This window comes from Zea mays, chromosome 8 (genome assembly GCF_902167145.1).
Source record: "Zea mays cultivar B73 chromosome 8, Zm-B73-REFERENCE-NAM-5.0, whole genome shotgun sequence".
Taxonomy (NCBI): Eukaryota; Viridiplantae; Streptophyta; class Magnoliopsida; order Poales; family Poaceae; genus Zea; species Zea mays.
The window spans coordinates 119,542,036-119,614,124 of record NC_050103.1 but is presented as its reverse complement, the minus strand read 5'-3'; the positions used below and the strand labels follow the sequence as shown (position 1 = coordinate 119,614,124).

General features: G+C 49.4%; 1 protein-coding gene and 1 pseudogene across 1 annotated transcript; both read right to left on the bottom strand.

Annotated features, from left to right (window-relative positions):
- Positions 1-37,334: 37,334 nt before the first annotated feature.
- Positions 37,335-55,592, bottom strand: LOC103637210 (protein PGR-like; annotated as a pseudogene).
- Positions 55,593-62,149: 6,557 nt separating this feature from the next.
- LOC100275156 (uncharacterized) lies at positions 62,150-62,729 on the bottom strand. Its single transcript, NM_001149314.3, is given in 1 exon segment — positions 62,150-62,729. A coding segment is annotated over 1 exon segment (279 nt). The 5' UTR covers positions 62,640-62,729; the 3' UTR covers positions 62,150-62,360.
- Between the last annotated feature and the right edge of the window lie 9,360 nt (positions 62,730-72,089).

Genomic DNA, 72,089 nt, shown 5'->3' with positions numbered 1-72,089 from the left:
TTCGTGTACTTCAATCAAGATCTCTTTTTCGAATTGATCTCTTAATTTCTAGGCGACTCTACGTCATCTCGAGACGTCCCGGGTGACCTGCTGACTCGGAGCACCCTAAGGTCTCTCCCTAGGGGACAAAATCTAGGTCATACGAGGAGAAGAAGACGACCATGCGCCATCACGGACGTCCGGACTGCGTGCAGGGAAGGCGCTGCTTCTGCCATCAGGTTGCGGTCCGCCCGGCCTAGAGCCGCAGACCGTTCGCGTCCCCACAGCGAGCACTACTAGGCGACCCAGCGACCCGTCGCAGACCGCCACCACTGTTCAGCTCACGGAGCCGAACCCAAATTATTGCTCATCACGAAAAGGCCCTAGGGTTCGTTGTTGTTTGGTCCCAAATAGGTGGTGACCATCGTAGAGGTGTTGCCCCCATATTTAGGATAACCATTTTATTTGACCCTACATCGTTTAAAGGTACCAAGTACCACCAGACGGTTAATTATAGTGTTTGGTGACCAAAAAGGCGTCAACACACTTTTTGACGACTCCACTGGGGACGAAAAATCAGATCTATCAAATCCGATCCATTAGATCAGATCTATTAAATTAGACCTATCAGATCGGTCGCAATGACCAATCCCAAAGATCACAACAATGTTGTCCTAGACATTAACACAAGGCTGACTAACTCGTCGACCGATGAGGATGAGAAATTAGAAGACCGTATGAAAAGGCTGGACGGGGACTTCCAACGACAACTGGCTCAAATAAGCAAGGTGGCGGAAAAGTGGTACCTCTCGCACTTCAAGGTAGATCACCACCAGAAGGTCGTCAAGAAGACGGAAGTTAAGTACGATTCATTGTCAACCTTGCTGCATCAGCTCCCTATTGTAAGTAACACCACACCATTAGCCGATATTCAATCTGTTAAAATTTCTTTTGATAATCGGATTAAAATTGTAATGGAGGATATAGAGAATATGACGCATGTATTAGAAAATACTCATACACTTGATTTTTTGTCACATAAATTGGGCACTAAAATACTGCGTCAAAAACATCGACGACAAATGGGGCTTCTCAGTCCCAACCATATTATGGTATGTCGATGAACTCATATCTAGAGACGCCTCGAGTGACATGCTGACCTAGAGCACCCTAAGGTCTCTCCCCCAGGGGACAAGATCTAGGTCATACGAGAAGAAGATGACCCTACGCCATCGTGGACCGTCCGGCCCAGAGCTCGGACCTTCCGAATTGCGTGCAGGGAAGGCGCCGCTTCTGCCGCTAGGTTGCGGACCGTCTGGCCCAGAGCCGTGGACGGTCGTGGACCGTCCGCGTCCCCGCAGCGAGCACTACCAGGTGACCCGGCGACCCATCTTGCGGAGCCGAACCCAAGATATTGTTCATCACGAGAAGGCCATAGGGTTCGTTGATGTTTGGTCATAAATAGGTGGTGACCATTATAAATGTGTTGCCCCACATTTAGAATAACTATTTTATTCGACACTACATCATCTAAAGGTGATAAGTACGGCCAGGTGGTTCATTATAGTGTTTGGTGACAAAAATGTGTCAACACCTTACTACTGCTAGCATTCTCATACCCGGTTGGGCTCTCTGTACTGAGCCAACAAGTAAGACCACTTGCAAGTCAAAAATAGCCCTAGTATATATATCAACATAGGAGGGCTAACAGGTGTTAGCTAAGTCATATACTAACTGTTACCTAAATAACAAGCAAACGCTAGCTAGCTAATCCAGTTTGCATCCACGACTAATAACCAGCACTAGTGATGCAAACAATCTCTTGTTTATAGTTTGTCCGATTGGGCCGGGACTAAGCCTTGGAAGACGGTCACAGATATGTTTAGAGTCAATGGGCCGGGACGTTGCTGCAAAAAGGCTTCTTTGGAGTTCGAAGGCCTCCTCGTTCATAGTAATCCCACACGAAACAAAGCGTCGAAGCCCATCTAAAGAATGGAAGGAATAAGCCTGCGCATTGTGGTTGTGCTTCGTCCGAAGAAACAGTTTATTTATATATTCTAACTAGGTATTTGCCCGTGCGTTGCCACGGAAGCTAAAATTAGTATAAAACATAAATATATAACGACAAACGTCATGATAAGAAAAATCCATAACAAAATATTACTAGAACAATAATATTATATTGACGATATAAACATGTAATGTTATAAATCTTCCGACTCAAATAGAATAAACTAATGTAGAGAAAACATTATAATATCACAAATTATTTTTAAAGAACAAATATAGAAATCGACTTCTAGAGGCCCTTTTGCTAGGGACGATTCTTATCAGCTAGACCATTGATTATGTCAGGTTTCTTCTCAGGCGCGAACAGATATCTCAAAAAATGCTCTGTATGAACATCAAGCACAGAACTCCAAAAATTTGAACGGTCATGTGGGATAAAATCACCAGCAACCATGTGAAAGTGAAACGCGACAGAGGCAAAGAAAAATCATTAGAATCAACTATTAGCAACATGCAGTTCGCTTTAAGTTCAATCTCGTTACATCAATAAGGAATAGACTTCTTTTGATGAGTTAGACAGATGCTTAAAAGCTTTACAACCAACTTATTATTTTTTGCACAATCCAGCAACAATTCTAAGACCTAAAGCCAGTAGCAGTATATATCCAACATGGGTTGAAAGGGCCTGATGCTGAATGGAGCCACAGTCATATCCTTCTACCCACCCTGCCTACAAAAACACAACTTCCCAAAACCTATAAAAATAGAAATTGAAAACGACCAATACTACCTTGCTGGTTCCTTGATCAGTCTGATATTCTAATCTCTACTCCTAGCACATCCTTTACACAACCTCGTAAGTCACAAATGCAATGGCAATTGAGGGCACCACCTGGAGACGAAAAAACAAGGGCAGGATGTTAGAAACAGACTACATAGAATTTTACAGAACAAAATATTGACAAAAATCTAGAAACAATTTGCCAGCTAACGTTAGTGAAAGGGAAATGTGCCCTTGGGCCATTTCTAAGTATTTTGGTGATTTAGTGTCCAACACAAGTGCCTAAGTGTTAAATGGTGGACAAAGTACAAATCAAGTATAAAGGTATGTTTCTCGGACTTAGTACATTGTTTTAGAGACTAATGTATTGTGTCTAAGTGCTGGAAACAGGAAAAATCAAGTTGAAATTAAAGATGGCTTTGTTCAACCAAAGTCAGCTCTGTCTGGGTGCACCGGACAGTGTCCGGTGCGCCAGGCTGGCTCAGGCGAACTTGCTGCTCTCGGGAAGTGATTAACGACGTACGGCTACAATTCACCGGACTGTCCGGTGTGCACCGGACTGTCCGGTGAGCCAACAGTCGGCCGGGCCAACGGTTGGCCGCGCGATCCGCGCGAGACACGTGGCCGAGCCAACAGTCGGAAGGGGGCACCGGACTGTCCGGTGCGCCAACGGCTCGAAATCTGCAACAGTCGGCTTAGCCAAAGAAGGAAAGAAATCCGCACCGGACAGTGTCCGGTGGTGCACGGGACTGTCCGGTGTGCCAGGCGACAGAAGGCAAGAATTGCCTTCCTGGAATGCACTCAACGGCTCCTAGCTGCCTTGGGGCTATAAAAGGGACCCCTAGGCGCATGGAGGAGCACACCAAGCATTCTCTAAGCATTCCTAAGCACCAAGACTTCGACTCCGCGCATTTGATTCGTTGTGATAGCAACTAGAGCTTCATTTGAGTTGTGAACTCGCCGGGTTGTGTTGTGAGCTCTTTTTGTGACTTGTGTGTGTTTGGATACTCTGATTTCGTGTCTTGTGTGTGTTGCTCATCCCTCCCTTACTCTGTGCTTCTTTGTGAACATGAAAGTGTAAGGGCGAGAGGCTCCAAGTTGTGGAGATTCCTCGCAAGCGGGATAAAGTAAAGTGAAAGCAAAACACCGTGGTATTCAAGTGGGTCTTTGGACCGCTTGAAAGGGGTTGATTGCAACCCTCGTCCGTTGGGATGCCACAACGTGGAGTAGGCAAGTGTTGGACTTGGCCGAACCACGGGATAAACCACTGTGCCATCTCTGTGTTGATCTCTTTGTGGTTATCTTGTTGTGCAAGTTCTCCTCTCTAGCCACTTGGCTTATTCGTGCTAACTCCTAATCAAGTTTTGTGGATTAAGTTTCAAGTTTTTATAGGATCACCTATTCACCCCCCTCTAGGTGCTCTCAATTGGTATCAGAGGCGTTCTCTTCAAGAAAGGGACTAATCGCCCGAAGAGATGGATCCTAAGGGCAAGGGGATTGTGATCAATGATAAGGAGAAGGAGTCCTTCGTCAACGAGCCGAAAGATGACAAGCCTACCGACTCGGGCTCGAGCCACAAAAGAAAAGATGGGAAGAAGAATAAAACAAGGCACATCAAAGAGATAGTCTACTACGACAGCGACGAATCCTCTTCTTCCCAAAAGGATGACGACAACGACTACGAGAAAAAGAAGACGATTAATTCAAACTTCTCTTTTGATTATTCTCGTATTCCTCAAAGTACCAATGCTCATTTACTCTCCATTCCACTTGGCAAACCTCCTCATTTTGATGGAGAGGACTACGGATTTTGGAGTCACAAAATGAGTAGTCACTTGTTCTCTCTCCATCCTAGTATATGGGAGATAGTAGAGAGTGGAATGAAATTTGATAGCTCGGATAGTCCTTTGTTTATCAATGAACAGATTCATAAAAATGCACAAGCTACTACTGTGTTGTTAGCCTCATTGTGCAGGGACGAGTACCATAAGGTGAGCGGTTTGGACAATGCCAAGTAGATCTGGGACACCCTCAAGATCTCACATGAGGGAAATGACGTCACCATGCTCACCAAGATGGAGTTGGTGGAAGGCGAACTCGGGAGATTCGCGATGATAAGAGGGGAGGAGCCAACCCAGACGTACAACAGGCTCAAGACCCTCGTCAACAAGATAAGGAGCTATGGAAGCACACGATGGACGGACCACGACGTCGTCCGCCTAATGCTAAGGTCCTTTACTGTACTTGATCCACATCTGGTAAACAATATTCGTGAAAATCCTAGGTACACCAAGATGTCGCCCAAAGAAATTCTTGGGACATTTGTAAGCGGGCGAATGATGATCAAGGAGGCGAGATACGTGGATGATGCATTGAATGGCCAATCCACGAGCCTCAAACTGTTGCTCTCAAAGCGACAAGGAGCAAGGAGGCACTACCTAGCAAGGTGGCGCAAGTTGAGGCGGCCGGGCTTAATGAGGAAGAAATGGCTCTTATCATCAAACGGTTCAAGACGGCGCTAAAGGGTCGCAAGGAGCACCCCAACAAGAACAAGACAAAGGGGAAGCGCTCCTGCTTCAAATGTGGTAAGATTGGTCATTTTATCGCTAATTGTCCCGATAATGATAGTGACCAGGAAAAGAAGAGTGGAAAGTGGGAAAAGAAGAAGAACTACAAGAAGGCGAAGGGCGAGGCACATCTTGGAAAGGAGTGGGATTCGGATTGCTCCTCGTCCGACTCTAACAACGAAGGACTTGCCACCACCGCCTTCAACAAGTCATCCCTCTTCCCCAACGAGCATCACACATGCCTCATGGCAAAGGAGAAGAAGGTATGTACTCGAAACAATACTACTTATGCTTCTTCAAGCGAGGATGAATCTAGTGATGATGATGAGATAGACTATTCATGCTTATTCAAGAGATTAGATAGAACTAAGATTAATAAGATTAATGAATTGATTGATGCTTTGAATGATAAGAATAGATTACTAGAAAAACAAGAGGATCTTTTATATGAAGAGCATGATAAATTTGTTAGTGCACAAAATTCTCTTGCTCTAGAAGTTAAAAGGAATGAAATGCTCTCTTTTGAACTATCTACTTGTCATGAAACCATTTCTACTTTAAAAAGTGTTAATGATGATTTAAATGCTAAACTAGAAGTAGAAAATAAATCTAACTCTTGTGTAGAACATGTTATGATTTGCAATAGGTGCAAAGATTTTAATGTTGATGCTTGTAGTGAACACCTAGCTTGCATTTCTAAATTAAATGATGAAGTGGCTAGTCTTAATGCCCAACTTAAGACTAGCAAGAGTGAATTTGACAAGCTAAAATTTGCAAGGGATGCCTACACGATTGGTAGACACCCCTCAATTAAGGATGGTCTTGGCTTCAAGAGGGAAGTCAAGAACTTAACAAGCCATAAGGCTTCCATCTCCGCCAAGGAGAAAGGGAAGGCCCCTATGGCTAGTAGTCCTCAAAAGAACCATGCCTTCATGTATCATGATAGGAGATATTCTAGAAATGTTTATAGAAGTTATGATGCTCATGCTATGGTTGCTTCTAGTTCTTATATTGTGCATGATAGAAATTTAGCTAGGAGAAATGCTATTAATCACATGCCTAGAAGAAATGTTGTTCATGTGCCTAGGAAAACAAATAGTGAACCCTCCACAATTTATCATGCTTTAAATGCTTCCTTTGCTATTTGTAGAAAGGATAGGAAGATAGTTGCTAGAAAATTAGGGGCAAAATGCAAGGGAGATAAAACTTGCATTTGGGTCCCTAAGGCTATTTGTACTAACCTTGTAGGACCCAACATGAGTTGGGTACCTAAGACCCAAGCCTAAATTTGCCTTGCAGGTTTATGCATCCGGGGGTTCTAGCTAGATTATCGATAACGGATGCACAAACCACATGACGGGGGAAAAGAGGATGTTCTCTTCCTACGTCAAGAACAAGGATCCCCAAGATTCAATCATATTCGGTGACGGGAATCAAGGCAAGGTTAAAGGTTTAGGCAAGATTGCAATCTCAAATGAGCACTCTATTTCTAATGTATTCTTAGTTGAGTCACTTGGATATAATTTGTTATCCGTAAGTCAATTATGTAATATGGGATATAATTGTCTATTCACTAATGTAGATGTGTCTGTCTTTAGAAGAAGTGATGGTTCACTAGCTTTTAAGGGTGTATTAGACGGCAAACTCTATTTAGTTGATTTTGCAAAAGAGGAGGCCGGTCTAGATGCATGCTTAATTGCTAAGACTAGCATGGGCTGGCTGTGGCATCGCCACTTAGCACATGTGGGGATGAAGAACCTTCACAAGCTTCTAAAGGGAGAACACGTGATAGGTCTAACTAATGTTACATTCGAAAAAGATAGACCTTGTGCAGCTTGTCAAGCAGGGAAACAGGTAGGAAGCTCTCATCATGCCAAAAATGTGATGACAACATCAAGACCCCTGGAGTTACTTCATATGGATCTCTTCGGACCCGTCACTTATCTAAGCATAGGAGTAAGTAAGTATGGTCTTGTTATAGTTGATGATTTTTCCCGCTTCACTTGGGTATTCTTTTTGCAGGACAAATCTGAAACCCAAGGGACCCTCAAGCGCTTCCTAAGGAGAGCTCAAAATGAGTTTGAGCTCAAGGTGAATATGATAAGGAGCGACAATGGGTCCGAATTCAAGAACCTTCAAGTGGAGAAGTATCTTGAGGAGGAAGGAATCAAGCACGAGTTCTTCGCTCCCTACACACCACAGCAAAATGGTGTGGTAGAGAGGAAGAACATGACGCTTATAGACATGGCAAGGACGATGCTTGGAGAGTTCAAGACCCCCGAGCGCTTTCGGTCGGAAGCCGTGAACACGGCTTGCCACGCCATCAACCGGGTCTACCTTCATCGCCTCCTCAGGAAGACTTCGTATGAGCTTCTAACCGGTAACAACCCCAATGTTTCGTATTTTCGAGTTTTTTGGAGTAAATGCTACATTTTAGTGAAGAAGGGTATGAATTCCAAATTTGCTCCCAAAGCGGTAGAAGGGTTTTTGTTAGGTTATGACTCAAATACAAAGGCGTATAGGGTCTTCAACAAATCATCGGGTTTGGTTGAAGTCTCTAGCGACGTTGTATTTGATGAGACTAATGGCTCTCCAAGAGAGCAAGTTTGTGATCTTGATGATGTAGATGAAGAAGACGTTCCAACGGCCGCAATAAGCACCATGGCAATTGGAGATGTGCGGCCACAGGAACAAAATGAGCAAGATCAACCTTCTTCCTCAACAATGGTGCATCCCCCAACTCAAGACGATGAACAGGTTCATCAAGAGGAGGTGTGTGATCAAGGGGGAGCACAAGATGATCATGTAATGAAGGAAGAAGCGTAACCGGCACCTTGATAGTCGCCTAGAGGGGGGGTGAATAGGGCGAAACTGAAATTCTCAAAAATAATCACAACTACAAGCCGGGTTAGCGTTAGAAATATAATTAAGTCCGCGAGAGAGGGTGCAAAACAAATCGCAAACAAATAAGAGGTGTGACACGCGGATTTGTTTTACCGAGGTTCGGTTCTTGCAAACCTACTCCCCGTTGAGGTGGTCACAAAGACCGGGTCTCTTTCAACCCTTTCCCTCTCTCAAACGATCCCTCGGACCGAGTGAGCTTTCTCTTCTCAATCACTTGGAACACAAAGTTCCTACAAGGACCACCACAAGATTGGTGTCTCTTGCCTCAATTACAAGTGAGTTTGATCGCAATAAAGAATCAAGAAAGAAGAAAGCAATCCAAGCGCAAGAGCTCGAAAGAACACAAGCAAATCTCTCTCACTAGTCACTAAAGCTTTTGTGTGGAATTTGGGAGAGGATTTGATCTCTTGAGTGTGTCTAGAATTGAATGCCTAGCTCTTGTAAGTGGTTGGAAGTGTAAAAACTTGGATGCATTGAATGTGGGGTGGTTGGGGGTATTTATAGCCCCAACCACCAAACTAGCCGTTTGGTGGGGCTGACTGTCGTATGGTGCACCGGACAGTCCGGTGCACACCGGACATGTCCGGTGCGCCAGCCACGTCACCAAAGCTGTTGGGTTCCGACCGTTGGAGCTCTGTCTTCTAGGCCCGCCTGGATGTCCGGTGGCGCACCGGACATGTACTGTAGAGTGTCCGGTGCGCCAGTATGGGCGTGCCTGACTTCTGCGCGCGCTGGCGCGCATTCAATGCGCTGCAGGTAGCCGTTGGCGCCGAAGTATCCGTTGCTTCGTTGTCACACCGGACAGTCCGGTGTACACCGGACATGTCCGGTGAATTATAGCGGACTAGCCGTTGCGAATTCCCGAAGCTGGCGAGTTCCAGAGCCGCTCTTCCTTGGAGCACCGGACACTGTCCGGTGTACACCGGACAGTCCGGTGAATTATAGCGGAGCGCCTCTGGATTTTCCCGAAGGTGACGAGTTCGACTTGGAGTCCTCTGGTGCACCGGACACTGTCCGGTGGCACACCGGACAGTCCGGTGTGCCAGACCAGAGGTGCCTTCGGTTGTCCCTTTGCTCTTTTGTTGAACCCAATACTTGGTCTTTTTATTGGCTAAGTATGAACCTTTGACACATGTATAACTTATACACTAGAGCAAACTAGTTAGTCCAATTATTTGTGTTGGGCAATTCAACCACCAAAATCAATTAGAAAATAGGTGTAAGCCTAATTCCCTTTCAATCTCCCCCTTTTTGGTGATTGATGCCAACACAAACCAAAGCAAGTATAGAAGTGTGACACCCCAGTGTCACCTAGGGTTTCTCTCAAATACCAACCCAAGAACCATTATTTTATGTGAACCAAAGTAAGCATGAGCATCAAAATAACTTAAGTACTAAAGGATTCACCAAGTATATACTTAAAAGTATCATGATCAAAACAATTGAGTCTTTTAAAAAGATAAGAATGTACAACCCTAATGAAAACCCTAAGTGAGCCCCATGAGCAAAATTCAAGAAAATAAGAAAAAGGGGATGAAAAGTTTAAAATTATGACTTGAGCCAATTATAAAAATTGAAGTATATTTAATGAGCAACAAGAAAGGTTGAGAAAGCTTAGCCAAAATAACTCAAATAAAATCCCAAATCAAGCTTCTCATGTGGGGACTTAATGGGAATTCTGAATTTCAGAATTCTGAAATTCAGACCTTGAGCCAAAGATCAGGGATGTTCACCTTGATCCCTAACTCGAATCCTGATGGCCCCATTGACAAAATTGTGTCTAACTAACCCCTCTGTCGTGTGCCAGAAGATGGCATTGGGACGCGAGCCCTAGACACGACAAAACCTTGGATTTGCCTCGGGTTTGGGCAGGGAGACAGACCGGATTTCCTGGCTCCATATCTCTGCAACCAGTAGGCAAAATCCTATGACCCCCACACAAGAATGGTAGCTTGTAGGGAGGAGAAGAGGTTTTGTGCACTGACCAAGGCGAGAGCAGGCTCGGATGAGCGACCACACGCGCCAGAACTTGGGCAGAACGCACGGGCACACGTGTTCGACCCTGGTCGGCACGCCAGAGCTCGCCCAACCCGCGCGCGCGCTCGCCCCGGCGTCCGGTCAAGTCCGCCGCGCGCCCACGCCCTCAGTCGTGCCCGCCCGCGCCTATAAAGCCTCCCCGGGCGCACCTCACTTCACCCCGCACTCACCTTCACCGGCCAGCCCCCTCTCCTTAGCTCCGGCGAGCGCATTTCCGCCTGCCATTGCCGCCAGAGCTTCGGCCACCGTGGCCAGCCCACTCCAGCCATCCTCAAGACAAGCCAGTACTTCGGCTAGCTCCGCCAGTAGCCCGTGGAGCTTGCCAAGCCCTCGGACCATGCCGGACTTCACCGGAGGCCCGAGATCGACCTCACCGGACTTCGGTCTTCCGCCGCCGCGCGTGGACCGAGCTATCCAGTGAGTCTCCGACCGATTCCTTGCACCCATATCTTCTCTGGCATCCCGTGAACCTCTCTAACCCATCCAATTGCTCTATCTCGCCGTGACCAGGCCGGACTCCTCGCCGCCGACGAGCATCCCCGCCTGCGCGCATGGACCGACCGGCTCCGGCCATCTCCGACGGCGACCCGCACACCGTTGTGATCCCCGAGACCTCCCCTACGTCCTCGACCACTTCACCGGAGCAATCTCGCCGCCGGTAAGCCCCTCCGCCCTTTCTTCCATCGCGGTTACTGTTTGAGATAGAAGAAGGACCTCGGGTTAGGATTTGTAGAACCCGAGGGGTTTTCTGTAACGTCAGTGACTCATGTGAATAGTAGCTTAAGGACTGATTCGCGAGGAAAACTTAAAACCCGCCAGGGACCCTAGTGCAAAGTGGATTTCCATTAAACCCATTGTGTTATTCTTTTTAAAATAACCAGAGAACTTGTAAAATCCATAACTTGATAAATTCTTAATCAAAAGATGTCAAACCAATTTTGCTAGCTCCTAAATATTATGAACTATCATTTAAAAATGATAAACCCTATGCTTTCGGTTCTAAATTTTAGAGTTTAAAATTAAAAACAGAAACCCACCAAACCTTGTTTAATTAAGGAAAATTAGTTTTTCTTCTGTGTTGAACTTAAGAAAATTTGTAGATGATCAAATCTCATTTAGACACTGTTTAAAAATAGTAGGAACCCCAGCATTAGAAATTATGATGTGCTTATTCATTTAAAGCTATTTTGCCCAAAACTTAGAAAAAAAATCAGAAAGGCATTGGAAATTAATGAACAGTGATTAAGATTATTTTTCCTAGTCTACTTATGTAACAGAGAACCTAGGAAAAATACAGAGACCATTAATTTGGACCAGTTTTAAATTAAAATGTTTTATTTAAGCCTTATATGGACTGAAAATCAATTATTAGAATAGCAAAACTATAACCAAAATGAGTAGTAAAAATCCAGTGGACTTACAACCACCAGAGTCCCACTACAAAAATAAAGAGCACCTCAGCCCAACTTTTTAAGTAAGGAAAATAAATATAAAGTGATAATGAGGCATTTTTCAAATAAATCATGAACAATCCCTAATCATGTGATAATGGGCAACCAAAAATTTGCTAAGTCCATAATGAGATAAACCACCAGAGAAAAATGCAAACCCATGAAAAAGAAGCAATCTCATACCTATTGCTAATGATTTAAGAGAAAGGCCACTTAATTCAAATAATGCATACCACCTCTTCCCTTAAGCAAATAGAAGCCAAACTTCAGAATGATTGCTCTTACACAAAATAATAACCAAGGAAAATAAGAACTTTGTTGTTTGATGCTTTTCAAATATAGTGGTAGTAGAAAGCACCCATTTGGCTAAAAACTTGAGAAAACCATAGAAAAATAATTAAAAGGTATTAATGACTAGAAATTTGTATCAAGTCATGTTGTAACACCTAAAAGCCAGCAAAAATAAGTTTTAGAGAATTACCCACTGTTAAATAGTAGTTGTAGTTCAAAGCACCCCTTCTGCCCTAGAATTTAATAATTTTGTCCAGAGAAGACTATTCACTTTCTGATCCCCAAATTTTGAGACAGAGAAACATACACCAGTACCAAGCCATTGTAATTTTTGCAGGATTTTTAGAATTTTATAAAAGTAACTTGTAGTTCAAACCCACTCCAAAACATTAAAGAGAATAAAAGAAAAGGAAAGAAGAAATAAACCTCACTCTAATAAGTCTAACTTGAGTACTTATCAATTCTCACTAAGACTTAAAAAGAATTCAGTGGAACCCCAAAAGAATAAACCTACCACTTACCTTAGCCAAGTTTAACCTAATTTACCAAGTATTCCATCCAAAGGTCTTACATAGGTAAAGTTAACCTTGTTTAACTCAAGTAGATCATACACCGTCAAAAGTTGTAATTTCTAAAAGTACATATCATATCATGCATGTATCTTACGCATTGCATTCATTAGATTGTAATCTTGCCGACGGAGAGTACGTGCTCATCCCCGAGCAAGGACCTGTCCAAGAGGAGGACCAGGAGCAGGCTTCCGAGGCTGCTATTGAGGATCTCCCCGCAGCCCCAGCAATTGAAGGCAAGCCCCGGTTTTATGCATAACCGTATTATTATATGCTACTTTACTACACTTAATGCTTGTAGGATTGTAATGTGCACTTAAGTGTAGGAGTTGCTTGAAACCTCTAGTTGCATGAACTTAGGATTCCTTTTTGAGATGAATACTAGTATGCTAGGTCGAGTAGCTGCTTGCTAATCAGGATCTCGGTAGAAGTCGAGTGATTTTTCTAGCACTCGCGCGAGGTCAGGAATTGAGTGTGTTCATCTTGATAATGGGATATATGGTAGTCTATGGATTTGGATCCCGGGAGGATGCCTTGTCCATGAGACGGGAAAAGGAATTAAGGATTAATGTGTGGATACCTGAGTCAAGCTTTTGAACGTACTAAGCACATACCGGGAAAAATGGTAACCGGTAAACCTAGTACATGAGTGAAGCCGGGCGCGGACTTTATCCCTCATGCGACCTGAGACTGGGTCTCCCATGCTAGCTATGGTGGGTACAAGTGCGGTCACTGCACGGCGGCAGCCGGGGTCAGTGGAGCATACTATGCCAAGGCGGTGAGGCCTGGACGCGAACGGGGTATCGATGGGGGCGGTTGTCATGTGTGGGGTCGGAGTACCCTGACATGCCGTGTGTTTAGGTTTACCTTGCAAGGTTAAAAACTCGATTCGAATCGTCTGCTTCTCGCAGCTAATGAGACTGCTTGACCCCTTGTACTGCATCGAGTAAGAAGTGAAATGAGGTTACATGAGATAACTTGTTGATTGAACTAAATGATTGTTACCATGTATGCTTAGAAGGAGCAAATCTAGCTAAGTTAATGATGATAGAATTTGAAAAGCTGAAAATTGATTTTAGAAACAGCTAGTTCTTTTGGCAAACCAAACCCCTCAGCCAAACAGCTGCATAGTCTAGAGGTAGAGGAGTAGACTCCTCACACCGGGTAAGTCTAGCTGAGTATTAGTATACTCAGCCTTGCTTGTGGCACAATTTTTGCAGGTACCATTCAGGAAATGGTTGATGGTGTGACTTGGCCTACCACCCTGCCACCGGGTTGGACGGTCGAGTGGGATGTTGCTCCGGCAGGAGAGGAGCACGAGGAGTAGTGGGCTAGGCCTTGCCCAATTCCTCGATACCGACGACATCGATTATCCGCTGCACTTTATTTTGTGAACTTTATTTACTACGCAAAAACTTCGATTTATGTAATAACTCAGTACTTAATTTGAGGCTTCCTGTTTTATTGTATTTCTTCTGTGACTCACCTTCGAGTGAGATTGTGGAATTTGATCCTGGTTAAGTGGCTCTATCAGACTAGATCTGAGGGACTGACGGGTTATTCCGATTTAAGTGTGTTACGGCCCCTGGGGCGTGACTTAGGCACTTAAGCTGGAATAATTCGGGCGGTTCTGCCACAGCTGGTATCGGAGCAAGTTCCACCACAGATGAGGACAATAAACCATGAATACCAATTTTCAAAATCTAAAACTTGCCTAGAAACTACTACAGATCGTCAGGACTAGACCGCTAGACCTAGGACGAAAGGCCTTACGCATAGAGGGAGAAATAGGTGGCTAACTAATTAGGCCCCGCGGGCGAGTACTTATATTTTAAGGATGCCCTAAGAAGGCACCCTATTTTCTTTTGAGAGGCAACGTTTCTTCCAGCATGCATGCATTATAAAACACCAAGAGAAATTAAAATTTGAGCTAACCCCCTTTCTTTTAAAACCATCTGGGCTCTCTTTTTCTTTTTCCTTCCACCATAATCTTTACCTTTGATTCCCTTCCGCAGATGAATTCACCCACCCCCGCCAGTGGAGGAGACTCTCGTTTCAGTTCTGACTTCCTTTCTCGCGATGGCTTTCCCTCCATCTTGTGGGAAGTGCTTAACTCCGCCGGTTACCCTACGCCCCCTTTGTACACGGTGCAGTTGTATGAGGAGCATCGGGTACCTCGTTGTCGGGTCTGGCTGACTTTGGAGGCTCATCCCCTTCAGCCGGGTTGGCGTTCTCTTGATTCTGAGACGATTGGACTCAGGACAGACGGCACAGTTGAAGCAGCAGCCATGAAGACTCTGACGACTTTCTGTGGCTACCATCCCCTGGAGATGGTGATGCACCCCTTGGGACTCTTCCCTGCTGAGAAGAAGGATGATCCCATGTGGTGTAACCGCGTGAGCCATGTGAAGGATGTGTGGGCGATGTATCCTGACTTGGTTGGGAGGGTCACCGTTCAGTGCATGAGTGCGCTGTACCGCCTTCAGGCCCTTCAGAGCGATGCTATGGCACTCCTTGCTAACACCGCTCAGACTGCCAAGCTCACTCTCGACAGTCAGGAAGATTTTGTGGTCGACCTATCCACGGAGTTGGTGGAGAAGGATCTGCAGGTAGAGAGGCTGAGCCAGCGCATCACCACCTTGGAGCAGCAGGTGGAGATCCGAGACAACACTATTGATGTCTTGGAGAATCAGCTTCACGATGTGCAGAGGGAACTCGAAGAAGCAAATGACCACTTGGACATGCACCACCTGGAGATGGAGGCCAATGAAGCAGGAAGCGAGGGGGAAGAGGCTCCCGAGGAGCTAGGACCAGCCCCTGGTGCCAATGGGACTACCTCCGCGATGCCTCCTTCACCCGTATCCAGTGTCGCTTCCACCGCTCAGGGTTAAGCAGTCACTTCGACACTTTTAGGCGGATAGAAACCTATGCGAGCTTAGAAATATCACATTTTGGACTAGGCTTATGGGTACTTCCCCTGATTGATGTAACCCTGTAAACTTTTGAAATCTGTGGGATCTTTGTCACCATGTTATCTTCATCTCGAACCTAATATTATGATTATGGCATTTTTCCTTCCATATGAGATGATATCTTGTCGTTCGAAACTGTGAATTGGGATAACAATGGCGGCAATCTCTGTTTTCAGATGGCAGCTAGGCAGCGTCGCGGGCAGAACGAGCAGGTTCCCCCGCCACCTCCTCCGGCTCCCACAGTGCAGGAGCTGATGGCTCAGCAGAATGAGATTCTGCGACAGCTCTTGCAGCGACAGCCCCACCCTCAGCAGCATGGTGGAGGCCAGCATCAGCGACCTCCGACTATGGCAACTTACCAGGAATTTCTGAGCACGCAGCCACCCTTGTTCACCAAGGCAGAGGATCCGTTGGACGTCGACGTATGGCTTCGCGTCGTTGAGTCCAAGTTTCCCTTCCTCACGGGAGACTGCCCTGATGAGGCCAAGGCTCGCTTCGCCACACAGCAGCTTCGTGGCCCTGCTCGGACTTGGTGGGACCACTTCCGTGCTATGCTCCCCGCTGATCGTGAAGTATCTTGGGAGGAATTCAAGACTGCCTTCAGGGGACACCACATCCCAGCTGGCATTCTTGATCGGAAGTTGAACGAATTTCTGGCCCTTAATCAAGGAACCCGCACGGTACTGCAGTATGCGCAAGCCTTCAACGACTTATGCCAGTATGCAGGGTATCATGTTGATTCTGATGAAAAGAAGAGGGATCGCTTCCGCAGGGGTCTCAATACCAAGCTGCGGGAACGACTCAACACTGTCCGGGCTGATAGCTTCAATGAGTTGGTCAACATGGCCATCTCCTAGGAGGATTGCATTGTTGCTCACCGGGCAGAGAAGAAGAGAAAGGCACCAATGGCAGCACCATCCGCTCAGGCTCAGAGGTTCCAGATTGTTTCTCACAATCAGAGCAGGGGTTTTCAGCAGCAGGCAGGCAGATGGGTGATCAGGCCACCTCAGCAGCAGCAGCAGCCGGCACCCAACCGCTACCCAGCTCCCGCCCCAAGGAACAATCAGCCTCCGCAGCCGCAGCTGTTCCGCCAGGGCAATGGGAACAAGTGTTTCACTTGTGGCAATGTGGGCCACTATGCCAAGAATTGTCCCAGGAACCAGCAGAGGCAAATGCCAGCACCAAATCAAGACAAGGGAAGAAAGCAGAAGGTGCAAGTCAGGCAAGGGAAGCTCAACTTCACTACTCTAGAGGAAGTACCTGAAGGAGCTCCTATCATGACCGGTATCTTTTCAGTTTATAATCAACCTGCTTTAATTCTGTTTGATTCTGGTGCATCTCATAGTTTCATTAGCCAAAGTTTCAGTGCTAAATGCAAACTGCCATTCTCTCACTCTAAAGGGTCATTCATGATAGTCACACCTGGGGGTAAAATTGCAACTAATCAATTGAACCAAAGTGTGCCTATTCAACTAGGAAGCCACATTATCAAAACCACTCTTCTTGTGTTGGGATTGGAGAATGTGGACATTATTCTAGGAGCAAATTGGATGACTTTGCACCAAGTTGTGCTTGATGTAGCCAGCCGTACCGTGGAAGTTAATTCTCCGTTCTGCGGGAATTTCACCTTAATTCTGCCTAGTCAGGGTTCTACTCAGTCATGTGCTTTCTCTATGACGGAGTTACCTCTGAAGAAGATCCCAGTGGTCTGTGAGTATGCAGATGTCTTCCCTGATGAATTGTCAGGAATGCCACCAGACAGGGATATTGAATTCGCCATCGAGTTGCAACCGGGAACGGCCCCAATTTCCAAGAGGCCCTACCGAATGCCACCCACTGAGTTGGCAGAATTGAAGAAGCAATTGCAAGAGTTGCTGGATAAGGGTTTTATTCGCCCAAGCACTTCGCCTTGGGGATGTCCAGCACTGTTTGTGAAGAAGAAGGATGAAAGCTTGAGGCTGTGTATAGATTACCGCCCTCTTAATGCGGTAACTATCAAGAACAAGTATCCTTTGCCTCGTATTGATGTTCTCTTTGACCAGTTGGTCGGGGCCAAGGTGTTTTCCAAGATAGACCTTCGCTCTGGCTACCATCAGATCAAAATACGAGCAAGTGATATTCCGAAGACGGCATTCTCAACCAGATATGGGCTATATGAATTCTTGGTGATGTCATTCGGGCTGACAAATGCACCAGCATACTTCATGTATCTGATGAATTCTGTTTTTATGCCGGAATTGGACAAGTTCGTGGTGGTTTTCATCGATGATATTCTGGTGTACTCAAAGAACGAAGAAGAACATGCCGGGCATTTGCATGTAGTGCTTCAACGTCTGCGAGAGCACCACCTTTATGCCAAGTTATCCAAGTGTGATTTTTGGCTAAAGGAAATCAAGTTCTTGGGTCACACTATCTCTCAGGCTCGAATAGCTGTTGATCCTGATAAAGTGCAAGAGGTGATGAACTGGAGGCCGCCAACAACTGTCCGCCAGATTCGGAGTTTTCTGGGATTAGCTGGTTATTACCGAAGATTTATTCCAGACTTCTCTCGAATTGCGAAGCCTATCACTGAGTTGCTGAAGAAAGAAGTCAAATTTGTTTGGAGTCTGAAGTGCGAAGATGCCTTCCATGCATTAAGGCAGCATCTGACCACAGCACCAGTATTGGCGCAACCCGACAGCAGCAAGCCTTTTGATGTGTATTGCGATGCCTCTGGCACCGGGCTAGGTTGTGTCTTGATGCAAGACGACCGAGTCATTGCTTATGCCTCAAGAGCACTCAGGCCTCATGAGCAAAACTATCCCACTCATGACCTCGAGTTGGCAGCAGTGGTTCATGCATTAAAGATGTGGAGGCACTATCTAATGGGAACCCACTGCAACATCTTCACTGATCATAAGAGCCTTAAGTACATTTTTACTCAGGTTGATCTCAACATGAGGCAGAGAAGATGGCTAGAGCTGATCAAGGATTATGACCTGGAGGTACATTATCACCCAGGAAAAGCTAATGTGGTAGCAGATGCTTTGAGTCGGAAAATGTAATGCAATTGTGTTCTGATGGATTCTCGCATTAACACCTTGTGTGATGAGTTGAGCAAGATGCAAATTGAAGTGATTCCTTCTAGTTCTTTGTCTCACATTTCTGTTGAGCCAGCTTTGCAAGACCAGATTATCATGGCCCAGCTCAGTGACAAGGGAGTGCAGATTATCAAGAAGAATCTCCATCAGAAGGTTGAGAAGTACAATTGTTTCCGCCAGGATGAAAAAGGTGTGCTATGGTTCAAAAGTAGATTGGTGATTCCTAAGGACCAGGACCTCAAGAGGAAAATTTTGGATGAGGCCCATCTCTCCAAATTCTCTATGCATCCGGGAAGCACCAAGATGTACCATGACCTGAAGCCTTTGTACTGGTGGACCAGAATGAAGAGGGACATAGCCCAGTATGTATCTGAACGTGACACCTGTTAGAGGATAAAGGCAAGCCACTTGAAGTCAGCTGGAGCTTTGCAACCACTGTCCATACCTTCGTGGAAGTGGGATGACGTCAGCATGGATTTCATTGTGGGTCTGCCCAACACCTCTCGTCATCATGATTCGATTTGGGTTATTGTGGACCGATTGACGAAAGTGGCACATTTTCTTCCTGTGCACACCACTGATAAGGCTCAGAAATATGCAGAATTGTATATTGACCGGATCGTGTGTTTGCACGGATTACCTCGGACCATTGTTTCTGACCGAGGAGCCCAATTTGTTGCCAGATTTTGGGAACAATTGCAAGAGTCTTGGGAACCAAGCTAATCAGGATTTCAGCTTACCACCCACAGACTGATGGTCAGACGGAAAGAGTAAACCAAATTCTAGAGGATATGCTGAGAGCTTGTGCAATCGATTGTGACAAGAACTGGGATAAGCACCTCTCCTTGGCAGAGTTTGCTTATAACAATAGTTATCAATCCAGCCTAAAGATGGCACCTTTTAAAGCTCTCTATGGAAGAAGGTGCAGGACACCACTCAATTGGTCTCAACCTGGTGAAAGAGAAGTTTTTGGACCTGATTTAGTGACTGAAGCCGAAAAGAAGGTCAAGCTAATTAGGAAGAATCTAGAAGCTGCTCAGGCCAGGCAGAAGAGTTACCATGATAAAAGAAGGAAACCTCTCCAGTTCGAGGTGGGAAGTTTTGTATACCTCAATGTATCACCCACCAAGGGAGTGCAGAGGTTTGGGATCAAAGGCAAGCTAGCCCCTCGTTACATTGGACCTTATGAGATCATAGAAGCATGTGGACAAGTGGCATACAAGCTGAAGTTACCTTCAAGGATGTCTGCCATTCACAGTGTTTTCCATGTATCTCAGTTGAAGAAGTGTGTTCGATTGCCGACTGAGATCATAGCAGAGCCAGAATTGGAGATAGAGCCAGATCTATCGTACCAAGAGTACCCCTCCAAGATTCTGGATTGTAAAGAAAGATCAACTCAGGCTAAATCGATCAAGATGTACAAGGTCCAGTGGAGTAATCACTCAGAGGAGGAAGCTACTTGGGAAACCGAGGAATTCTTGAGATCCAACTTCCCCGATTGCCTACCTAAGGAAGCTGGTATGTAATCACCCCCAACCCCTCCTCCTGCCCTTCAAATCTAATTTCCAAAAATATGATCTTATTTCAGAATGAAGTAACTATGAAGTAAAAACTTAAAAGGACTTCCTTCTGAAGTTGCAAAGAGAATGACATTCGAAGAGCAGTTTCACCTTAATAATGATAATCACCCATTTCCTATAAGTCTCACCCTTCGCCTCACCCTGGGAGGACTCTGGCCCGAATCTCGGGACGAGATTCCTTTAAGGGGGGAAGGCTGTGACACCCCAGTGTCACCTAGGGTTTCTCTCAAATACCAACCCAAGAACCATTATTTTATGTGAACCAAAGTAAGCATGAGCATCAAAATAACTTAAGTACTAAAGGATTCACCAAGTATATACTTAAAAGTATCATGATCAAAACAATTGAGTCTTTTAAAAAGATAAGAATGTACAACCCTAATGAAAACCCTAAGTGAGCCCCATGAGCAAAATTCAAGAAAATAAGAAAAAGGGGATGAAAAGTTTAAAATTATGACTTGAGCCAATTATAAAAATTGAAGTATATTTAATGAGCAACAAGAAAGGTTGAGAAAGCTTAGCCAAAATAACTCAAATAAAATCCCAAATCAAGCTTCTCATGTGGGGACTTAATGGGAATTCTGAATTTCAGAATTCTAAAATTCAGACCTTGAGCCAAAGATCAGGGATGTTCACCTTGATCCCTAACTCGAATCCTAATGGCCCCATTGACAAAATTGTGTATAACTAACCCCTCTGTCGTGTGCCAGAAGATGGCATTGGGACGCGAGCCCTAGACACGACAAAACCTTGGATTTGCCTCGGGTTTGGGCAGGGAGACAGACCGGATTTCCTGGCTCCATATCTCTGCAACCAGTAGGCAAAATCCTATGACCCCCACACAAGAATGGTAGCTTGTAGGGAGGAGAAGAGGTTTTGTGCACTGACCAAGGCGAGAGCAGGCTCGGATGAGCGACCACACGCGCCAGAACTTGGGCAGAACGCACGGGCACACGTGTTCGACCCTAGTCGGCACGCCAGAGCTCGCCCAACCCGCGCGCGCGCTCGCCCCGGCGTCCGGTCAAGTCCGCCGCGCACCCACGCCCTCGGCCGTGCCCGCCCGCGCCTATAAAGCCTCCCCGGGCGCACCTCACTTCGCCCCGCACTCACCTTCACCAGCCAGCCCCCTCTCCTTAGCTCCGACGAGCGCATTTCCGCCCGCCATTGCCGCCAGAGCTTCGGCCACCGTGGCCAGCCCACTCCAGCCATCCTCAAGTCAAGCCAGTGCTTCGGCTAGCTCCGCTAGTAGCCCGTGAAGCTTGCCAAGCCCTCGGACCCGGCCGGACTTCACCGGAGGCCCGAGATCGACCTCACCGGACTTGGTCTTCCGCCGCCGCGCGTGGACCTTGCTATCTAGTGAGTCTCCGACCGATTCCTTGCACCCATATCTTCTCTGGCATCCCGTGAACCTCTCTGACCCATCCAATTGCTCTATCTCACCGTGACCAGGCCGGACTCCTCGCCGCCGACGAGCATCCCCGCCTGCGCGCGTGGACCGACCGACTCCGGCCATCTCCGACGGCGACCCGCACACCGTTGTGATCCCCGAGACCTCCCCTACGTCCTCGACCACTTCACCGGAGCAATGTCGCCGCCGGTAAGCCCCTCCGCCCTTTCTTCCGCCGCGGTTACTGTTTGAGATAGAAGAAGGACCTCAGGTTAGGATTTGTAGAACCCGAGGGGTTTTCTGTAACGTCAGTGACTCATGTGAATAGTAGCTTAAGGACTGATTCGCGAGGAAAACTTAAAACCCGCCAGGGACCCCAGTGCAAAGTGGATTTCCATTAAACCAATTCTGTTATTCTTTTTAAAATAACCAGAGAACTTGTAAAATCCATAACTTGATAAATTCTTAATCAAAAGATGTCAAACCAATTTTGCTAGCTCCTGAATATTATGAACTATCATTTAAAAATGATAAACCCTATGCTTTCTGTTCTACATTTTAGAGTTTAAAATTAAAAACAGAAACCCACCAAACCTTGTTTAATTAAGGAAAATTGGTTTTTCTTCTGTGTTGAACTTAAGAAAATTTGTAGATGATCAAACCTCATTTAGACACTGTTTAAAAATAGTAGGAACCCCAGCATTAGAAATTATGATGTGCTTATTCATTTAAAGCTATTTTGCCCAAAACTTAGAAAAAAATCAGAAAGGCATTGGAAATTAATGAACAGTGATTAAGATTATTTTTCCTAGTCTACTTATGTAACAGAGAACCTAGGAAAAATACAAAGACCATTAATTTGGACCAGTTTTAAATTAAAATGTTTTATTTAAGCCTTATATGGACTGAAAATCAATTATTAGAATAGCAAAACTATAACCAAAATGAGTAGTAAAAATCCAGTGGACTTACAACCACCAGAGTCCCACTACAAAAATAAAGAGCACCTCAGCCCAACTTTTTAAGTAAGGAAAATAAATATAAAGTGATAATGAGGCATTTTCCAAATAAATCATGAACAATCCCTAATCATGTGATAATGGGCAACCAAAAATTTGCTAAGTCCATAATGAGATAAACCACCAGAGAAAAATGCAAACCCATGAAAAAGAAGCAATCTCATACCTATTGCTAATGATTTAAGAGAAAGGCCACTTAATTCAAATAATGCATACCACCCCTTCCCTTAAGCAAATAGAGACCAAACTTCAGAATGATTGCTCTTGCACAAAATAATAACCAAGGAAAATAAGAACTTTGTTGTTTGATGTTTTTCAAATATAGTGGTAGTAGAAAGCACCCATTTGGCTAAAAACTTGAGAAAACCATAGAAAAATAATTAAAAGGTATTAATGACTAGAAATTTGTATCAAGTCATGTTGTAACACCTAAAAGCCAGCAAAAATAAGTTTTAGAGAATTACCTACTGTTAAATAGTAGTTGTAGTTCAAAGCACCCCTTCTACCCTAGAATTTAATAATTTTGTCCAGAGAAGACTATTCACTTTCTGATCCCCAAATTTTGAGACAGAGAAACATACACCAGTACCAAGCCACTGTAATTTTTGCAGGATTTTTGGAATTTTATAAAAGTAACTTGTAGTTCAAACCCACTCCAAAACATTAAAGAGAATAAAAGAAAAGGAAAGAAGAAATAAACCTCACTCTAATAAGTCTAACTTGAGTACTTATCAATTCTCACTAAGACTTAAAAAGAATTCAGTGGAACCCCAAAAGAATAAACCTACCACTTACCTTAGCCAAGTTTAACCTAATTTACCAAGTATTCCACCCAAAGGTCTTACATAGGTAAAGTTAACCTTGTTTAACTCAAGTAGATCATACACCGTCAAAAGTTGTAATTTCTAAAAGTACATATCATATCATGCATGTATTTTACGCATTGCATTCATTAGATTGTAATCTTGCCGACGGAGAGTACGTGCTCATCCCCGAGCAAGGACCTGTCCAAGAGGAGGACCAGGAGCAGGCTTCCGAGGCTGCTATTGAGGATCTCCCCGCAGCCCCAGCACTTGAAGGCAAGCCCCGGTTTTATGCATAACCATATTATTATATGCTACTTTACTACACTTAATGCTTGTAGGATTGTAATGTGCACTTAAGTGTAGAAGTTGCTTGAAACCTCTAGTTGCATGAACTTAGGATTCCTTTTTGAGATGAATACTAGTATGCTAGGTCGAGTAGCTGCTTGCTAATCAGGATCTCGGTAGAAGTCGAGTGATTTTTCTAGCACTCGCGCGAGGTCAGGAATTGAGTGTGTTCATCTTGATAATGGGATATATGGTAGTCTATGGATTTGGATCCAGGGAGGATGCCTTGTCCATGAGACGGGAAAAGGAATTAAGGATTAATGTGTGGATACCTGAGTCAAGCTTTTGAACGTACTAAGCACATGCCGGGAAAAATGGTAACCGGTAAATCTAGTACATGAGTGAAGCCGGGCGCGGACTTTATCCCTCATGCGACCTGAGACTGGGTCTCCCATGCTAGCTATGGTGGGTACAAGTGCGGTCACTGCACGGCGGCAGCCGGGGTCAGTGGAGCATACTATGCCAAGGCGGTGAGGCCTGGACGCGAACGGGGAATCGATGGGGACGGTTGTCATGTGTGGGGTCGGAGTACCCTGACATGCCGTGTGTTTAGGTTTACCTTGCAAGGTTAAAAACTCGATTTGAATCGTCTGCTTCTCGCAGCTAATGAGACTGCTTGACCCCTTGTACTGCATCGAGTAAGAAGTGAAATGAGGTTACATGAGATAACTTGTTGATTGAACTAAATGATTGTTACCATGTATGCTTAGAAGGAGCAAATCTAGCTAAGTTAATGATGATAGAATTTGAAAAGCTGAAAATTGATTTTAGAAACAGCTAGTGCTTTTGGCAAACCAAACCCCTCAGCCAAACAGCTGCATAGTCTAGAGGTAGAGGAGTAGACTCCTCACACCGGGTAAGTCTAGCTGAGTATTAGTATACTCAGCCTTGCTTGTGGCACAATTTTTGCAGGTACCATTCAGGAAATGGTTGATGGTGTGACTTGGCCTACCACCCTGCCACCGGGTTGGACGGTCGAGTGGGATGTTGCTCCGGCAGGAGAGGAGCACGAGGAGTAGTGGGCTAGGCCTTGCCCAATTCCTCGATACCGACGACATCGATTATCCGCTGCACTTTATTTTGTGAACTTTATTTACTACGCAAAAACTCCGATTTATGTAATAACTCAGTACTTAATTTGAGGCTTCCTGTTTTATTGTATTTCTTCTGTGAATCACCTTCGAGTGAGATTGTGGAATTTGATCCTGGTTAAGTGGCTCTATCAGACTAGATCTGAGGGACTGACGGGTTATTCCGATTTAAGTGTGTTACGGCCCCTGGGGCGTGACTTAGGCACTTAAGCTGGAATAATTCGGGCGGTTCTGCCACAAGAAGTACATAATTGAACTAGCTTGCATAATGTAAGTGCAAAGATTGCTTGGAATTGAGCCAATATAACTACTTATAAGATATGCATGGATTGTTTCTTCATTTTTTAATATTTTGGACCACGCTTGCACCACATGTTTTGTTTTTGCAAATTCTTTTTGTAAATCCTCTTCAAAGTTCTTTTGCAAATAGTTAAAGGCAAATGAATAAGATTTTGCGAAGCATTTTCAAGATTTGAAATTTTCTCCCCTGTTTCAAATGCTTTTTCCTTTGACTAAACAAAAACTCCCCCTTAATGAAATCCTCCTCTTAGTGTTCAAGAGGGTTTTGATATTAATTTTGAAGAGGGTATACCAATTTGAAATTATATCACAAGTAAGATGCCAATTTGAAAATACTCTTTGAAACACTAAAATTTTAGAAATTGGTGGTGGTGCGGTCCTTTTGCTTTGGGCTCATACTCTCTCCCCCTTTGGCATGAATCGCCAAAAACGGAATCATTAGAGCCCTTAGAAATACTCTCTCCCCCTTTGGTCATAAGTAAATGAGTGAAGATTATACCAAAGACGAAGTCCTTTTGCTTTGGACTCTCCCCCAAAGGATGGAGAGAAGCGCGGAGCGACGGCGAAGGATGAGTTATGGAGTGGAAGCCTTTGTCTTCGCCGAAGACTCCAATTCCCTTACAATACACCTATGACTTGGTTTGAAATAGACTTGAAAACACATTAGTCATAGCATATGAAAGAGATATGATCAAAGGTATACTTATGAGCTATGTGTGCAAATTAACAAAAGAAGTTCCTAGAATTAAGAATATTTAGCTCATGCCTAAGTTTGTTAAAAGTTTGTTCATCAAGAGGCTTGGTAAAGATATCGGCTAATTGATCTTTAGTATTAATGTAAGAAATCTCGATATCTCCCTTTTGTTGGTGATCCCTTAAAAAGTGATACCGAATGGCTATGTGTTTAGTGCGGCTATGCTCAACAGGATTATCCGCCATGCGGATTGCACTCTCATTATCACATAGAAGAGGAACTTTGGTTAATTTGTAACCATAGTCCCTAAGGGTTTGCCTCATCCAAAGTAGTTGCACGCAACAATGTCCTGCGGCAATGTACTCGGCTTCGGCGGTACAAAGAGCAACGGAATTTTGCTTCTTTGAAGCCCAAGACACCAAGGATCTTCCCAAGAACTGGTAAGTCCCCGATGTGCTCTTTCTATTAATTTTACACCCTGCCCAATCGGCATCCGAATAACCAATCAAATCAAATGTGGATCCCCTAGGATACCAAAGCCCAAACTTAGGAGTATAAACCAAATATCTCAAGATTCGTTTTACGGCCGTAAGGTGAGCTTCCTTAGGGTCGGCTTGGAATCTTGCACACATGCATACGGAAAGCATAATGTCCGGTCGAGATGCACATAAATAGAGCAAAGAACCTATCATCGACCGGTATACCTTTTGATCGACAGATTTACCTCCCTCGTCGAGGTCGAGATGCCCATTGGTTCCCATGGGTGTCTTGATGGGTTTGGCATCCTTCATTCCAAACTTGCTTAGAATATCTTGAGTATACTTTGTTTGGCTTAGGAAGGTGCCCTCTTGAAGTTGCTTTACTTGAAATCCTAAGAAATATTTCAACTCCCCCATAAAGCATTCATACCATGCTCTTGGGGCTTGCTTGAGCCCATAAAGCGCCTTAGAGAGTTTGTATACATGGTTAGGGTACTCACTATCTTCAAAGCCGGGAGGTTGCTCAACATAGACCTCTTCCTTGATTGGTCCATTGAGGAAGGCACTTTTCACGTCCATTTGATAAAGCTTAAAGCCATGGTAAGTAGCATAGGCCAATAATATGCGAATTGACTCAAGCCTAGCTACGGGTGCATAGGTTTCACCGAAATCCAAACCTTCGACTTGGGAGTATCCCTTGGCCACAAGTCGAGCTTTGTTCCTTGTCACCACACCATGCTCATCTTGCTTGTTGCGGAAGACCCATTTGGTTCCTACAACATTTTGATTAGGACGTGGAACTAAATGCCATACCTCATTCCTAGTGAAGTTGTTGAGCTCCTCTTGCATCGCCACCACCCAATCCGAATCTTGTAGTGCTTCCTCTACCCTGTGTGGCTCCATAGAGGAAACAAAAGAGTAATGCTCACAAAAATGTGCAACACGAGATCTAGTGGTTACCCCCTTGTGTATGTCGCCGAGGATGGTGTCGACGGGATGATCTCGTTGGATTGCTTGGTGGACTCTTGGGTGTGGCGGCCTTTGTTCTTCATCCTCCTTGTCTTGATCATTTGCATCTCCCCCTTGATCATTGTCGTCATCTTGAGGTGGCTCATTTGCTTGATCTTCTACTTCATCAACTTGAGCTTCATCCTCATTTTGAGTCGGTGGAGATGCTTGCGTGGAGGAGGATGGTTGATCTTGTGCATTTGGAGGCTCTTCGGATTCCTTAGGACACACATCCCCAATGGTCATGTTCCTTAGCGCGGTGCATGGAGCCTCTTCATCACCTATCTCATCAAGATCAACTTGCTCTACTTGAGAGCCGTTAGTCTCATCAAACACAACGTCACAAGAAACTTCAACTTGTCCGGAGGACTTGTTAAAGACTCTATATGCCCTTGTGTTTGAATCATATCCTAGTAAAAAGCCTTCTACAGTCTTAGGAGCAAATTTAGATTTTCTACCTCTTTTAACAAGAATAAAACATTTGCTACCAAAGACTCTAAAATATGAAATGTTGGGCTTTTTACCGGTTAGGAGTTCATAGGATGTCTTCTTGAGGATTCGGTGTAGATATAACCGGTTGATGGTGTAGCAGGCGGTGTTGACCGCCTCGGCCCAAAACCGATCCGAAGTCTTGTACTCATCAAGCATGGTTCTTGCCATGTCCAATAGAGTTCTATTCTTCCTCTCCACTACACCATTTTGTTGTGGGGTGTAGGGAGAAGAGAACTCATGCTTGATGCCCTCCTCAAGGAAGCCTTCAATTTGAGAGTTCTTGAACTCCGTCCCGTTGTCGCTTCTAATTTTCTTGATCCTTAAGCCGAACTCATTTTGAGCCCGTCTCAAGAATCCCTTTAAGGTCTCTTGGGTTTGAGATTTTTCCTGCAAAAAGAATACCCAAGTGAAGCGAGAATAATCATCCACTATTACAAGACAATACTTACTTCTGCCGATGCTTACGTAAGCAATCGGGCCGAATAGATCCATGTGGAGTAGCTCAAGCGGCCTGTCGGTCGTCATGATGTTCTTGTGTGGATGATGGGCACCAACTTGCTTTCCTGCTTGGCATGCGCTACAAACCCTGTCTTTCTCAAACTGAACATTGGTTAGTCCTAAAATGTGCTCTCCCTTTAGAAGCTTATGAAGATTCTTCATCCCAACATGGGCTAGTCGGCGGTGCCAGAGCCAACCCATGTTAGTCTTAGCAATTAAGCAAGTGTCGAGTTCAACTCTATCAAAATCTACCAAGTATAGCTGACCCTCTAACACTCCCTTAAATGCTATTGAATCATCACTTCTTCTAAAGACAGTGACACCTACATCAGTGAAAAGACAGTTGTAACCCATTTTGCATAATTGAGATACAGAAAGCAAATTGTAATCTAATGAATCTACAAGAAAAACATTGGAAATAGAATGGTCAGGAGATATAGCAATTTTACCCAAACCTTTGACCAAACCTTGGTTTCCATCCCTGAATGTGATCGCTCGTTGGGGATCTTGGTTTTTCTCGTAGGAGGAGAACATCTTCTTCTCCCCTGTCATGTGGTTTGTGCACCCGCTATCGATGATCCAACTTGAGCCCCCGGATGCATAAACCTACAAAACAAGTTTAGTTCTTGACTTTAGGTACCCAAATGGTTTTGGGTCCTTTGGCATTAGAAACAAGAACTTTGGGTACCCAAACACAAGTCTTGGAGCCCTTGTGTTTGCCCCCAACAAACTTGGCAACTACCTTGCCGGATTTGTTAGTTAAAACATATGATGCATCAAAAGTTTTGAATGAAATGTCATGATCATTTGATGCACTAGGAGTTTTCTTTTTAGGCAACTTAGCATGGGTTGGTTGCCTAGAGCTAGATGTCTCACCCTTATACATGAAAGCATGGTTAGGGCCAGAGTGGGACTTCCTAGAGTGAATCCTCCTAATTTTGCTCTCAGGATAACCGACAGGGTACAAAATGTAACCCTCGTTATCCTGAGGCATGGGAGCTTTGCCCTTTACAAAATTAGACAATCTTTTAGGAGGGGCATTAAGTTTGACATTGTCTTCCCTTTGGAAGCCAATGCCATCCTTGATGCCAGGGCGTCTCCCATTATAAAGCATACTATGAGCAAATTTAAATTTTTCATTCTCTAAGTTATGCTCAGCAATGTTAGCATCTAATTTTGCTATATGATCATTTTGTTGTTTAATTAAAGACATGTGATCATGAATAGCATTAATATCAACATCTCTACATCTAGTACAAATAGATACATGCTCAACGATAGATGTAGAGGGTTTGCAAGATTTTAATTCTACAATCTTAGCATGTAATATATCGTTTTCACTTCTAAGGTTAGAAATAGTAACATTGCAAACATCAAAATCTTTAGCCTTAGCAAGCAATTTCTCATTTTCAATCCTAAGGGTAGTAATAGAAACATTCAACTCATCAATCCTAGCAAGTAAATCAACATTATCATCTCTAGGATTGGAAGTTGAAACATTACAAACATGAGAATCAACCTTAGCAATTAATTTAGCATTTTCATTTCCAAGGTTGTTAATAGTTTCATGGCAAGTGCTTAGCTCACTAGATAGTTTTTCACATTTTTCTACTTCAAGAGCATAAGCATTTTTAACTTTAACATGCTTCTTATTTTCTTTAATTAGGAAGTCCTCTTGGGAATCCAAAAGGTCATCCTTCTCATGAATGGCACTAATTAATTCATTTAACTTTTCCTTTTGTTCCATGTTAAGGTTGGCAAAAAGGGTACGCAAGTTATCTTCCTCATCACTAGCATTATCATCACTAGAAGATTCATATTTAGTGGAGGATTTTGATTTAACCTTCTACCTTTTGCCGTCCTTTGCCATGAGGCACTTGTGGCCGACGTTGGGGAAGAGAAGGCCTTTGGTGATGGCGATGTTGACGGTGTCCTCGTCGTCGGAGGAGTCGCTAGAGCTTTCGTCGGAGTCCCACTCCCGACAAACATGGGCATCGCCGCCCTTCTTCTTGTAGTACCTCTTCTTCTCCTTTCTTCTCCCCCTCTTGTCATCGCCCCTGTCACTGTCACTCGAAATAGGACATTTTGCAATAAAATGACCGGGCTTACCACATTTGTAACACACTTTCTTGGAGCGGGGTTTGTAGCCCTTCCCCCTCCTTTGTTTGAGGATTTGGCGGAAGCTCTTGATGACGAGCGCCATTTCCTCATTGTCAAGCTTGGAGGCATCGATTGGTTGTCTACTTGGTGTAGACTCCTCCTTCTTTTCCTCTGTCGCCTTGAATGCAACCGGTTGAGCTTCGGACGTGGAGGGGCCGTCAAGCTCGTTGATCTTTCGTGAGCCCTTGATCATAAATTCAAAGCTCACAAAATTCCCGATTACTTCCTCAGGAGTCATTAGTGTATATCTTGGGTTGCCACGAATTAATTGAACTTGAGTGGGGTTAAGGAAAATAAGAGATCTTAGAATAACCTTAACCACCTCGTGGTCATCCCACTTTTTGCTCCCGAGGTTGCGCACTTGGTTCACCAAGGTTTTGAGCCGGTTGTACATATCTTGTGGCTCCTCTCCTTGGCGAAGACGGAATCGACCGAGCTCCCCCTCAATCGTTTCCCGCTTGGTGATCTTGGTGAGCTCATCACCCTCGTGCGCCGTCTTGAGCACGTCCCAAACTTCCTTGGCGCTTTTTAGACCTTGCACCTTGTTGTACTCCTCCCTACTTAGAGAGGCGAGGAGTATGGTTGTGGCTTGGGAGTTGAAGTGCTCGATTTGGGCCACCTCGTCCTCATCATAAATCCTCATCCCCTACGGATGGTACCTGTGCTCCAAACTCAACAACATTCCATATACTTTTGTGGAGTGAGGTTAGATGAAATTTCATTAAATCACTCCACCTAGCATAATCTTCACCATCAAAGGTTGGCGGTTTGCCTAATGGAACGGAAAGTAATGGAGTATGTCTAGAGGTACGAGGATAATGTAAGGGGATCTTACTAAACTTCTTGCGCTCATGGCGCTTAGAAGTTATGGAGGGCGCGTCGGAGCCGGAGGTAGAAGGTGATGAAGTGTCGGTCTCATAGTAGACCACCTTCCTCATCTTCTTTATTTTGTCGCCACTCCGATGCGACTTGTGGGAAGAAGTCTTCTTTTCCTTCTTCTTCTCCTTCCTCTTCTCCTTGTTGCGGGACTCTTCCGATGAAGCCTTCCCGTGGCTTGTAGCGGGCTTGTCGCCGGTCTCCATCTCCTTCTTGGCGAGTTCTCCCGACATCACTTCGAGCGGTTAGGCTATAATGAAGCACCGGGCTCTGATACCAATTGATAGTCGCCTAGAGGGGGGGTGAATAGGGCGAAACTGAAATTCTCAAAAATAATCACAACTACAAGCCGGGTTAGCGTTAGAAATATAATTAAGTCCGCGAGAGAGGGTGCAAAACAAATCGCAAGCAAATAAGAGGTGTGACACGCGGATTTGTTTTATCGAGGTTCGGTTCTTGCAAACCTACTCCCCGTTGAGGTGGTCACAAAGACTGGATCTCTTTCAACCCTTTCCCTCTCTCAAACGGTCCCTCGGACCGAGTGAGCTTTCTCTTCTCAATCACTTGGAACACAAAGTTCCTACAAGGACCACCACAAGATTGGTGTCTCTTGCCTCAATTACAAGTGAGTTTGATCGCAATAAAGAATCAAGAAAGAAGAAAGCAATCCAAGCGCAAGAGCTCGAAAGAACACAAGCAAATCTCTCTCACTAGTCACTAAAGCTTTGTGTGGAATTTGGGAGAGGATTTGATCTCTTGAGTGTGTCTAGAATTGAATGCCTAGCTCTTGTAAGTGGTTGGAAGTGTAAAAACTTGGATGCATTGAATGTGGGGTGGTTGGGGGTATTTATAGCCCCAACCACCAAACTAGCCGTTTGGTGGGGCTGACTGTCGTATGGTGCACCGGACAGTCCGGTGCACACCGGACATGTCCAGTGCGCCAGCCACGTCACCAAAGCCGTTGGGTTCCGACCGTTGGAGCTCTGTCTTCTGGGCCCGCCTGGATGTCCGGTGGCGCACCGGACATGTACTGTAGAGTGTCCGGGGCGCCAGTATGGGCGTGCCTGACTTCTGCGCGCGCTGGCGCGCATTCAATGCGCTGCAGGTAGCCGTTGGCGCCGAAGTATCCGTTGCTTCATTGTCACACCGGACAGTCCAGTGTACACCGGACATGTCCGGTGAATTATAGCGGACTAGCCGTTGCGAATTCCCAAAGCTGGCGAGTTCCAGAGGCGCTCTTCCTTGGAGCACCGGACATTGTCCGGTGTACACCGGACAGTCCGGTGATTTATAGCGGAGCGCCTCTAGATTTTCTCGAAGGTGACGAGTTCGACTTGGAGTCCTCTGGTGCACCGGACACTGTCCGGTGGCACACCGGACAGTCCGGTGCGCCAGACCAGATGTGCCTTCGGTTGTCCCTTTGCTCTTTTGTTGAACCCAATACTTGGTCTTTTTATTGGCTAAGTATGAACCTTTGACACCTGTATAACTTATACACTAGAGCAAACTAGTTAGTCCAATTATTTGTGTTGGGCAATTCAACCACCAAAATCAATTAGAAAATAGGTGTAAGCCTAATTCCCTTTCACACCTCCAACCCAAGTTCGAGCGATGATTCAAAGGGATCATCCCATCGACCAGATTTTGGGTGACATTAGCAAGGGAGTAACTACTCGGTCTTGTTTAGTTAATTTTTGTGAGCATTACTCTTTTGTCTCTTCTATTGAGCCTTTCAGGGTAGAGGAGGCCTTGCTAGATCCAGACTGGGTGTTGGCCATGCAGAAGGAGCTCAACAACTTCAAGAGAAATGAAGTTTGGACACTGGTGCCTCGTCCCAAGCAAAATGTTGTGGGAACCAAGTGGGTGTTCCGCAACAAACAAGACGAGCACGGGGTGGTGACAAGGAACAAGGCACGACTTGTGGCAAAAGGTTATGCCCAAGTCGCAGGTTTGGACTTTGAGGAGACTTTTGCTCCTGTGGCTAGGCTAGAGTCAATTCGCATATTGTTAGCCTATGCCGCTCACCATTCTTTCAGGTTGTTCCAAATGGATGTGAAGAGCGCCTTCCTCAATGGGCCAATCAAGGAAGAGGTGTACATGGAGCAACCCCCTGGCTTCGAGGATGAACGGTACCCCGACCACGTGTGTAAGCTCTCTAAGGCGCTCTATGGACTTAAGCAAGCCCCAAGAGCATGGTATGAATGCCTTAGAGACTTTTTAATTGCTAATGCTTTCAAGGTTGGGAAAGCCAATCCAACTCTTTTTACTAAGACATGTGATGGTGATCTTTTTGTGTGCCAAATATATGTCGATGACATAATATTTGGCTCTACTAACCAAAAGTCTTATGAAGAGTTTAGCAGGGTGATGACTCAAAAGTTCAAGATGTCGATGATGGGCGAGTTAAGCTACTTCCTTGGGTTCCAAGTGAAGCAACTCAAGGATGGGACCTTCATCTCCCAAACAAAGTACACGCAAGACTTGATCAAGAGGTTTGGGATGAAGGACGCCAAGCTCGCAAAGACTTCAATGGGAACCGACGGACACACCGACCTCAACAAAGGAGGTAAGTCCGTTGATCAAAAGGCATACCGGTCTATGATAGGGTCTTTACTTTATTTATGTGCTAGTAGACCGGATATTATGCTTAGTGTATGCATGTGTGCTAGATTTCAATCTGATCCAAGGGAGTGTCACTTAGTGGCAGTGAAGCGAATACTTAGATATTTAGTCGCTACGCCTTGCTTCGGGATCTGGTATCCGAAGGGGTCTACCTTTGACTTGATTGGATATTCAGACTCCGATTATGCTGGATGTAAGGTCGATAGGAAGAGTACATCGGGGACGTGCCAATTCTTAGGAAGGTCCCTGGTGTCGTGGAGTTCTAAGAAACAAACCTCTGTTGCCCTATCCACCGCTGAGGTCGAGTACGTTGCCGCAGGACAGTGTTGCGCGCAACTACTTTGGATGAGGCAAACCCTCAGGGACTTTGGCTACAATTTGAGCAAAGTCCCACTCCTATGTGATAATGAGAGTGTTATCCGAATGGCGGATAATCCTGTTGAACACAGCCGCACAAAGCACATAGACATCCGGCATCACTTTTTAAGAGACCACCAGCAAAAGGGGGATATCGAAGTGTTTCATGTTAGCACCGAGAACCAGCTAGCCGATATCTTTACCAAGCCTCTAGATGAGAAGACCTTTTGCAGGCTGCGTAGTGAGCTAAATGTCTTAGATTCGCGGAACTTGGATTGATTTATAGCATACATGTGTTTCATGCTTTGATCTTGTTCCTTTAAGCATTTTGTTGTTTATTTATGGTGCTCAAGTTGTACAAACATTCCCCGGACCTTACAAGTCCATTTGCAAGTGATGCACAAATTTAGGGGGAGATGTGCTACAACTTGACCCTTTGAGACTAACTGTGTACTTGAGTTTGCTTATTTTAGTCCCAAAGGAGTTTTGAAAGGGAAAAGGTGGACTTGGACCATGCAAGACTTCCACTGCACTCCGATGAAAGAGTAACTTATTCCAAGTTCATCTATGTACTCTTATTGCCTTTTTACTCTTAGTTGAAGATTTTGGTGAGGCAATGGGGTTAAAGGGCCAAAATTGATCCTGTTTTGGTGCTTGATGCCAAAGGGGGAGAAAATAAGGGCCAAAGCAAGAAATGGATCAGCTACCACTTGTGAATTTTGAAAATAGTAGAGTTAGAGTTTTTTTGTTTGTCAAAATACTCTTGTTTGCTTCTTATTGTCAAAAGTTGGTCTCTTGTGGGGAGAAGGCTTAATTATGGGAAAAGGGGGAGTTTTTGAATCCTTGATCAATTTCTCGTGAAATATCTCTCTTTATGTTTCAACAAGTGTGTTTGACTTAGAGATAGGAAATTGAGTTTGATTTGCAAAAACAAACCAAGTGGTGGCAAAGAATGATCCATATATGCCTAATTTGAATCAAAACAATTTTGAGTTCTTATTTGAATTAATTTTGCACTTATTCTACTTGCTTTATGTTGTGTTGGCATAAATCACCAAAAAGGGGGAGATTGAAAGGGAAATGTGTCTTTGGGCCATTTCTAAGTATTTTGGTGATTTAGTGTCCAACACAAGTGCCTAAGTGTTAAATGGTGGACAAAGTACAAATCAAGTATAAAGGTATGTTTCTCAGACTTAGTACATTATTTTAGAGACTAATGTATTGTGTCTAAGTGCTAGAAACAGGAAAAATCAACTTGAAATTAAAGATGGCTTTGTTCAGCCAAAGTCAGCTCTGTCTGGGTGCACCGGACAGTGTCCGGTGCGCCAGGCTGGCTCAGGCGAACTTGCTGCTCTCGGGAAGTGATTAACGGCGTACGACTATAATTCACCGGACTGTCCGGTGTGCATCGGACTGTCCGGTGTGCACCGGACTGTCCGGTGAGCCAACAGTCGGCCGGGCCAACGGTCGGCCGCGCGATCCGCGCGAGACACGTGACCGAGCCAATGGTTGGAAGGGGGCACCGGACTGTCCGGTGCGCCAACGGCTCGAAATCTGCAACGGTCGGCTTAGCCAAAGAAGGAAAGAAATCCGCACCGGACAGTGTCCGGTGGTGCACCGGACTGTCCGGTGCGCCAGGCGACAGAAGGCAAGAATTGCCTTCCTGGAATGCACTCAACGGCTCCTAGCTGCCTTGGGGCTATAAAAGGGACCCCTAGGCGCATGGAGGAGCACACCAAGCATTCTCTAAGCATTCCTAAGCACCAAGACTTCGACTCCGCGCATTTGATTCGTTGTGATAGCAACTAGAGCTTTATTTGAGTTGTGAACTCGCCGGGTTGTGTTGTGAGCTCTTTTTGTGACTTGTGTGCGTGTGGATACTCTGATTTCGTGTCTTGTGTGTGTTGCTCATCCCTCCCTTACTCCGTGCTTCTTTGTGAACATCAAAGTGTAAGGGCGAGAGGCTCCAAGTTGTGGAGATTCCTCGCAAGCGGGATAAAGTAAAGTGAAAGCAAAACACCGTGGTATTAAAGTGGGTCTTTGGACCGCTTGAAAGGGGTTGATTGCAACCCTCGTCCGTTGGGACGCCACAACGTGGAGTAGGCAAGTGTTGGACTTGGCCGAACCACGGGATAAACCACTGTGCCATCTCTGTGTTGATCTCTTTGTGGTTATCGTGTTGTGCAAGTTCTCCTCTCTAGCCACTTGGCTTATTCGTGCTAACTCCTAATCAAGTTTTGTGGATTAAGTTTCAAGTTTTTACAGGATCACCTATTCAGCCCCCCCTATAGGTGCTCTCAGTTAGGCAACATCAAAATTTTGTTTTAGTTTTAAACTTTTATTAGAAGGATTACCTTGACTGAGTTCGGCACAAGACCCTTGTATAGAGCACCAACTCCATGGCGAACAGTCTTCCTGAATGCATCGATCATGCCATTGTACTGGAGTGCTTATTTGACTTGCCCAATAACAATAGAGTCAGCATGGCTCCAACCAACCATATGCATTCTTGTACTGATGACATCAAGAGGGTATGCAACAGTCTGGCCAATGGTTCCAGCCATAGCTCCGCACTCAAGCCTTGTAACTACGTGAATCTCGTTGTCATTTGCAAGGCCAAATGAATTTGTCTAGATTAGCTAGTCTTTGAGGGACTCGTATACAACAAAGTTGAGACCAACCATATAGAACCTTTATAAAGATAACCAACCAAAAAGTGATAAGTAGTTATTAGAGAAGATTTTTCAGAAATTGGGCAATGTAGATATCAGAAGAAAATTTCATCAATGTTAGAAAAGATAAATGTGGTTGAATCGTGTTTGTTGCGGCTAGTCTTCATGTTTTTGTCACACTTGTCTGCAATTTCTAGGAAAATTACTTTCATATTTTGTGGAGTCTTTAGTCGCTAAACAAAACAAACATGACATAGCAGAGAATAAGCTTTCAAAACCAGGAGACAAGGATATGTAGAGACACTGGCTAAAATTTCAAATAGTTTGGTCGTAATACCTTTTTGTGAACACTGTAGAACCCACTATACTGAACTATTGCGCCCAAGAAGGAATCAATCAAACTTCCACATAGGTCGGCAACTGTGCCAAGGGTATAGCTAGCAGCTGGCTCCATAATACATCAGGAGCACTTTGAGTGGTGAAAAATCCTATCAGCACAAATGCAAGCCCAATCGAGAATCCAGCTGCTGCTGCAAGAAGCCCATCTATGGTTACACCACCAATGGTAGCCTGCCGCACTCTGAACAAATCAAAAGGAAACAGTGAAAAATTATATGTTTGCTAATGATTTGTTCAATCATAAAAAAGACTTAACAACACCTTGAATGTTGTGATAATTCGTGGCTCAGCTTTACAAAGAATGTCGAGCTCAGATGACCATGTATCTCCATTGCAACAAGCATAATGTCCGATAACACCATCAATAAGAGCAGTAACAAGAGTTGACTCTTTTGAATCCAAACACCTATCCATCCCTCCGATGACTAATGCTATCGACACAACCGAGATACTTGCAATACCGCTATTTGACAAAACTTGCTTCCTGCCAATAAGAGTGGGTTGCACCTGCATTAGAAAGATTCAAAAGGAAACTTTCTGAAATCCAAACATATCCAGCTAAGCAATAATGTCAATATTTTCAGAATTAGAAAGCTCACAAAAATAGGCACAATGGTTGCAACTCATTTACATCCACTGTCATGTGGGAGTGGGACCAAGTCTACCAGCAATGGCTCACGGCATGGCGTCGCGCCTATGAACAAGGCTTGGTATAGGAAAAGTGAATTTAGGTTTAAATTCTTGATTGGTAATCAATTGCAAGTAACATATATTTAATTTCCCTCTTTCTATCTCCATCATCACTGGTAGGCTTGCTCAACAATCAACATGAAATCCAGACCAAGAGCTTTTATTTTCAGAAAAAAGACTCTAAATCTAAGAAGAATGGGTAAATATGGGCGGAGGATAATCTCACATCAAAACAAATTGTTCATTGTTTATTATTTTCTGTATTCTAGCAACCTATGAATAAAAGTGAGCAAAATGTAACAATCAATGGCATAGCTCATGAACTAAAGAAAGTAGGCATGCTGACAAAAATATTAACTACATCACTGTATAGAAAGGCATACAGACCATATTTTATTAGACAGTGGGCATGATATCTCCTTAACACAAGAAAGGCAGTTGAATTCAAATTGAGGGTCATCATCCTTCCACTTATAAAAAGTTAGCTCATCTAGTAATTTTATGGCTGCACAATGCATATGAAGCCCTTGGTTTCTCCTCTCACAAAAAATTATAAAATCACTACTCGATATAGGAAATAATCAAACAAAACTCCCACCACATACTCTGAGAATCTGTAATGATAGCAGCAGAGTTTCAATGATTATAATTGTTTGTCTAAATGCAAGAACTACTAAAAGGGATAGGTATAAAACTAACTATGTATGACATACCTTGCAAGCACTTCTTTGTGACAATGACCACAAAACATGGTGGATCTTTTTTTGCTTTGGAATAACCTATTCTACATATGAAATACGAAATACCTTTCATAAATAGTCTTTTCTAAGTCTACAAAAGCACCACCACATATAAAAAGAATATTTGTCATGTCTATCTGCAGTATGATGATTCATGACATTCTGCTACAGGTTTGTCACCCTGAACAGTGAAAGACCATGCAACATTTACAATGAACCAATGCCTATAATATCTAAGCAAGTACAGAGTTGCAAACGTACTCTATGCCCGGAAACACAAGGTATCCAAGCAATTTAGACAAAATAAGGAGCCTGGTTAAATACCACCTTGCCCCTACTTATTAGGACAAATGGAGTAGTTCAGATGTTATTTTCCTAAGTTATTGGCTGGATGTTTTGGGTGACACCAAGTTCAAAAGGAATCTCAATATTTGCTACCAGAAAAAAGACAGAGGAAAGAGAGGGTTGAGTGAGGATCCAGAATACCTTGTATTTTGGTACAAATTTTGAACACTAAATAGAAAAGAGCATAGGTATTATATATGCCACTATGCCAGTAACAAACAAGTTCCTCGAAGTCTAGAAGCAGTTGATCTGGTTTTGCCCTTTTTTGTTTCGGCAGTTGGTGCAGAGCACTCTTAAGATATTGTGAGAAAATTGGCATGTGTATGGGAAGGAAATGCATAAAAGAATAGAAATGAACAAAAAAAATATAATAATTAGAAAAGGACTCAACTTGCGTACCAGTGAGCTATAGAATTATTTAGTCATAAATATGAGAGCTTATAAAACAACACCATACTTTCGTTTTGAAGGATACCAGTGAGTTATAGAGGCACCATCAGCTAGAAACCCATCATCCTGTTTGAAGGATGATGCTACTCTCAAGCCCACTGATCTCACCCTAGTGCTGTTTGAATTTGTAGCGAAGAGTTGGCGGGTCGATGCCTTTGTCTTCTTGGACACATTCCCACCCTTTCAAGAACTGGACTCTGCATTATCACAAACAGGCGATCAGAAAGCAAAAATCATTCTAAAACACTAAAATGAGCATGGTCTTATGAATGAATATTAGAATTATTGCGAAAAAAACTCTAGTTCAGTTCATGGAGCCATAAGAAACTAAAACTCATAGCTGACAAGTCACATATTTTTTATTTGACTAAACGGATTTATGGATGAAGTAGTGGTTACCAAAGTTTTGGATCCTAACCTTTTTTTTATCTCCTTCCAACAAAAATAATTCATTGATTATTTCATCCATGCACCTGCAGGCGCCTGGAGATATGTCCCGGATCCTCCTTAACTTGAAACCCAACACTCTTTAGCGAGCTGGTAACACCATGCTGAATAGTGAGCAGATGGCAGGCACCTCTAGCTGCAGGCCAAGAAAGCTTAAATGAGAAACTCGCCAATCACAACAACACAATATGTAGCAATCATCAATTTGGTGTAACATATTTGTTTCTTCTTCTCCTCCAATCCAGAATGAGATCCCCATCCTCATCCATGACGACTGCGTCAGGCGAATCACCTCCTCAACAGAGTAAATCATGTTACCCCAACGAGAAACTCAACACATACGCACCAAACTAACCTCTACATCATCAACACGAGATGAGGAGGCCAGAGACTTTGTCATCCCAGTTGTTACAACCCTCCCTGCAAGATTTGGGTATTTGTATAAGAGGTATGAAACCATATTGACATTGCACTCCCACACCCCACACCCTCAATGACTCTCCGAGAAGAGAATGCAAACACAATATGTAATGTATACTAAGTTACTAACTGCTTCCAGCAAATATAAAGCGCCCATAATAATTAAACTAAATTGATGAGTTGAAAGACACAAATGTACAAGAACTTCCACTTTTGAGACCAGTGCCTAGGGGCAGTGTCGGCGTTTCGAGACAGGGGGGTCCCTAAGCCGACGAGTGAGTGTGCTGCGTGCCCCAGCCCAGATGGGTCGAGCGCGTGGGCGAGCGCAAAGGGGGGAGAGGCGAGGCGGCCGGAGCCGAGCGTGAGAGAGGTGGAAGTCCCGCGGCCTTCGTGTTCGTCCCGCGCCCAGGTCAGGTGCGCTTGCAGTAGGGGGGTTACAAGCGTCCACGCGGGTAAGGGAAGCGAGCGGCCCCAAGAGAGCGCCTGTCCCGTCCTCGGTCCCGCGCGGCCAACCTTCTCTGAGAAGGCCCTGGTCCTTCCTTTTATAGTCGTAAGGAGAGGATCCAGGTGTACAATGGGGATGTAGCAGAGTGCTACGTGTCTAGCGGAGGGAGAGCTAGCGCCCTAGGTACATGCCAATGTGGCAGCCGGAGAGATCTGGGCACCCTGCTGGCGTGATGTCGTGGCTGTTGGAGGTGCGGCGGAGCCTGATGGAGGGACAGCTGTTGGAGCGGTCGAGTCCCTGCTGACGTTGTCCTGCTTCCGTAAGAGAGCTAGGGTCCGCCGTCGTCATAGAGCTTGTGGAGCGCCATCATTGCCCCTCTGGCGGAGCTGGCCGGATGAGACGCCGGTCTTGTTCTCCGTGACCCGAGTCGATTCGGGGTGGGATGATGATGGCGCCTCCTGTTGACGTGGCGGTCTGTGCCCTAGGCAGGGCGACGTGGGGTTTCCTCCGAAGCCGAGGTTGAGTCTGCCTTCTGTTGCCGTGGCCGAGCCCGAGCCAAGGGGTCGGTCGAGGCGGAAGTCGTTCGGTCGAGGCCAGGGCGGAGTCCGAGCCCTGGGGTCGGGCGAGGCGGAGTTTCGTCGTCTTCCGGGTCTTAGCCCGAGTCCGAGCCCTGGGGTCGGGCGGAGCGGAGTTCGCCGTCTTCCGGGTCTTAGCCCGAGTCCGAGCCCTGGGGTCGGGCGGAGCGGAGTTCGCCGTCTTCCGGGTCTTAGCCCGAGTCCGAGCCCTGGGGTCGGGCGGAGCGGAGTTCGCCGTCTTCCGGGTCTTAGCCCGAGTCCGAGCCCTGGGGTCGGGCGGAGCGGAGTTCGCCGTCTTCCGGGTCTTAGCCCGAGTCCGAGCCCTGGGGTCGGGCGGAGCGGAGTTCGCCGTGGCGCCTTTGGCGAGGCCTGACTGCCTGTCAGACTTACTCTGTCGAGTGGCGCTGCAGTCGGAGTGGCGCAGGCGGTGCTGTCCTTCTGTCAGACTGGCAAGTGGAGCGGTGGAGTGACGGCGGTCACCTCGGCTCTGCCGGAGGCGCGTGTCAGGATAGAGGTGTCAGGCCTCCTGTGCGTTAAATGCCCCTGCAATTTGGTCAGTCGGTGTGGTGATTTAGTCAAGGTTGCTTCTGAGCGAAGCCAAGGCCTTGGGCGAGCCGGTGATGTGTCCGCCATAAAAAGGGGGCCTCGGGTGAGACGGAAGTCTCTCGAGGTCGGCTGCCTTCGGCCGAGGCTAGGCTCGGGTGAAGCGTGATCGAGTCACTCGTGTGGACTGATCCCTGACTTAATCGTGCCCATCAGGCCTTCTCAGCTTTATGCTGATGGGGGTTACCAGCTGAGAATTAGGCGTCTTGAGGGTACCCCTAATTATGGTCCCCGACAGTAGCCCCCGAGCCTCGAAGGGAGTGTTAGCACTCGCTTGGAGGCTTTTGTCGCACTTTTTTGCAAGGGGACCAGCCTTTCTCGGTTGCATTTCGTTCCGGTGGGTGCGCGCGAGCGCACCCGCCGGGTGTAGCCCCCGAGGCCTCGGAGGAGTGGTTACACTCCTTCGAGGTCTTAATACTTTGGCTGGTCTGGTCGTTCCCTCATGCGAACTGGCCGTAGCCCGGGTGCACGGTCGGGGCCCAAGCTCTCGGGCTGGTATGTTGACGCTGTCAACGATTTGGCCGGAGCCGGTTTTTGCGAGAGCAGCCCCCGAGCCTCTGCACAGGGCGAGAGGACGATCAGGGACAGACTCGGCTTTTTACATACGCCCCTACGTCGCCTTTCCGCAAGGAGGAGGGGGGGAGTACGCCATGTTTCCCTCGATGGGCACCGAACATGGTGTCTCCGGTGAGCTGCAAGCGGGTAATCCGAGTGGACGTCCGTGCCCCGTTCGTTGGGGGTCGGCTAGGGGCCCAGAGGCACGCCCAAAAGTACCTGCGGGTGATTTGCCGGACCCGGTCCCCTGGCGACGGGGTCCGAGGGCTCGATGCCTCCCTCCGATGGGATTCCGTTACAAGATCGTTCCCTCTGGTCTCGGAAATGTCCTAGGGTACCTCGGGAGCGCAGCCCGAGCCTCGGTTATGTATCGAACGTACCCCTGGTCATCCCTCGCTCGATGTCTGAGGCGACTGTGAACCCTTCGGGGGCCAGCCTTCGAACCCCTGATCAGTAATGGGCGCGGAGCCCGAGTAGCCTGAGGCGGCCATGGAGCCCTTCGGGGGGCTGGCCTTCGAACCCCTGACCAGTAGTGGGTGTCGGGCCCACGCGATCTGAGGCGACTGTTGAACCCTCGGGGGGCCAGCCTTCGAACCCCTGATCAGTAATGGGGGGCTTGGAGCCCGGTTCCTTCGCGGAGAAGGATCCCTTTCGGGGTATCCCCCTTTCCCGGTCCCTGTTGCAAGAGATAGAGAAAGAGGAAAACGGAAAAGGATACGAAATCGGACGACGTGGCGTACCTTTTCTGACGCGGTTATTACGGCGAAGGTGAAGCGTCGTGCGCTCCTCCTGCCAGAAGCGCCGCGTGTCTCGCCGCGGAGTTAATGCGACGGGGTGAGTGGTTGGCGGGGCGGCCGTTGCGCGCGTGCGATCCGTTCGAGGAATGGGTCACGGGTGCACCGTCTTCACACCGTGAGAGGAGGCTCCCTTGCTGTCTCAGGATGGGACGTGAGCCTGGCTGACGACGTGACTGCTGTGCCCGCCCGCCTGTCACCGCTATTACTGCCGGCCCACTTTCGGTCGCTTTGACCGACGCGCCAGTCTGGCGCTGTTGGGTCGCCTCGAGTCGTGGCATAGGCTTCGCAACCGAAGGGGCGCGATGGTGGCACAAGTGGCGGTGCGGTTGCTTGCATGCAGCAACTGGCGCGCCGGTTGCTCGACGCGTGGGCCTGGGTTCCAGGCTGGCGTGTCAGGAGTCGGAGAAGCGCGTCCATCTGGCGCGGTTGCATGCCGCCTGCATGGCTGCCCGCCCCTTCTGCCCGTTGGTCTGGGCGAAAATGGGGGGTCGCCTGTAACCGCTGGACGGTCGTGCGCACCATGCGTGGCGGTTTGGCTTCTTCTGCCCTGAGCCGGCTTGCGTGACATGCGGGACCCAGCCCCCGAGTCGCAGGGGAGGGCCTTGGAGCGTGTTGGAGAAGACTCGGTCCGCGGCGCTTGGGGGCGCACGTAGGGGGAGTTGCCTTTAAAAGGAGGGAGGCTCCCTTCGTAAGGCAACCATGTCTTCTTCCTCCCTTAAGCGTCGGGTCTTCCCGTCTTCCAAGCCCCCGGATGGGGGGTATCCGCCGTCTTTCCGCCTCCTCGTTGGAGGAACGCAACTCCATGGGAGCTGGTACCTCTCAGCCATCGTTCGGCTTCAAGGATTTTCATCAGGCAGCCTGGTTGCTCCCTCCCGCCGGTGGCCACCCAAGACGGTGGCCTCCAGCTCCTGGATGGGGGGAGACAGACCAGGCTGCGGTCCCGCCCTCAGCGTCGGGTGCGTTCGTCATCCTCGCTGGGGCGGGGGCCGAGGCGAGCCGGGGCTCTACCTCGCATGCGGGTCGGCGAAACACCTCCTCTTCCAGCTTCTGGTGGTGGCAATCGTCCTCCCGCGCTGCGACGGAGTCGTCCTCCAGTCATGCCGGGGAAGGCGAACTGTTGCTGTCCAGCTAGGATGCAACATTCCGTCTTCCCCCTCGCATTCGGGGCGAGGACGGCAGCGAGGATCTACTGGAGCGCTTGGGGGCGGCCCGCTCTTTGGCTTTGATGGCTTGTTCGCATCCCTTGAGTGGGACCGCGAACAAGAGCCTTCCGTTTGTAATGGCACTTCGAATGCCAGTGAGTTCGTTCATTGTGGCTGTCGAGGCCTGAACGTGTATGTAATTTCGGCACTGAGCCGTGTTTTTTCCTCATTTTCGAGCACTAGGTCTCGCCTGTTTGATTATCTGAACCGCTTTACCAAGCATGAGTTGCCCCGTGTCAAGGTGACGGGTGAGGTATCCGTATCCCGGAGGCGTAGGAATCCCTCGGCCCGTTCGGCCTTGTTATGTGAGGCTCCTCTAGCTTAGTTGAAGAGACCCCTCGGTCGCCCTTCGGTGCATCGAGGCCGGGGGTAGCGATATCAGTATGAACAGAGGCGGAGTTGGCTCGAGAATGGGAACCTGGTTGGCCGGAGCCTAGCCGTGTTGTCCGTCAGCGGGGCCGACGCCGAAGTCGATCAGTCGAGGCCTCGGATCGGGCTGGCGCCCTTGGGAGCCGGTTGACCGAGGCCCCAGGGGTAACCGGTTGAGCCGCCTGCTCGGGCCGGATTCCCGGAGGAGCCCCTGGACCGCGGCGCCGCCCGAGGCTGGGTCGGGCTTTGCTGAAGACGTCGTCGATGCCGAGGGTGCTACAGCTCCCTTCGGCGTGAAGACCCGAGCCTGCAGGATCCGATCATCTTGTAGCGTGTGCTTCCTGCGGCCGCCGAGGCCAGAAGAAAACACCCTCGCTGCACTTGCGAAGCTGCGCCTTTTTTCCTCCTGTTTCGAGCATCTGGACTTCGTCGGTAACAGGGATGTTTGTGTGAGCAAGAGCTGCTTTTCGCGGAAGGGACGAGTGAGGTATCCGTATCCCAGAGGCGTGGAAATCCCTCGGCTCGGTCGGCCTTGCCGCTTACGCGTACTTTCACCCGTCCATGAGGCCCTGTCCCCGACTTAGTCGAGAAAGCTTGAAGGACTGCTTCGGCAGGAGAGCTTCCGAACGTGATGACTTGTTCGGTCCACGGAGTCGTTTTATCCGAGCGCAAGTTACTTATCGCAGAAGGGGACGAGTGAGGTATCCGTATCCCGGAGGCGTAGGAGTCCCTCGGCTCGGTCAGCCTTGGCTGCTTACGTGTACCTCGTCGTTTCCAGGATCCGCTTTCCGAAGTAGTCAAGAAGCACGAAAGAAATCCTGCTAAAAAGAGATCCTTTTTCGAGGAAAAATTCGACGCAGAGGGGGTCTCCCCCCTTTTAGCCCCCGAGGGAGGGTCGGGTTTTGCCGAGGCTAGGCCGACCCTTCCTTGACAACTAAACTTTGCGTAGGTGCGAGGTATATGAACAACTTGAAAACATCTTAAGGATAGAAGCGACGTAGCTGTTTGATGTTCCAAGCGTTGCCGTAGATCTCGCCTTGATTGCTGGCCAGCTTGTATGTTCCGGGCTTCAGAACTTTGGCGATGACGAATGGCCCTTCCCAGGGGGGCGTGAGCTTGTGCCTCCCTCGGGCGTCTTGTCGCAGCCGAAGCACCAGGTCGCCCACCTGGAGTTCTCGGGACCGGACCCCTCGGGCGTGGTAGCGTCGCAGGGACTGTTGGTACCGCGCCGAGTGTAGTAAGGCCCTGTCCCGAGCTTCCTCCAACTGGTCCAGCGATTCCTCTCGGCTGGCTTGGTTGCTTTGTTTGGTGTAGGCCCTCGCCCTTGGGGAGCCGTATTCCAGGTCAGTGGGCAAGATAGCTTCAGCCCCGTAGACCAGGAAAAACGGCGTGAAGCCCGTGGCACGACTCGGCGTCGTCCTTAGGCTCCAGACCACCGAGGGGAGTTCCTTCATCCATCGCCTGCCGAACTTGTTGAGGTCGTTGTAGATCCGGGGCTTGAGCCCTTGTAGAATCATGCCGTTGGCACGCTCTACCTGCCCATTCGACATGGGATGAGCCACGGCGGCCCAGTCCACCCGGATATGGTGATCTTCGCAAAAATCCAAGAATTTTTTGCCGGTGAACTGGGTGCCGTTGTCGGTGATGATGGAGTTCGGGACCCCGAAGCGATGGATGATGTTGGTGAAGAATGCCACCGCCTGCTCGGACCTGATGCTGTTCAGGGGTCGGACCTCGATCCACTTGGAGAATTTGACGATGGCGACCAGCAGGTGCGTGTAGCCCCCGGGCGCCTTCTGCAAGGGACCGACGAGGTCCAGACCCCATACAGCGAAGGGCCAGGTGATGGGTATTGTCTGCAGAGCCTGAGCGGGCAGGTGTGTCCGCTTCGCATAGAATTGGCACCCTTCGCAGGTGCGGACAATTCTAGTGGCGTCAGCCACCGCCGTTGGCCAGTAGAAGCCTTGCCGGAAGGCATTTCCAACAAGGGCTCGGGGTGCTGCGTGGTGGCCGCAAGCCCCCGAGTGTACTTCTTGCAGCAGTTCCCGACCTTCGGCGATGGGGATGCATCGCTGGAGGATGCCCGAGGGGCTGCGATGGTAGAGTTCCTCTTCGTCGCCCAGCAAGACGAATGACTTGGCGCGTCGCGCTACCCGCCGAGCCTCAACTTGGTCGAGGGGTAGCTCTCCTCGACGGAGATATTGCAGGTATGGGGCCTGCCAATCTTGGTCTGGCGTGGCCCCGCTCTGCCCTTCCTCGACGTTCAACGCCCCGCCCTCGGGGGCCGAGGGTACCTCGGGCTGAGCCGAGGGTACCTTGGGCTGAGCCGAGGATACCTCGGGCTGAGCCGAGGGTACCTCGGGCTGAGCCGAGGGTACCTCAGGCTCGGGCGCGTCGTCGAGCTTGACGGAGGGTTGATGCAGATCCCGGGAGAAGACGTCCGGGGGACTGTCGTTCGCCCCGAGGCTATCTTGGCCAGCTCGTCTGCGGTTTCGTTGTAGCGCCGAGCGATGTGGTTGAGCTCGAGCCCGAAGAACTTGTCTTCCAGGCGCCGAACCTCGTCGCAGTAGGCCTCCATCTTCGGGTCGCGGCAGTGGGAGTTCTTCATGACTTGGTCGATGATGAGCCGCGAATCACCGCGGGCGTCGAGGCGTCTGACCCCTAGCTCGATGGCGATCCGCAATCCGTTGACCAGAGCTTCGTACTCGGCCACATTGTTGGACGCCGGGAAGTGGAGGCGCAGCACGTAGCGCAAGTGCTTTCCGAGGGGCGAGATGAAGAGAAGGCCCGCACCGGCCCCCGTCTTCATCAGCGACCCGTCGAAAAACATGGTCCAGAGCTCCGGTTGGATCGGAGTCGTTGGTAGTTGGGTGTCGACCCATTCAGCCACGAAATCCGCCAACACTTGGGACTTGATGGCCTTCCGAGGGGCGAACGAGATCGTTTCGCCCATGATCTCCACTGCCCACTTTGCGATCCTGCCCGAGGCCTCTCGGCACTGGATGATCTCCCCCAGGGGGAAGGATGACACCACAGTTACCGGATGGGACTCGAAGTAGTGTCGTAGCTTCCGCCTCGTCAGGATCACAGCATACAGCAGCTTTTGAACTTGTGGGTAGCGGATCTTAGTCTCGGACAGCACTTCGCTGATGAAGTAGACCGGCCTCTGAACGGGCAATGTATGCCCTTCCTCCTGCCTTTCGACCACAATCGCGGCGCTAACCACCTGAGTGGTCGCGGCGACGTAGACCAAGAGGGTTTCTCCGTCCGCCGGCGGCACCAAGACTGGCGCCTTTGTAAGGAGCGCCTTCAGGTTGCCGAGGGCTTCCTCGGCCTCAGGGGTCCAAACGAAACACTCGGCCTTCCTTAAGAGGCGGTACAGAGGCAGACCTCTTTCGCCGAGGCGTGAGATGAAGCGGCTCAGGGCCGCGAGGCATCCCATGACCCTCTGTACCCCTTTTAAGTCCTTGATGGGTCCCATGCTGGTGATGGCCGCAATCTTCTCCGGGTTGGCCTCGATGCCTCGCTCAGAGACGATGAACCCTAGGAGCATGCCTCGGGGCACCCCGAAGACACACTTCTCAGGATTAAGCTTGACTCCTTTCGCCTTGAGACACCGGAATGTCACTTCAAGGTCGGAGAGGAGGTTGGGAGCCTTCCGTGTCTTGACCACGATGTCATCGACGTAGGCCTCGACTGTGCGACCGATGTGTTCGCCGAACACATGGTTCATGCACCGCTGGTACGTCGCGCCTGCATTCCTCAGGTCGAACGGCATGGTGACGTAGCAGTACATGCCGAACGGCGTGATGAAAGAAGTCGCGAGCTGGTCGGACTCTTTCATCCGGATCTGGTGATACCACGAGTAGGCATCGAGGAAGGACAGGGTTTCGCACCCAGCAGTGGAATCCACGATTTGGTCGATGCGAGGCAGAGGGTAGGGAACCTTTGGACATGCTTTGTTGAGACCAGTGTAGTCTACACACATCCGCCATTTCCCCCCTTTCTTCCTCACAAGCACAGGGTTGGCAAGCCATTCGGGATGGAATACCTCTTTGATGAACCCTGCCGCCATTAGCTTGTGGATCTCTTCGCCAATCGCTCTGCGCTTCTCCTCGTCGAATCGGCGCAGAGGCTGCCTGACGGGTCGGGCTCCGGCCCGAATATCCAGCGAGTGCTCGGCGACATCCCTCGGTATGCCGGGCATGTCCGAGGGACTCCACGCAAAGACGTCAGCGTTTGCGCGGAGAAAGTCGACGAGCACTGCTTCCTATTTGGGGTCGAGCCCGGAACCGATCCGGATCTGCTTGGTGGTGTCGCCGCTGGGGTCGAGGGGGACGGCCTTGACCGTCTCCGCTGGCTCGAAGTTGCCGGCATGGCGCTTCACATCTGGGACCTCCTTGGAGAGGTTCTCCAGGTCGGCGATGAGGGCCTCGGACTCGGCGAGGGCCTCGGCGTACTCCACGCACTCCACGTCGCATTCGAACGCGTGTTTGTACGTGGGGCCGACGGTGATGACCCCGTTGGGGCCCGGCATCTTGAGCTTCAGGTAGGTGTAGTTGGGGACGGCCATGAACTTCGCGTAGCATGGCCTCCCTAACACGGCGTGGTAGGTTCCTCGGAACCCGACCACTTCGAACGTCAGGGTCTCCCTTCGGAAGTTGGAGGGTGTCCCAAAGCAGACTGGGAGGTCGAGTCGCCCGAGGGGCTGGACGCGCTTCCCAGGGATGATCCCGTGGAAGGGCGCAGCGCCTGCTCGGACGGAGGACGGATCGACGCGCAGAAGCTTGAGGGTCTCGGCGTAGATGATGTTGAGGCAGCTGCCCCCGTCCATCAGGACCTTGGTGAGCCTGACATCGCCGACAACGGGGTCGACGACGAGCGGGTATTTCCCCGGGCTCGGCACATGGTCGGGGTGGTCGGCCCGGTCGAAAGTGATGGGCTTGTCGGACCAGTCTAGGTAGACTGGCGCCACCACCTTCGCCGAGCAGACCTCCCGGCGCTCTTGCTTGCGGTGCCGAGCCGAGGTATTCGCCGCATGCCTTCCATAGATCATGAAGCAGTCGCGGACCTCGGGGAACCCCCCTGCTGGGTGTTCTTCGTTCTTGTCGTCGTCGTGGGCCCTGCCACCCTCGGCGGGTGGCCCGGCCCTATGGAAATGACGCCGAAGCATAACGCACTCCTCGAGGGTGTGCTTGACGGGCCCCTGATGGTAGGGGCACGGCTCCTTGAGCATCTTGTCGAAGAGGTTTGCACCTCCGGGGGGCTTCCGAGGGTTCTTATACTCGGCGGCGGCGACAAGGTCCGCGTCTGCGGCGTCGCGTTTCGATTGCGACTTCTTCTTGCCTTTCTTCTTGGCGCCGCGCGGAGCAGACGCCTCGGGAGCTTCTTCCGACGGGCGGCCCTGGGGCTGCTTGTCCTTTCGGAAGATAGCCTCGACCGCCTCCAGGCCGGAGGCGAACTTGGTGGCGATGTCCATCAGCTCGCTCGCCCTGGTGGGGGTTTTGCGACCCAGCTTGCTCACCAGGTCGCGGCAAGTGGTGCCGGCGAGGAACGCGCCGATGACATCCGAGTCGGTGATGTTGGGCAGCTCGGTGCGCTGCTTCGAGAATCGCCGGATGTAGTCCCGGAGCGACTCCCCCGGCTGTTGCCGGCAGCTTCGAAGGTCCCAGGAGTTCCCGGGGCGCACGTATGTGCCCTGGAAATTGCCAGCGAAGGCTTGGACCAAGTCGTCCCAGTTGGAAATCTGCCCCGGAGGCAGGTGCTCCAACCAGGCGCGAGCAGTGTCGGAGAGGAACAGGGGGAGGTTGCGGATGACGAGGTTGTCGTCGTCCGTTCCGCCCAGTTGACAGGCAAGGCGGTAGTCCGCGAGCCACAGTTCCGGTCTCGTTTCCCCCGAGTACTTTGTGATAGTAGTCGGGGGTCGGAACCGGGTCGGGAATGGCGCCCGTCGGATGGCCCGACTGAAGGCCTGCGGACCGGGTGGTTCGGGCGAAGGACTCCGATCCTCCCCGCTGTCGTAGCGCCCCCCACGCCTGGGGTGGTAGCCTCGGCGCACCCTTTCGTCGAGGTGAGCCCGACGGTCGCGTCGATGGTGCTCGTTGCCGAGGTGGCCCGGGGCCGCAGGCGCGGTGTTGCGCGTGCGCCCGGTGTAGACCGAGGCCTCCCGCATGAATCGGGAAGTCGCGGCATGAGGTTCCGAGGGATATCCTTGCCTCCGGGATGCAGTGCTCTCGGCCCGCCGGGCCGCAGCGCCTTCCAGGAGATTCTTGAGTTCTCCCTGGATTCGCCGCCCCTCGGTGGTTGACGGCTCCGGCATCGCGCGGATGAGCATCGCTGCGGTCGCCAGGTTCTAACCGACCCCGCTGGATGCGGGCGGCGGCCTGATCCTGACGTCGTTGGCGACGCGGTGCTGGAGACCTTGGGGCAGATGACGTATTTCTCCGGCCAGGGGTTGGCCCACCCATGCCTGTCCGGCGTCCCGACGGATCGGCTCAAGCGCCCCTGTTCCCTCGTTGAGCCTGGCCTGCGCCTCGCGGACTTGCTCGAGTTGTGGGTCGTAACCCCCCGCCGGAGCGGGGACCATAGCTAGCTCCCGTGGGATGTCGGCGCGAGGCACCGGCCTAGGGAGATCACCATCCTCCGGCATGCCAAGATGGTTGCCTTCGGTGGGATCCCCTAGCTCGATGTGGAAACATTCGCGGCTTGGGCCGCAGCTCTCGTCACCGAGGCTGCGGCTTCCGTCGGAACGGTCGGATAGACAGTAGTCACATGCGGTCACGAAGTCCCGCATGGCACTGGGGTTGCCATGTCCGGAGAAATCCCAACCGATGCTGGGATCGTCATCTTCCCCGGACCCGGAGGGCCCGTAGGTCGAGACGTCCATCAGTCGGTCCCAAGGCGACCGCATACAGAACCTCAGTGGGGTTGCACTCGCCTCAATGAGAGCGCCCGCCAAAACGAGGTCGTTTGGCGGGTTGAGGCCGAGTCGAAATGACGCAAGATGGGAGTTAGTCGTTACCTTTTGGTCGACGTGGAGCGACGTAGTCACATCGGGGACTGGTTGCGCCGTCATCTCTGGTTCGAGGGCGACGTCCTGCAGGCTTTCCGCGAGCACGCCGGCGTCGTCTTCTTGCTCGGGGTCAGCGTGCCGCGGGGGGACGGCGCTTGCCTCCGTCTCGAACGCGAGGTCGACGTCCGGCGTGCCTTCCGTCGGGGCGTCGGGGGCGTCGATTCGCTCGACGGCCGGCGAAGCGTGGCCTCCCGTCTGGCCTTGACGGCCCCGCCTCCTCCTCCGTTGGCGGGGGAGAGAACAGAGCGGGCCCGAATGTTGCTCTTCCACCACGCGGGGTAGACGTCGTCGATTCCGCCGCCGGCGGGCGGGTTGTCGGCCGCCATTGTCGTAGTCGCGCGGCGGTGGAAGAAGTGTCATGTCATAGCTGCCGTCGAAGGACATGAACTCAAGAGTCCCGAAACGAAGCACCGTCCCGGGCCGGAGAGGTTGCTGGAGACTGCCCATCTGGAGCTTGACGGGGAGCTGTTCGTCAGCACGCAGCAGGCCCCTACCTGGCGCGCCAACTGTCGGCGTTTCGAGACAGGGGGGTCCCTAAGCCGACGAGTGAGTGTGCTGCGTGCCCCAGCCCAGATGGGTCGAGCGCGTGGGCGAGCGCGAAGGGGGGAGAGGCGAGGCGGCCGGAGCCGAGCGTGAGAGAGGTGGAAGTCCCGCGGCCTTCGTGTTCGTCCCGCGCCCAGGTCAGGTGCGCTTGTAGTAGGGGGGTTACAAGCGTCCACGCGGGTGAGGGAAGCGAGCGGCCCCAAGAGAGCGCCTGTCCCGTCCTCGGTCCCGCGCGGCCAACCTTCTCTGAGAAGGCCCTGGTCCTTCCTTTTATAGTCGTAAGGAGAGGATCCAGGTGTACAATGGGGATGTAGCAGAGTGCTACGTGTCTAGCGGAGGGAGAGCTAGCGCCCTAGGTACATGCCAATGTGGCAGCCGGAGAGATCTGGGCACCCTGCTGGCGTGATGTCGTGGCTGTTGGAGGTGCGGCGGAGCCTGATGGAGGGACAGCTGTTGGAGCGGTCGAGTCCCTGCTGACGTTGTCCTGCTTCCGTAAGAGAGCTAGGGGCCGCCGTCGTCATAGAGCTTGTGGAGCGCCATCATTGCCCCTCTGGCGGAGCTGGCCGGATGAGACGCCGGTCTTGTTCTCCGTGACCCGAGTCGATTCGGGGTGGGATGATGATGGCGCCTCCTGTTGACGTGGCGGTCTGTGCCCTAGGCAGGGCGACGTGGGGTTTCCTCCAAAGCCGAGGTTGAGTCTGCCTTCTGTTGCCGTGGCCGAGCCCGAGCCAAGGGTTCGGTCGAGGCGGAAGTCGTTCGGCCGAGGCCAGGGCGGAGTCCGAGCCCTGGGGTCGGGCGAGGCGGAGTTTCGTCGTCTTCCGGGTCTTAGCCCGAGTCCGAGCCCTGGGGTCGGGCGGAGCGGAGTTCGCCGTCTTCCGGGTCTTAGCCCGAGTCCGAGCCCTGGGGTCGGGCGGAGCGGAGTTCGCCGTCTTCCGGGTCTTAGCCCGAGTCCGAGCCCTGGGGTCGGGCGGAGCGGAGTTCGCCGTCTTCCGGGTCTTAGCCCGAGTCCGAGCCCTGGGGTCGGGCGGAGCGGAGTTCGCCGTCTTCCGGGTCTTAGCCCGAGTCCGAGCCCTGGGGTCGGGCGGAGCGGAGTTCGCCGTGGCGCCTTTGGCGAGGCCTGACTGCCTGTCAGACTTACTCTGTCGAGTGGCGCTGCAGTCGGAGTGGCGCAGGCGGCGCTGTCCTTCTGTCAGACTGGCCAGTGGAGCGGTGGAGTGACGGCGGTCACCTCGGCTCTGCCGGAGGCGCGTGTCAGGATAGAGGTGTCAGGCCTCCTGTGCGTTAAATGCCCCTGCAATTTGGTCAGTCGGTGTGGTGATTTAGTCAAGGTTGCTTCTGAGCGAAGCCAAGGCCTTGGGCGAGCCGGTGATGTGTCCGCCATAAAAAGGGGGCCTCGGGCGAGACGGAAGTCTCTCGAGGTCGGCTGCCTTCGGCCGAGGCTAGGCTCGGGTGAAGCGTGATCGAGTCACTCGTGTGGACTGATCCCTGACTTAATCGTGCCCATCAGGCCTTCTCAGCTTTATGCTGATGGGGGTTACCAGCTGAGAATTAGGCGTCTTGAGGGTACCCCTAATTATGGTCCCCGACAGGCAGGTACTGTATTTCTGTATGCCTTGAGATATACAGGAAATTTTGGCTCTGTAGCAGTTGCATCCCAGACATAGAATTGAAAAAAAACATGAAACAGTTACCCCGAGAAACATTAGGCACTCATCAGCTCCTTCTTCATGTGCATCACAGTTAGTTGTCTCGTCCACATTTACCTCTTCAAGCTTTGATCAAAGTTTTAATGTCAATAATTAACTCTACTTTCTGTGGGTGATACCAGATATAAACAAGCATCAATTAATAATTAATAAGAAAGAATAAGGATGAAATGGTTCATTTGACAAAACTGATTTACTGTAACATAAAATTGTTATTGCGCCATGATACACAGGGTTGCTTTCAAGGAAAAAAATTGAAGAAAAAAAGGAAGATTTCTAGTACTACTTTGTTCCAGTGACTTCTAAATGATAGTTTCCTCATAATACCCAAGGTCATGTAGGAACCTGACTAAACTAAGCACCTTATGTTAACACAGTGAAAACAAAGCACTACTTCAAAAAAATCCAGCGCTTACAAAATGCCTGAATTCATAGGGATATATAGCATAATACAATGTCTATCAAAACATAGCACAACAACAAATGGTGAAATACTAAAATGCATCCTAGACAGGTACTGTAGTTATAAGTTTATTTCACAAGGTGGCGCAAACAATTGTGATAAATGCCCCAACCAGGCGCTCCTGCTGTGAGAGATGACTAAGGAGGTCATCGAACCTAGAGATATGCATCGTGTACTTCTTGATCTGCAGCAGCCACGCCAGCAGGGCGATCAGATTGCCGCAACTGTCGTTTCTTTTTTGGGTCGCTAATTTTGGTTCAATCTAGAAAGGGTGGCGCAAGAACAAACACATGGTGGGTTGTGAAATCCTACTAACCTTCTCCAGGAGGAGGTAGGAGCGGAGGAGGAAGAGCGTGCGATCGAGGTCCATCTGGTAGAGCGAGACCACCAGGTCGTCAACGCCGTCGTCGATGAAGTCATCGAGCGCCTCCTCCTGGGTGACACGACCCCAGGAGAGGGAGCCACGATCAGATCCAGAGCTGTGGGAGGAGTGGAGGAACGTGGTCAAGAAGACGGGGAGGGAGAAGAGCGTATGAGGTGCTGGATCTACTCGCGGACACGTAACGCGAGGGGCGAGTCAAAGCTGAGGATATCCGACGCGGCCTTCTCGTTGAGCCACGCTCGCTTGAGCAGATCGACGTCCGTGGCCGCCGCCTCCGCAGCAGAGTCACCATCGTCCCATGTGGTCTTGTACGCACGCAAGACACCAACCATCTCGAACTCGAGCTCGAAGTCGGGGTCCATGGCGGCGTGTGGATTGAGGAGCATGTAGAAGGGGTGCCAGCGAAGTCGGTTGCCCTTGAGAAGGGGAGGTTGTGGACGACGATGAACTCGCGATGTATGGGGCCCACCTGTCGTAGATGTTGTCGGCGTAGATCCGAATCGGCCTGTCTGTGGGCACACCCCCTCGCTGCCGGTGGGGAGATCTCGGCGGTGGCTCGCGTGCCGCGCATGGTAGACGGGGATGTGGAAGGTGGAGAGCTGTTGCACCGCGCTTTATGGATCCACGGAAGGAGGGTGGTGGCGGGCGGGCGACGTACGAACCGTCGAGGTCGTCGTGCACGAGGAAGATGATGACTTCACCAAAAAACGAAATGCCCTAAGTTTCAGGGTGGAGGACGATAAAACTGAGATGGGCGACGGATGGCTTGCTTTTGACCTGTGGTCGTGGGCAACGAGGAGGAGGTGTGCTCGTGCGATGTTGATGTCGGCACGAGCGGCGAGGTCCATAGCATGACACTCGCGTCGATCTGGGGGCGGAGGTGGAGGTGAAAGAGGCACAAAAGATTCAGGCGTCTCCTTGACTACCGGCCGGTCGATCCACATTTAGGCGTGCGCTTCGCCGGTAACATCACGGGGTGGGCGACGAGGAGGAGCGTCGGGGTCAGGGGGCATCACTTGGGTGGGTGGGGTGATGGCGACGACGGCGGTGGCGTGGGCACATGCGAGCTAGGGTTTTTGGGTGAGAGAGGGTCGGAGGGAGGAAGGGGAAGCAGACAAGGGAGCGGGGCTGGTGGGCAGGATCGGGGAGCGGGGCTGATGGATGGAATCGACGGTTGAGATCGCAAAATGGTAGAACGGACGGTTGAGATCGCAGATTGGTAGAACGGATGTGAGGCAGGCTACCCTTGCAGTCTTAATAAGTAATATAGATTAATCCCTGAACATTCATCATACTTTCCTTCTTCGACTCTAAAAACCAAACAGATTGTTCTCTACACTCTCGCGGCCATACCTCCATAAGAGTGTTTGAATACACTAGAGCTAATAGTTAGTGGCTAAAATTAGTTGAAACATCCAAACACCCTAGCTAATAATTCATCTATTAGCTATTTTTGTTAAATTAGTTAATAGTTATTTGTTAGCTAGCTTCTTCCGCTAACAATTTTTAACAAAATAACCATTAGTTCTAGCGCGTTCTAACACCCCCTTAATTAGTTGCGAGTGACTACTCTGAATATACGTTTCTTACTCTTTTTTAGTTAGAATAATTTGGTAAATATTCGATAAGGTTCTTGAACCAAAAAAAATGTATCTGATCTTCTAAAATTTCTGAAGAAAAAAAAAACATAGAGGCATATTAGTTGTGTGATCTGAAATAGCGATCGTCAGCATTTATGCAAAGCCGAGCCCGTCAAATCACGATGGTTAATTAGATACATCAAACTGGCGACGCCATTATCGTCATGTGCAGATGCTCCAGATCGAGATCTGAGCGCCAGCCAAATACGCCGGAAACCACCCGAAAAATCCTAGCTGCAATTATAGGACATGTGCCAGAATGAATCATATATACATGTCGCGAGTGCAGGTACAGATGGTTCGTCCGGCTAGGTACGTACTTCCGTACATGGCCGTGCTAGCTTGTAGATGCCACAGTAATGCATACAGCGCGTGCCAACGCACCATACTTTGTTTCCAACCACAGCATATAGTCAAAGACATATACATAAATAAGTATTACCAACCTACGGAGCCGACCCAGAACAAAATAAGAGTGAGATCGAGCAGAACAAAATAAGAGTGAGATCGAGCGTACTTCCATGAATGAACACTAAAATATAGAGCAGAGACATCTAAGCGACGCTGAGCAATTAACTTTATGATGATAAATAAATTAGACTCTACTATTTCTAAAGGAAAAATGTGCGGGGTCTAGGCCTTCAGTCAGACTTATGTAGGTAGGTCCGCCCCTGCCAACCTAATTAAGTTCAGTACAAGCCGTTTATATAACTCAGTATATATACATAAATACAATGTGTGATATGATGGTGAAAAAAATAGCTGGAACGTCATGCGCAGCATGGGCGAGGAAAGAGCCAAAATGCGATGAACATGCTATGTTTCTCGAGCGAGGGACACAGGGCATCCCTGCTTTAGTCATCTTTGCTCGTGCGTATATTAGCGTGGGATCACCCGCCCGTTAAGGGCATGCACCATCTAACGGCTCTCCAAGTAATTCTAAGGGCATGCAAGATCAAACGGTTCTCCAAGTAAAAAGTAAAAAAAAGAAAGAATTAGCTAAGAAACGACAAAAATATAATGAGGTATCTTTAAAATAAGTCTTCTGATAAATTTATTTTATTAGTTGTATTGATGTCTCCTAGTAAAAAGCACAACTAGAGACACTATAACTCTACAATAAAAGACGATGTTATTTCTTTGTTTAGAAATTCGTGTACATAAACCTCTTTATAAAAAGACTTTCTCTTGATTTTTTTATTTGCCCTCTAGAAATCACTCAAGAGATACTGCATTAAATGAGTTTATATGTGCCCTAAGACTTAACTCGAGCTCCAAAAATCACTAGGTATATGATGCCATTGCTCGTGTCCAAATATGCACGACAGTCACTAGCATATACTCTCGTTTGTACGAAGCCACATAGATGCATCTGAGGGATCGAGCTTAGGGCAACCACGATGGCTATTTCGTTCTAATCATTAAAATAGGATCAACAAACATCCCATTGTGAGAATTGAAAAAAAATCTCATAAAAGATCTTACGGAAATCGTCAATTCTTCTCACCATGTGAGAAACGTACATCTCACAACAACAAATTATGGCTTATGTGCCACTTACGGAGAGGCCATAGTGCTTGTATCATACCACGAGGTCATCCCGCTGTAGTCCCAAACACATATCCATGAAACAATTCTCTTTAGTGTTAAATTGAACGATAACCTATTAGGTACGTTATTTAGTGATTCAAGTCTTAAACACCTATCGTTAATCCCAATTCTATCTTATCACCTTCTTCTTGCACAAACTATCATTGATGCACCTCACTTTGGACACCAATGTGTCCTGTTATAGCCATCACCAACACTACTCATGCTCCGTACTAGGTCATCATTGTCTCATGCTGCACACCAAGTCACAACACCTACACCTGCTTGGTCGTCGCACCTATTCGTGTTCGGCCGTCATCACCCCTCCAGCCCTGCGTTGGGCTACCGCTCTTGCTCTATGCTAGGCCACCATGGTAGCTCATGGTCGTCATTGGGGTGGCCACAACCACTTGCACCTAGACACCATCGTGCTTTGTAACCTCACCCATGTTGGAGCTCTCATGGCTTCCCAACGAGAAGAGGATGAGAAGCAAGAGGGATGGGGACTCCAAGAGATAGAGTGGGAGAACATGAGTGGAACCTACCAATAGCCTAAAAATATGTTTGGGTTACCTTTTCTTTTTCATCTCTTCCTCTCTCTCTCTCTCTCTCTCCTTTATATAGATAAAATGTGTCGTGCAACTATATCTAGCTAGGACTCTTGGGTCGCCATGGTACCAGACAAAAAAGCATAACCTAGGCTTGGTGTGGCATGGCATGCCTCGTGCCGATGTCGAGCGTGGCCCACCATCAATCTTGTGTCTGAGCCTCCATCCTGGCACATAGTGTCGACATGGCACAACACGGTTGTCGGCGTTTCGACCCCGGGGGGTCCCTGGACCGACGAGTAAATTGTCGCTGCGTGTCCCAGCCCAGATGGGTCGGCGCGAGACGGAACACAGAGGGGGAAAACAGCAAAGGGGAACCCGCGGCCTTTGTGTTGTCCTGCGCCCAGGGCAGATGCGCTTGCAGTAGGGGGTTACAAGCGTTCGCGTGGGAGAGAGCGAGAGCGAGAGCCTTATGCGTCGGCCCGTTCTCCCGCGCGGCCAACCTTCTGTACGAGACCCCTGGACCTTCCTTTTATAGACGTAAGGAGAGGGCCCAGGTGTACAATGGGGGGTGTAGCAATGTGCTAACGTGTCTAGCAGAGAGGAGCTAGTGCCCTATGTACATGCCGTCGTGGCTGTCGGAGAGGTGTTGCTGCCCTGTTCATGTGATGTCGTGGCCATCAGAGGAGAGCTGGAGCCCTGCGGAAGTACAGCTGTCGGGGCTGTCGGATCCTTGCTGACGTCTCCTTGCCGACGTAAGGGGCTGGGAGCTGCTGTCGTCATGGAGCGTGCGGGGTGTCATCATTACTTGTTTACTGGGGCGAGCCAGATGGGACGCCAGTCTTGTTCCCCGTAGCCTGAGCTAGCTAGGGGCAGGGTAATGATGGCCCCCTGGCGACGTGGCCGGTCCGGACCCGAGTTTGGGCGAGGTGGCTATTCCTCCGAGGTCGAGGTTGAGTCCGAGCCCTGGGGTCGGGTGAGGCAGAGTCCATCGTCTTCCGAAGCCGGCCCTGGGGTCGGGCGAGGCGGAGTTCGTCGTCTTCTAAGTCGTGGTTGAGTCTGAGCCCTGGGGTCGGGCGAGGCGAAGTCCATCTTCCGAGGCCGAGACGGGGGTCGAACCCTGGGGTCGGGCGAGGCAGAGCTTCCTATGTCGCCCGAGGCTGGACTTAGCCGCTGTCGACCTCACTCTGGCGAGTGGCACGACAGTCAGAGCAGGGCAGGCGGCGCTGTATTCCTGTCAGGTCGGTCAGTAGAGCGGCGAAGTGACTGCGGCCACTTCGGCCCTGTCGACTGAAGAGCACGCGTCCGGATAAGATGTCAGGCGATCCTTGCATTAAATGCTCCTGCGATATGGTCGGTTGGTGTGGCGATTTGGCCAAGGTTGCTTCTCCGCGAAGCCTACCCGAGTTGTGCCTCGGGCGAGTCGACGGTGCATCCGTTGCTTGAGGGGATCCTCGGGCGAGGCGTGAATCTTCCGGTGTCGGTTGTCTTTGCCCGAGGTTGGGCTCGGGCGAGGCGGGATCGTGTCCCTTGAGCGGAGCCTTGGCCTGAATCGCGCCCATCTAGCCTTCGCAGCTTTGTGCTGATGGGGTTTACCAGCTGAGTTTAGGAGTCTTAGGAGTACCCCTAATTATGGTCCCTGACAACGGTTCGACGAACAACACGGGGCGACACGACTCTAGGTGTTGATCGCCTCCCTTGGACTACTAGATCCATCTCTTGAAGGGGAGGGGTATATAAGCATGGTTGTCACATCCGCTCCCAAGTATGGAAATCCTAACTCATTTTTCTCTACACACACTCTCTGTCCTCCCTCTCATTCCGGCTCTCCCTCTCCACTCTCCTGGCATGGAAACCCTAGCCACTCTCCTCTCTTATTCTTGCACTCCAGCTGCTAGTTGATCCACTACTGGCCTACATGGGCACAAGACCACATGTACCCCTCTTACTAATTCATTGATGTAACCTCACCGTTAGTGTCTTGTCAACTTCATTAGAATACAAAGATCATGAATATTGAGAATATAGAAATGAAAATATTTATTAGTTGGTGAACTTCATAGTGCTTGCTTACATTTGTATATATTACTATTACTAATCATTTTAATGTAGATATATTAACTATTGGTACTTGTCCTCATCATTATATTAACTTTTAATAAGTGTGTGTATATATATATCAACTTGTAAATATAAACAATAAAAGATCGATGGACACTTTAGACCGGTTGATAACTCTAACCAGTATTAATAGGTCCCTAAGGGTCTGTTTGGTTCGTGGTGATTGATCACCCGAAACGATTCATGACCGAATTACTTGCCTAATTTATATAAGGTTTGATCAGCTAGAATGATTTCTGCATGCATTCCAGCACAAATGAACCAGTCCTAAAGGATTCTCCCATACAATTACCGCGAGACCTCTGTATTAATGATTAAGCCACCAACCGATAGTACATCGGGATTTGATATTGACATTCTTAGAGAAACTCTAGTAGTTCTCTAAAAACTACCTAGATCATTAATTTAGGTAGTTAACTTAAAAACACGTCTACAATAGCTCTCTAAATGAATTTCCTAAATTTAGTCACTTATCATCTAATCTCATTACCTCCCTACATTTGGCAACTATTTGTCAACCCCCGAAACATAAAACTTAGCATAACTTTTTTTTATTAGACGTCTTTTTTTAATTCTGGAATTAATATAGATTAACAGAGCCAATGTGTCGACCATCAGAGATATACAATTGTAACAACTAGTAAGCTGGAGATTAAATAATAGACAATGCAACAACTGCATATGCACCAGTCGGGAGCAAACAAATACATAATTGAAGCAACGAATTAAAAGGCTGACGAGGTCACAGTTTTGAGATCGAGTTGCGGAAGGATGATGAAAATAAAAGGAAAAAAATTGATGGGCCCCGCTTAAACTAGTGACATGGCAAGTTTTAACATATTTAGAAAGTAATATATAGAGAATTGTTGGAGAAGATGAGTATTTTATTTCTGTATTATTTAAGAACTTGCTAAATTTAGGATTTAGGTATTAAATTATACATAACTATTATTGAGCTGCTCTCCGTCTAGTATCAATTAGGAATCCGGTATCGTTGGAGCTGCTATTAATACGGCTATTAAAATGTCCAAATAGTTCTCTTTGTAGTGAAAAAGTTACATAGTACTACTAGTACTATTATACATGCGTGTGTGGGCAAACAAAAAGAGCAAGAGAGAGACCATGTAATTAAGCCACTGTTAATCGTCGATCAAAGCCAGCTCTGGGTACGGTTAACCCACAAGCTCTATACACATGACGCAGCGTGCCGGCTCCTCTCTCTCTCTCTCTCTCAGGCGCCGACCTTGTAGTTGTAGCTGCCGAGGTCCTCCTTGATCAGCTCAAGCTCCCTGGAGGCCACGGCCGCGGCCACGGACATGGCGCGGCGGTGGTGACGCCCCGCGGGTGGCCTCGCCTGCTGCTCGGCGCCGGCGCCGGCGCCTTCTGGCCCGCCGGCCTTGGCGCCCGCGTCGGCCGCCGCGTCGACGTCGAGGGAGGCCAGGTTCTCTGGGAGCACGAACACGCTCTGCGACGCGCGGCGCTGGTGGCGGCCCGGGCGCTGCGACGACATCGGGGGCTGCGGCGTGGGCGTGGCTCGCAGGTAGGTACGGTGTGAAGCAGAGGTTGGCCGCTTGACTGCTGCCTGCGTGTGTGTGTGTGTTTGGTTTGAGAAGGAGCAGTGGGGAGTCGCGGCTTTATATAGGGCGGGCGAAGTGCATTAATTCCCAACGAGAAATGAATGGATTTGGAAAAGATTATTATCTACTAGTAGTTCGTTGCCTTCTATTAAGTCTCAAACAAATATAATTCCCCAAAATTTGGTTTACAAATATATTAAAGTATTTTGAATGACATTAATTCCCCAAAATCTGGGTATTTTGAATGACATTAATTATTGTTCATACAAGCAAGCCTTCTATGGATCCGGTTATCCTTTGGAGCCTCGTCCGGTTCCTCGCGCGAAACAGGCGACGCAGCTTGCTTGCCGTCCGTTTTATTCGCCGTCTCTCACCGTGAACTGGACATTTGCATTTCACTAGCACTGCACCGAGTGGCATCTATTGTATGATATGATTCCAAAGTCTGTGAAGATTCGTATTGAAATTCGTTGCGGATTTCGGCGTGGTCCTCTCCTCCTACGTACGTACCGGGAGTACTTTCATGGAGGTACTTGTTCATAGTACCACAGCGTTTAAACTTGAAGACATGCATGAATCACAAGTACCGCATGGACAGTTTGAAACATACACAGCTAGTAAAACCCGGGACGTCGAGCCAGCCAGTTTACACGGCGTACGTAGTAGTGGCGTACGCGTTTCGCCGCTCGCCAAGGCTGGAATGGAAGCTCGCCGAGCAAACGAACACCGAGGTGTCCGTGCACGCAGACCAGCACACATGGCCACGTGCACGCAGCAGACCCAACCCAGCCCACGGCAATCACTGGTGTGCCGTCGGGCGGAGGCAGCACGCGAGCAGGGACTGGGAGTCTGGGAGGGAGGGACACTTGCCTGGTTGAAGTTGCAGCCGTGCCGTGCGTGCGCTCGCGGGCCGGCCGCCCGTGCAAAAAGATCGGGCGGGCGGGCGGGCAGCACATGGACGACGAACCGCCCCACGTTGCCTGGTCCCCGGCTCGCACATGGGCGCCGGCACCGGCATGCGGGGGCACCCGTGCCGCGTGGCTAGCGCGCACGATTGCCTTTGCCTGGCTATGGTAGTATGGTTATTATGGAGACAAAGCAGAGCGCGCAGCGTGGAAGCGGGCCGCGACCGCGAGCAGACTGCTGGTGCCTCCTGTCCCACCAGCACAGCAACCTCCGATATCAAATTCGTTTCCCTCTCTTCTGCGAGAGCTTGTTTAGGTGTCGCTATGCTATTGTGCTGCAACTGCTCTACGGTCTGACCACGACGCACGTCACACAACGCTGCTGATCGATGAAGATCAGGCCACAAGTGTAACGTGTCATGATTGCTTCATTAGTGTTGAGCTCTAAAAAGAGCAGTGCGGATGGTCCGGCCCCGAGGCCGGACGGTCCGCGGTCCGGATTGTCCGCGGTGGTGGCGCGGACGGTCCGCGCGCGCGCAGAGTCAGTTAGGGTTCCTAGTTTCTCGCGGAATTTGTTACCTAAAACCGCGGGATTAACTCGGGAAACAGTTGGAAACGGATCCAGACCTCCCCTTTATATAGATGAAGGGCTACGGCCGATTGAACCCCGACAATCGAACCAATACAACTTCTATCTCGCATTTATTTTCAGCACAATTAGGAGTAGTTCTAGTCTAGTTCTAGTTTAGCCCTAGTTTAGTATTCCAATCCCCAAATTCTCTGCCTCTCCTCGACTCTACGTTGATTAGAGGAGTCTAGGTCGGCCGGCCCGAGCCTAGACAACTCCTAGGATCTCTCCTCCTCGACGGGGTCCCTCCCGGAAGCGAGATCCAGGCGCCGCCGGCGATCTTCCGCCGCCCCTGCGCACGCGCGGACCGTCCGGCCGTCAGGCAGGGAACCCGAGCTCCTGCACCAGGTCGCGGACCGTCCGGCCCTGTGCCGCGGACCGTCCGCGTCTGACCAGAGAGCACCGCCGCCTCGCGCCAGGTCGCGGACCGTCCGACCCCAGGCCGCGGACCGTCCGCGCCTGACCAGAGAGCACCGCCGCTGGTTCTTTTGAGTGATTGGCGCCTCCGAAAAGGTGTCAACATACTTTTTGGCGACTCTGCTGGGGAATAGGTGTCTAGATCTGCTAAAAATCGGCTCATAAATGGCCGGTTCTAAGGATCACACCAAGATCTCCACTACCAACATCATCAAGCCGGCCATGGAGGCGCTCCCGGCTGATGACCAAAGGCCCTTTGAAGACCTCGTAATGCGCGATGAGAAGGAGGTGATGCGGCAATGGAACGAACAACGCGACAAGGAAGAGGCGGAACTGCTGCATAAACTCTCCGAACGGCGCAAGGAGGCGGCGGACAAGTACTTGTCACACTTCACGGTGGATCGCCACCAGAAGATCGTCCGTCAAGGGGAGATCGATATGGAATCTCTCCTACCTCCACTGCAGGGTCCCGCTGTAAGTACTCCAGATCTATCTCTTACGACTTTCATGGATCAACGAGGAGATCAGTTAAAGCAATATGTAGATGAATCTATTAAAATGCATTTACATGCATACGAGAAATCAACTGCTCCTAATTTTCCATCGCGAGAGACTAATACAGTGCCACCCACGTCAAACACATCGGCTGTAAACGGGTCACCTTTGACCCAGCCATCATATGGTATGCCGATGCACGCTTTCGTGTCACCATCACAGCTGCAACCACTAGGCACGCGGCAGGTACTGGACGCGACCGGACCGTCCGAGCATCATCTCAGACAGTCCGGTTATACCGCGGACCGTCCGGCGTATTTCGCCGGACCGTCCGACCAGATGCAGGCCCGCACACAAAACACTCAGGTCGCACCGTACATGGCCGGACCATCAGGATGCAACCCTGAACACTTCGGCCCCATCACGGACCGTCCGGTGCATCACGCCGGACCGTCCGGATATGTTGCGGACCGTCCGCCATCTTACGCCGGACCGTCCGGATATGGCATGAACCGGCCGACGTATTACGCTGGACCATCCGACTCTACACGAGTCCATGCGCAGACTGCCCAAGTCACGCCATATATGGCCGATCCATCCGGGTACAGCCCTGGACCATTCGGCCCGATCGCGGACCGTCCAATTCTTTACGACAGACGGTCTGGGTACGAGACTACCCACGTAGCACCATATACGGCTGGACAATCCGGATATACCTTCAGACCATTTGGCCAGGTCGTGGACCATTCGGCCTCTTACGCCGGACCGTCCGGATATGCATACGCAGAGCCGAGAGCTGCGCAATACACACAGTTCCCACATTCATCGCAGCAACATTATAGTGCCCCACCAGCAACACATTATAATCATGCCATACCACCTCATGGACATAGGGCTGAATACTATTCGGCCGCAAGAGAGCCTGAGGGGTATAGGGCAGGAGCTGGTGACATTAATAGGACACCTAACACACACCTCAAACATACCTGGGAGGAAAGCCGACAGAGTAATGTCAGGCAACCTGAAATCTCCACCCACAAACTCAATGGATGGTCGCCAGACATGGCAGAGAGGGTCAGAGACGAGATAGCCGGGATGTTCAGGGACAAACTCGGTGTTAGTGTGTCAGGTACAGGGCAATCGTATCGGAAGCCTTATAGCCACCGATTCGACACCGTGCCATACCCACAGGGAACTAGAATACCAGACTTCTCTAAGTTTTCTGGTGAAAGTGGGAAAAGCACACACGAACATATAAGCCAATTCATAGCACACTTGGGAGAACTGGCTGATGGAGAAGCCTACCGCGTTCGTTTATTCTCGTTGTCCCTTACTGATACTGCATTTGCATGGTACGCAGCTTTGCCACCAAACTCTATTAACTCTTGGGAAGAACTAGAGTAGAAATTTCATGAACACTTCTTCTCAGGAGAACATGAGTTAGAATTGGCTGACTTAGCTTCAGTCCGACAGGGGCCTGAAGAATCGGTTAATGACTATATCCGGAGATTCCGGGACACTAGAAATCGATGCTTTCAGATTCATGTCGCAGAAAAACAACTGACAGGGCTAGCTTTCAATGGGTTGCGACCCTACTTAAAAGAAAAATTAGATGGCACCCAATTCTTTTCACTAGTGCACTTACACCAGCGGGCTATGACCTGTGAAAGCCGAAGTAAGGAAACATCAAAATCGGCTAGCCATAAGATGCATCTAGTGGGATACGATAATTCGGACGATGAATCCACGAATGTATACACCGCCGAACTGGTTTGGCCAGGACAGGCTAAACCTTCAGCGTGTTCTGCTTTACAATCGATTCGAAAGAATCGACAAGAGGAAGTTAAGTTTACTTTTAATGTTGCCAAATGAGATAAAATATTTGACGAGTTACTGAAAAACAGCAACATTAAATTAACTCATACTATTCCTCCTCCTGATGAATTAAAGAGGCGTGCTTATTGTAAGTGGCATAATTCCTTTTCTCATGCCACCAATGATTGTAATGTTTTTCGTCGACAGATACAATCGGCCATAAATGAGGGTCGATTGGCTTTTCAGGAGATGCAAGTAGACACACAACCCTTTCCTGTTAATACAATAGAACTCACATGCAAAAAGGTCTTGGTTCGGCCCGAAATGGCCGATAAAGGCAAAGGCAAGGGCATCGTCATCAGCAATCCTCGCATGTCAGATATATCACAAAAGGAGATTACTCGAAAGGCTTCGGATGAGAAGGCTAAAAGGTCCGAAGACGCCGGGGGGCATGCACAGTTAATAAACCAGACACATCAGCCTAGCCCCAGCATCGTAGATGGTCCGGCACCTACGTGCGGACAATCCGATGCTCAGACAAACGGTCCGGCTAACTCAGCCGGACAGTCCACCTATGACCAAAGGCGTCAACCTCTACACAAAGCAAGGAAAAAGACGCAAGGTCAAAGCACATGTAATCGGCTGATCAAAGCTGATCCTACTTTTGATCAGTTGCTCTCCAAAAATACTAGCAAAAAGACTGTTCCACGTGATCGGTCAACAAAGAAACCCCGGTCACCTGCTAAAACAAAACGGTCAAACAAAACGACCCGAAAGGCGACACAACAAGCATCGCCTATTCATTCTATGAGACAAGGGTACTTTCCACCTATTTACTCATCGTCGGTATATTATCCTGTTCAAACATGGAATGACACGATGATGAATCCATGGTACATGTATAGTCCCTTCGTCTATCCAGACTGGGGGGCACCTCCATTCTATTCCTTTTGATCCATTGATCAAATGGTCATGGCCGAGAAAGATACAATCCGAAACGGCCTTTATATTGGTGCTTTATTGAATAATCTCCATATCGAAAAGCCGGTGACCTACATCAGGTTTAGTTCATATGCTTTTGGTTCGTCAACCTTCACCAAAAGGCAGGGGGGCATATGTTGAGCTCTAAAAAGAGCAGTGCGGACGGTCCGGCCCCGAGGCCGGACGGTCCGCGGTCCGGACTGTCCGCGGTGGTGGCGCGGACGGTCCGCGCGCGCGCAGAGTCAGTTAGGGTTCCTAGTTTCTCGCGGGATTTGTTACCTAAAACCGCGGGATTAACTCGGGAAACAGTTGGAAACGGATCCAGACCTCCCCCTTTATATAGATGAAGGGTTACGGCCGATTGAACCCCCAACAATCGAACCAATACAACTTCTATCTCGCATTTATTTTCAGCACAATTAGGAGTAGTTCTAGTCTAGTTCTAGTTTAGCCCTAGTTTAGTATTCCAATCCCCAAATTCTCTGCCTCTCCTCGACTCTACGTCGATTAGAGGAGTCTAGGTCGGCCGGCCCGAGCCTAGACAACTCCTAGGATCTCTCCTCCCCGACGGGGTCCCTCCCGGGAGCGAGATCCAAGCGCCGCCGGCGATCTTCCGCCGCCCCTGCGCACGCGCGGACCGTCCGGCCCTAGAGCGCGGACCGTCCGGCCGTCAGGCAGGGAACCCGAGCTCCTGCACCAGGTCGCGGACCGTCTGGCCCTGTGCCGCGGACCGTCCGCGTCTGACCAGAGAGCACCGCCGCCTCGTGCCAGGTCGCGGACCGTCCGGCCCCAGGCCGCGGATCGTCCGCGCCTGACCAGAGAGCACCGCCGCTGGTTCTTTTGAGTGATTGGCGCCTCCGAAAAGGTGTCAACAATTAGCAAATTATATCCATGCGCGTTTGTAAAAAAACAAATATATGTATATATGCTAAAAAACAGACACCCATATTTTAACCCGGAAAAAAATGTGTACTCCCAATGTCCTAAAATAGTAGTCGTTTTAGAGAATTAGTATATTCATACAATTATTGATGCATGTATGTGTTTTATTATTATTATTATTATTATTATTATTATTATTATTATTATTATTATTATTATTATTATTATATCAAATCATACGCAGGGAGTATTTCTTTTCACCTCCGGTGCATTCATACGCACCAGCTTCGTGGGCCGAGTATAGAACAAAATTTTGTTTTGCTACTTCGCTCCATGATTTAGTTGTCAAACAAGAAACAATCTGTAGTCCATCAACTCTGCTCCCAAAAAAATGTGGAGTTAGGGGTGAACTCTACTTTTTTTGGTGAAGCAGCAAAAGACGTACACCACAAAATATGTTTTCAGATATAAACATGGTGTTCGGGGTTAATTACCCAGCAATGTCACTTGTTATCTATACTACTCTATTAAGAGTCTAGCGTCAGCGTCCACACCCTGCCCCCGCGCCCCCGCCCGCGTCAGCCTTGTCCGCACGCCCCGCCTCCACCCCCACACACGCTCAAGGATCTCGCGACTGGAGTTGATGTGTCTCCTACTCTCTCTCTCTCTCTCTCTCTCTCTCCTGCCACGCTCCTTCGTCCCCTCTCCTACCCTCTCCCTCGTGGCATCCTCCGACGAACGCAGAAGGTCGTCGTGCCTCCCGCCCCTCGCCGGCGACGCCCGACATGCGCCCTCCCGCCTCGTCCACCTCATACTTCTCGCGCAAACCCTAGCCTCCTCAGTCCCCATGTCCGCCGCCGTGTCAGTTTGGACGTAGTCCGGCGACCCCTGCGTGGCCACCCTCACTGACGACGATGGTGACATTTCCCTATGCCCGATACGGTGCTTTCGCACCCCTCGCTGCCTCCCCAGGCCTAGTTGCGTCCCGCCTCTGGGGTCTGGGCTACCGCACCACTCCTCCCATCCCCTCGCCGCATCCCTGAAAGTCGCCTAGAGGGGGGTGAATACGCGAAACCTGAAATTTATAAACTTTAAACACGCACTAAGGCCAAGGTTAGCGTTAGAATCAAATCGGAGTACGGAAGATTGTTTCACTTGCTATGAGTTGCTCAAATTGATGGATATAACCTTTGGGAGCAAACTCAAATCAATATTAGCAAGGAAACTTTAGAAGGTCGTCGTGCCTCCCGCCCCTCGCCGGCGACGCTCGGCATGCGCCCTCCCGCCTCGTCCACCTCATCCTTCTCGCGCAAACCCTAGCCTCCTCAGTCCCCATGTCCGCCGCTGTGTCAGTTTGGACGTAGTCCGGCGACCCTGCGTGGCCACCCTCACTGACGACGATGGTGACATTTCCCTATGCCCGATACGGTGCTTTCGCACCCCTCGCTGCCTCCCCAGGCCTAGTTGCGTCCCGCCTCTGGGGTCTAGGCTACCGCACCACTCCTCCCATCCCCTCGCCGCCTCCCTGAAAGTCGCCTAGAGGGGGGTGAATACACGAAACCTGAAATTTATAAACTTTAAACACGCACTAAGGCCAAGGTTAGCGTTAGAATCAAATCGGAGTACGGAAGATTGTTTCACTTGCTATGAGTTGCTCAAATTGATGGATATAACCTTTGGGAGCAAACTCAAATCAATATTAGCAAGGAAACTTTAGAAGGTCGTCGTGCCTCCCGCCCCTCGCCGGCGACGCCCAGCATGCGCCCTCCCGCCTCGTCCACCTCATCCTTCTCGCGCAAACCCTAGCCTCCTCAGTCCCCATGTTCGTCGCTGTGTCAATTTGGACGTAGTCCGGCGACCCCTGCGTGGCCACCCTCACTGACGACGATGGTGACATTTCCCTATGCCCGATACGGTGCTTTCGCACCCCTCGCTGCCTCCCCAGTCCTAGTTGCGTCCCGCCTCTGGGGTCTGGGCTACCGCACCACTCCTCCCATCCCCTCGCCGCCTCCCTGAAAGTCGCCTAGAGGAGGGTGAATACGCGAAACCTGAAATTTATAAACTTTAAACACGCACTAAGGCCAAGGTTAGCGTTAGAATCAAATCGGAGTACGGAAGATTGTTTCACTTGCTATGAGTTGCTCAAATTGATGGATATAACCTTTGGGAGCAAACTCAAATCAATATTAGCAAGGAAACTTTAGAAGGTCGTCGTGCCTCCCGCCCCTCGCCGGCGATGCCCGGCATGCGCCCTCCCGCCTCGTCCACCTCATCCTTCTCGCGCAAACCCTAGCCTCCTCAGTCCCCATGTCCGCCGCCGTGTCAGTTTGGACGTAGTCCGGCGACCCCTGCGTGGCCACCCTCACTGACGACGATGGTGACATTTCCCTATGCCCGATACGGTGCTTTCGCACCCCTCGCTGCCTCCCCAGGCCTAGTTGCGTCCCGCCTCTGGGGTCTGGGCTACCGCACCACTCCTCCCATCCCCTCGCCGCATCCCTGAAAGTCGCCTAGAGGGGGGTGAATACGCGAAACCTGAAATTTATAAACTTTAAACACGCACTAAGGCCAAGGTTAGCGTTAGAATCAAATCGGAGTACGGAAGATTGTTTCACTTGCTATGAGTTGCTCAAATTGATGGATATAACCTTTGGGAGCAAACTCAAATCAATATTAGCAAGGAAACTTTAGAAGGTCGTCGTGCCTCCCGCCCCTCGCCGGCGACGCCCGGCATGCGCCCTCCCGCCTCGTCCACCTCATCCTTCTCGCGCAAACCCTAGCCTCCTCAGTCCCCATGTCCGCCGCTGTGTCAGTTTGGACGTAGTCCGGCGACCCTGCGTGGCCACCCTCACTGACGACGATGGTGACATTTCCCTATGCCCGATACGGTGCTTTCGCACCCCTCGCTACCTCCCCAGGCCTAGTTGTGTCCCGCCTCTGGGGTCTAGGCTACCGCACCACTCCTCCCATCCCCTCGCCGCCTCCCTGAAAGTCGCCTAGAGGGGGGTGAATACGCGAAACCTGAAATTTATAAACTTTAAACACGCACTAAGGCCAAGGTTAGCGTTAGAATCAAATCGGAGTACGGAAGATTGTTTCACTTGCTATGAGTTGCTCAAATTGATGGATATAACCTTTGGGAGCAAACTCAAATCAATATTAGCAAGGAAACTTTAGAAGGTCGTCGTGCCTCCCGCCCCTCGCCGGCGACGCCCAGCATGCGCCCTCCCGCCTCGTCCACCTCATCCTTCTCGCGCAAA